General features: G+C 46.4%; 2 protein-coding genes across 2 annotated transcripts in view; one reads left to right on the top strand and one right to left on the bottom strand.

Annotated features, from left to right (window-relative positions):
* Positions 1 to 3,042: 3,042 nt before the first annotated feature.
* Positions 3,043 to 25,885, bottom strand: LOC118836365 (carcinoembryonic antigen-related cell adhesion molecule 4-like). The gene is made up of 4 exons (XM_036743681.1): positions 25,821 to 25,885; positions 7,817 to 7,921; positions 6,778 to 7,137; positions 3,043 to 3,182 (listed from the first exon to the last, which is right to left on the bottom strand). Exons 2-4 carry the CDS (start codon positions 7,878 to 7,880, stop codon positions 3,043 to 3,045), a joined length of 564 nt encoding a protein of 187 aa, XP_036599576.1. The 5' UTR covers positions 7,881 to 7,921; positions 25,821 to 25,885.
* A 14,407-nt stretch (positions 25,886 to 40,292) lies between these two features.
* LOC118836362 (carcinoembryonic antigen-related cell adhesion molecule 1-like) overlaps positions 40,293 to 51,689 on the top strand; it is a 17,192-nt gene continuing 5,795 nt past the window's right edge. The window contains exons 1-4 of the mRNA XM_036743678.1: positions 40,293 to 40,356; positions 41,267 to 41,626; positions 45,834 to 46,112; positions 46,504 to 46,758. Of these exons, the coding sequence (XP_036599573.1) occupies positions 40,293 to 40,356; positions 41,267 to 41,626; positions 45,834 to 46,112; positions 46,504 to 46,758 (958 nt within the window). The remainder of the gene's footprint in view (positions 40,357 to 41,266; positions 41,627 to 45,833; positions 46,113 to 46,503; positions 46,759 to 51,689) is intronic.

Below are 51,689 nucleotides of genomic sequence, written 5' to 3'. Positions count from 1 at the left end.
TGTCAATCAACTCTGATTGACCAACAACTAATGAGAGAAGGACTTATTCTAATGAGGGGCTGGGGATTGTGACTGATTATGTCAATCTTATTCCCAGAGCACCACCAGCAAGACAGGTTGGTGGGCTGCATCCTTCACTTCTCCCCAGGAGACCTCAGCACCAGTGTGATGTTGTGCTGCCCGTATCAGTGGTAGTGTAAACAGAGCCCCTGGGGGAGCTCCCAATGCTCCAGGGGCCCGAGGCCACCCACACAACCTGCCTTGGGGGAAGCTTCAGAGTCAAGCTTTGCATCTGGTCAGCAGACAGCAGTCCCAGTTCACATTGTCCTAACTGGCTGAGGCTAGGGGCAGGCCTGATGAATGTGCTTTGAGCATAGAGGGAGGCCCAGGTGTGTCACTCCCCATGGTGATAACATTTGAGAAGGGAGGAAAGGTGAGCTTCTGAGAAATAGCCAATGTTCTCTGGTAATACAGGAGAGGAAGGGCTTGGCTGGAAAGCTTTGGGGAGGTGAAAGGGTGGGCCTCTGTCCTCCCAATTCCCTGAGATTGGTAGAAATGTGGTAGAGATGGGTTTTGAGGCTGGAAATTTACAGCTTGAAAGAACTGGGGGAGGATCACAATAAATAAGTCTGTGGTGCAGGGCTGGCCAGGTCATTTCATTTTGATTGACAATGATGTCTCTGATCACTGGGGACAGAGCCATAGCAGGTGATTTCTGGGCATCAAAGTACGTAGAGACATCAGTCTTCAAGGCACAGAGTGGGATCAGTGGAGGGCACACTGCATAGAAGAGGGAGGTATCCCCTCAGGGCCCTTCCAACTCCTGGAATCTATGAACCACAGACTCTGGGGGCTGGAAAGGACCCCATCTACTCTAACTTGTACTTGGAGCACAGAACCCCTTCTCTAAGCTCCCTCTTTGCCAATGGCCATCCAGTCCATACTTGAAGACCTTCAGTAACAGGGAGCTCACTACATCCTAGGGTAGTCAATTCAACTTTTAAATAGTTCTCTGTTTTTTTCCTAAGGGAGGTTCTTTTCCTTTTATGAAAAGCAAAACTTTTTTTGTGATTCTGGACCATACTGTGGGTCTCAGTCCAATTCCCTGGCTAAATCCTCTTGTTGTGGACAGGCTACTGGAGGGGCAGGATCTGTGCCATATTTTGTATCCCTTAATACAGAGTATAGAGCCTTGTACTGAGCAAGTGGTTGATAAATGTGGGATGGAGTGAATGCAGCTGTGTGGCCCAGGGCAGCTAGAGAAGCAGCCTCTTAAGAAATGAATGCAGGTATGAAGTTACAAGAAGAGGGTCAAGGAGAGGGAGGGGCAGAATGCAGGGGACCTAGTGTGAGTCCTAGCCCTGCTTCTGGTCAGCCTCAGTTTCCTCACCAGCCAAATGAGGACAAGGCTCTTGCTGTGGGGCCAGATGACAGCAGGCATTGCTTTGTAAACTTTAAAGTTCTCGGTGTATGTAAATGCTTATCATTATTATCGTCTGATCTCTCTCTACCCAGTTTGTATTGATAGTTTCATCCCCTGGTGGACAGGGATAAAGCTTACCCTGTTAGGTGAGCTGTCAGAGTAGGTCTGACCTGGGGAAGCAGAGAGACAACAGTTAGAAATCAGCAGCAGAGCTGGGCAGTGAGCAGAGGAAGTCCACCTCACCCTCTTCCTCATTCTTGTCCTGGCCCAGGATTCTCCCCATCTTCCCAGAGGAAGAAAAAGAGGGAGAAGGAGAAGGCTGTGGGAGGGACCTGGGGATTGCAGAGTTACCACCAACCTCAGAAGGAAATGCTCCCTCAGTGTTCAGAGTCCTGGACCAGCAGCCTTAGCACTAGAGGATTGGTGTGGAGAGGTGCCTGGTTGGCCCATTTCAGATTTCTCCCACTCCATAATAGTCTCAATGTGATTCTGATGTCCCTCTAGATAGATTCCTCAGTAGCAATTTTCAGGCAAGAGGAGGAGCAGGAGGATCCCAGGACACCCACAGGAAAGCCCACCAAAGGAAGATACCCACACCCCATGTGCAGTGCCATGAACAAGGGGAAGGAATAAGGCCAAGAACATGGCTCCTGGAAACAGCTCCTGTGCTGCAGGCCTGACTTGGCCAGCTTGGGATGAATGCTTTGCTAGCCTGTGGCTTAGAGGAGTGTTAGGGTCTCTCTTCAGGTCTGGGTGGGGACACTCCCAGGTCCTTTTTGCAAGTTAGACCAGGAGGGACCTGACCCTGGGAAGACAAATGTCCCACAAGGGGGGGAATGCACAGGATTGGAAGCTGGAGGACTCTTTCAGGGCAAGGGGGCCCCCAGGAGGACTAAGTAGCAAATGGGCTGGTTAGTGCCTTTACTTACTGTGGTTGCGTGCTGAGGATTTGTGCTTTGTAAGATGATGTTTTCTGGCCCCTGAAAAAATATCAGACATGATGTGACTGAGATCTCAATCAGAGCAACTGAGCCTCCTGAGCCAGAAGGGACACTTGGAGCACAAAGACTTGTCTTTGGATCCCCTTAGATTTCATGACTCCTCCCTAGGCCTCTAGGCTCTTTCCCCCTCTGTCAGGGCTTATCTGTGAAGTACAACCACCTCACTGTTAGTTCCTTCACCCCTAGGTTCTATGATTCTACTACTCAGCCCATCTGTGCAGTCTGGATCTGCATCAGTGGCTTTTCCACTCACTTGGTATTTCACTAGGTTGTGAGTAGTAACCTATCCCCTTTCTCCCTGCAGCCCCTTCCTCTCTTTACCTCTCTGCCTTCTTGGACATCAGTCACTTTCTTTGAGGATCTGAGAAAAATGTTTCATTGTAGCGCAGATCCCAATCGGGAAGTGAACACCTACTTCCAAGAAGCAATTAGGTGTGAGGGATGGAGGAGGATGAAAGCCCAGAGAAATAGGCCCTCAACAGAATTAGTGCTGAAAAGTAGGAGTTTGTGAAAGGGAGGTAGACCAGGTCCAGAAGTGGGTACAGAAGAGCATCCTGGTCTCTCTGTCCCATTCAAGGAGACAGACTAGGAGGGAGAAAAACCAAAGGAAGCATCATTCTACCCTGTAGTCTTTCTGTACAACAGGAAATAGATGAGAGCCCCAATGAGAGCCACTCCAACCAGGACTCCAGTCACAATGCCAGTGATGGTTCCTCCAGAGAGTGAAGAGACATTACTTCTTCCTGTAGACTTTTCTGCTGTGGACAGAGAAAAGAAAAATAACCTTTAGTGCTTTTCAGGGGTCTCAAGAATGTAGTGCCTAGCCCTTGTTCTCAGTGTTTGGTGCTCAGGACATACTTAATAAATGCTTGTTGATCCATGAAACTGACTTGGCCTTTGTTCCTCAGAACCTGGATGTCCCCTTTATAAGGCCATATGGTGGGGTATTGGGCAAACATTTGGGAATACCTGAACTTTGGGAAAGCACCTCAAACACCATGCACCCACTTTCTGAACTTCTAATTTCCTCTCCACATTATGCCCACTGTCCTTCTCTCTTTCTATGATGGTGCCACCCACCACCCAGTCATCCAGGTTCAAAGTGGGAAACATCTTTGACCTTTTCTCTCCTTCAAACTCACATCTAATCAATTTCTGTGATAAAGGTCTGTGAGGACATGTCTTTTTCATTTGCATTTTCCATGCTCCATGTATTGTCATCGATGGTAATGATTACCATCTGCTACAGGATGGGCTAAGGTTTACTCATGGAAACTGGCTGACTTACTCTGTGCAAGACAAGAAATGCCAAAACTAGTCAGCTATTCTATGCAATCTGGATTTGCCTCACAGACCGTTACCCACTAGTTCTTCAGAATTAAGTTATTTAGTTTATAATTTTCGTTCTTCCCTTCACCTACAGAGACTTTATTGAATATAATTTTTTTTTGCATTGTGATCAGTGTAAGAGTTGTTTAATACTTCTCTTTATTTGCATTTGTTTGTAAGGTTTTTATGCCCTAATGCATGGCCATTTTTTGTAAGTGCCACCCACCTCTGAGAAATATGTATATTCTTTTTTATTCCTATTTGATAATCATCAGAGGTAGCTCATATCCAACTTTTATACAATTCTACTCAAGCCCTTAAGGTCTTTCTCTTCTTTGGTTGGTCATATTTGTGCAGGTCTAAAAGGGGCACATTAAGGTCCCTTACTATTGTAGTTTTATCCTGTCTCTCAACATTTGGTTAATTTTAAAAAATGTTTTTAGATGTTACGTCACTTGGTTCATATTTATCATTATATTGGTATAATAATTTGTTGTTTATGGAACCTTGCAGTAGTTTCCCTGCTTATTTTTTATTAATCAGATTCACTTTTTGCTGTTAGCTTTTCTCAGATCATGATTGCTACCATGTGTTTTTGAGTTCAGTTGGAACATAATAGATATTTCTCTAGCTCATTATTTTAACTCTGTGAATCTTTATATTTTAAGTGTCTTCCTCATGGATAACATGTCATTTGGGTTTTGCTTTTTAATCCACTTTACTCAATTCTTCTGTTTTAGAGTATGCTAATCTAATTTACATTCAGTTATAATCATTCATTGTGTATTTCCCTCCTTGTTTTCTTACATACTTTTTCCTCTCTCTGGTCACTCTCCATGCTCTAAAGAAGAGAGAAGAATGTTTGGAAGTCTTCTGTTTCATTGAAGATCCATTTCTTTCCCCTTTGGGATTTCATTCATTTGGGGGGATGTGTTACTGTTGGTTGTAAGCCTATATTTTGAAATATCATATTCCTGTATCCTCATTCCTTTATAGTGATAACTGCTTAATTTTTTTTTGTGATCATACCATAACTTTTTGGTACTTGGACACTCCCTTTTTACATGTTTCCAGCATCTTTCTTTGACTTGGAAGCTCTGGATTTTGGCTATGATATTCCTGGAATGTTTCATTGAGAATTTTTTATGAATAGGAGATTTTTTTCTATTCTCACTTTGCCTTCTGGTTCCAGTAGTTCTGGGCAGTTTTCTTTCATGATTTTCATTTTAGTAGACTGCATGCAGTGGATGTGGGGCTCAGGAAGACCTGAATTTGAATCCTGCCTCAGTTACTGACTGGCTGTGTGACTGTGGCCAAGTTACTTAATCTCTCTTGGTCTCATTTTCATTTACAAAAAACTTCCTACATCACAGGGATTTTTGTGAGAATTAAAGGAAATATATAGAATATATTGCACATCTTCAAGCATTATATAAATGCTAGCTATTGTTAATCCAGAGTCAGCTAGGTGGTGCCATAATGCGTAGAGCATAAGGCCTGGAGTCAGGGAGACTCATCTTCTTGAGTTCAAATCTGGCCTCAGACATTAACAAGCTGTGTGACCCTAGGCAAGTCATGGTCCTGTTTGCCTCAGTTTCTGCATCTGTAAAATGAGCTGGAGAAGGAAATGACCACCTTCTCCAGTATCTTGGCCAAAAAATCCCAAATGTGGTCACAAAGAGCCAGACATAACTAAAACAACTAAACAACAACAAATAATTAACTCATTCCCCAACTGGAAAGCTTTTCTTGTTGAGAAAGTTGTCCCTGTTTGGAGCCCCAAATGACTTCTTTGCTCCCCATTTGAATTTAATTTGGCCCCTCCTCATCCAGCTGAGAACTCAGTAGGAGTTATGGACCTTTGTCCCAGTCTGTCCCTTCAGAGAAGCCTGTGCTCCTCTGTCTTAAAGGCCTTTCCCCTAAAAAGTGGAGGTAATAAAGGTGTTCTCTCTCTGGGGTCCCTCTCCCAGCACTGGGAGCCTCAGGATGAGCAGGCATCCAGGTGGTTCCAGGCACCCAGGCAGCCAGACTTCTGGCTCTTGGGCAGTGGGTAGTCTGGGCTTGAGTCCTGGTAGACCCATCTGGAGAAGGAATGTCAGTAACTGTCCCCAACTCTGACAATGCTCCCCCTACCTCATGAACTTTTAAATGTCTTGGGGCAGGTGAACTTCAGGATGAGGTTTCCTGCCTCAGGAACAATAGGAAGGGGCCAGGTGCTATTCTGAGCTCTCAGTGGCCCTTCCTAATTTCACAGTATGGCCTGAGAAAGCTGGGAGGAAGAAGGAAATTACCCCCCAAATCCTGACTTCCCCCTCCCAATCACCTTTATCCCTCAAGGATTCCTGGGCTCACAGTCTCTTTAAAGGACTCTATCTAGATTTTGGGCTTGGACAATATAAGAGAAAATGAGTCAATGTCAAGCTGACACCCCTCTTCTAGCACCTTCTTTGCCCCTCCTGCCCTCAGACTTCCTAGAGTTAATTAGGAGCCTCTAAGGGGGCTCTTTGTCCTTGGCCAACCCCCTTAATGGGATGTAGGCCTTTAGGTCCAAGTCAGAATTGCAAAGAATCCCTCATCAAAAGTGAGGTAGAGTTGCTCTTCTCACCCACCTTGGCCTTGCCTGAACTGGATCTCCAGATGTTTTCTGAGGCTCATTCCCCTAGACTGGTGTTGCCATTTGTCTGGGTGGCTAGGTGCAGGGCGGCCAACATATTCTAGCTCCCCAATGAACAGCCCAGGTAGTACTCTGTGAACCCAGAAAAGAGAAGGGAAAAGCCCTTGTGTTCATTATGTCCATGGAGCCTTGGCAGCTAGGGACCTTTGAGTTCTAATGTGGTCTCTGTGACCAATTACTCAGGTCTGAGTTTGGGGGTTCTCAGCTCCTCAGGCTCAATCTTGTGGGGATGAATCATGTTCTGGATTCTCCCTGGTTCCTGGGCAAGGAAATCAGGGGAGGCCTCTCATCCCAGACAGAGGGTGGTTATTGGGGGTTACTGCATGGCCCATGGGAAGGGCAGCACTTACCATAGACTGCTAATTGTGCTCCTTCTGTTTTCATTATCTGGCCTTTGGAATCAACAACTTCCAAAATGGAGAGACCAGTGTCACTGAGGCTGAGGTTGGAGATGAACAGGGAACCATTGGGGAGCACTGTCTTCCGGATATTTCTTCTTGTCTGTACTCCAGTAAGAACACGGTAGCTAATGATCATATCGGAGGTGTCTGTTGTGTTACAGTACCAAGTATAACTGAGAGCCTTCTGTGAGAACCCCTGGATGGCCAAGGTCACATTGCCACCCACTGTCCCATAGGGAGGTTTTGGCACAATGCTGATGGGAGTACCTTGAGAAGATGTTGGCTGGATCCAGTAGCTGAGGATGGAGGCTGAGAGGGAAGGAAGGAGGTGGACGTCAACAGGGTCCCCTTGCCCTCCTTAGGGCCCAGGTCACTGTCCCCAGGGTAAAGGTCTGGGCTGCTAAGCCTGCTCCAAGTTCTGCTAGGGCCTCAGGGGTGTGTTTGAAAGGGACTCATGTGCCTGCACATCTGTCTGTCTGTCCCAGTCTCTGCAAGGGGTCTGAGATCTTCTGGCCTCAAATACGAGGAGAGTATTTCTCACTAAACCCTGGGTGCATTTTAAGGCAGACAGAGTTAACTCCTCAGTATCCTGGCAGGAAAGTGGTGTTCCAGGTAAACACAAGCTAAGAGGGGTAAGTGAGCCATCCATGGTCACACAGCTAGTAATCATCAGGGCTGGAGTCCAAACCCAGGTCTCCTATGAATGTAAATACTCCTTAGCTTCTTCAGAGATTGCTCCATTCTGGGGCTGGACATTGCCTTGTGTCTCAGGGATGTGGACTGATGGTCCTAAGCTGCTACTTCCCTCACTGTCTCTGGTTCAGGGAAGACTTCTCTGGCCAGGTCTGCAGAGACTGTGTCTGGGACAAACCCCCTGGGACTGGTGTCCTTCCTCCTGGTCCTTCTCTTGATTCACTTGTCTATACCTGGGTCAGAATCCCCCAAACTCCTCCTGCTCCCCTGGGCCCCAGCAGAGCCAATGTCTTACCTGTGATCAGGAGCCCCTTCCAGTGACTGCCACCACTGTGAGGAGCTTGTGAGAGGCTCTCCATGGGTCTGTGCTCCCCACCAGGTGTGGCCACCTCTTGCTGACCTAGGAGACAGTGGATTCCCAATCACCAATCTGTGTCTGCAGGCAGGATGGACTGCCCCTGGATGGCCCTGATTTGAGGTTTCTTCTAACTCTGAGTCTCAGCTCCTGTTATGGGTTCCTTTGATCCCCTCTTTCTTCCCAGGCTCTTCAGAGAGTCCAGTGGGCTGAATTTCCTTCCCAAGTCCCAGCTGTTACACTGTCCTGTGCTGAGGAGGAGAGCCATGACCCTAATCCAGCCTGGGATGCCCTCCTCCTGCCCTCCCCCTCACAGAGCATCTCTCTTCCTTCAAGATGCCCTTCAAACAGGACTTCTGCAGGAAGGCACCACCTTAATCTACTATTGCCCTCCCTGCCTCATGACCTTGCATTTATCTAGAGGGCCTGCTATTTCAAAAATCTGGCTAGCAGCTGTTGTGGGGGTGTAAGACCAACACAACCCCAACAACAAGCACACCACAAAAGCACAGGTTCTTTTGATCTGCTTAACTAAGGAAAGCTACATGAAGGGGTTGATAAGCTTACTTTAATTCAGCATACAAATATCATTCACTTAGTTCAGGGGAAGAGACCAGCACACTGAACTTCAGAGCAAATTACAAACAATTACAAACATCAACAGACAGACCAAATACAGATTCATAGTTACCAACATCTAGGTTCAGCCTAGGAGCTCAGAACAAGGGCTGGCCCAGAGTCATGGGCACCACCACTGCTGTGGGAAAGAGCTCCAAAGAAGAGAAAGCCAACCCCTGGTTTTATATCTTTTTCAGCATCAGGGGTGAGTCACACATGCGACTCACCCACATGACCTAGAATCGTCACAAAGAGGTGACTTAAACCCACGTGATCTAAGAGCCTCTGATGTCTCAAACCTATCACTCAAACTCATGTGTAAAACTAGGCCCTCCCCTGAGTTAGCCCCACCTTGGACCCCACCTTAGTTACCAATCCACACCCACATAGGTTTTACACCTAATAGGCATTTGGTCCTGGGGCTTAGCATCTGGTAAGGCTCAATGAAATATACTGAATTACTCCAAGGGAACAAAAGCCAAACTCTTCAAGGGCACTTGGTAAACTAAGTGTTAAGAGCCCATTTTGCTTACCAACACACCTGCCTGGGAGTCAACAAAAACCAGGTGCTAGTTCTGCCTCAGGCACATAGTTTAATACTAGGCAAGCTGCTTCCCTGCTTAGTGCCCAAGAGAACTCTCTAAGACCAGGATTTTTGGCCAATGTGCCAGCCTGCCTTGGGGAAGAGGCTGCGTCCCCCAGGAATTGCCTTTACCCAGGAAATCATAGGTCTAGGACTGCTCCCTAGTCTCTCTATACTTATTCCAAGTCCCTATATACATGTTTCCATGATAGAATACAGGTTTCTTGAGAATAGTGACTCATTTATTGTGCCTTTTATGCCCAGGCCTCATTCCAGCATCTTTGCACATAGTAGAAGCACTGTGGAAGGATGCCAGAGGGAAGGAGAGTGAAGGGAGGAGGTGAGGGGAGCAAGTAAGCGCACTACACTTTGGCGCCAGTTGGGGCTGGGTAAGGGGAGGGCTGAGTGGCGCCCCTCACTCTGCATAGGGTCTGCTGTAGGTGAAGGCGTAAGGGCATGAAGATCTCAAGCCGACTTCCCAGAAGCTCTTTAGAGTCATCGAGCCCCTTGAAAGGGATGGCTCTGACATCGTTAAATCGCAGGTAACAGCAGGTCCTACAGCAGCCCCTATCAGAACCTTGAACCGCAGCCCTTATAACAACCTTTGCAGCAGCCCTTAAGAGGAGACTTGGCGGAGCCCCTACAGTAGCTCTTCCAACAGCCCCTAGGGCAGTCTCACCGCAGCCTCGAGGACAGCCCTTATAACAATCCTTTTTGCAGCCCTTACAGCAGCGCTCACCGCAGCCTTTACAGCAGGCAGATAACAGCCCTTAACAGCAACCCTTACGGCAGGAGGAGGCGTGGTGGTCCGAAGGCGCGCCTTAGGCAACCCCTTGTGGCTGTCCGTCTTTAGTTAGTATCCTCTTTGTGCCACCTGTTTAAACGTGGCATCATCCGAGAAACTGAATGTGCCACGAAAATCTCAGCCCAACTTCTGAGAAGCCATCTAGAAGACAAGCGCGGCTACGAAGGAATAGCATCGGTACGAGTAGTCGCCTTTACAGCTGCTCGTACAAAAGGACCGACAGGAGGACTTACAGCAGCCCCTTACAGCAGCGCTTGTAACTGCCCTTAACAGCAGGGCCCCCTCAGCAACTCGACAGCAGCCCTCACAGCAGGTCTTACGCCGACTCTTATCGGTAGCTCCGACAGTAGACCCTACAGCAGAAGTCACAACTTTCCTTATAAACAGTCCCTACAGCAGCCCTTAGAGGAGGAGGTGGCGTCGTGGTCTGAAAGGGCACCTTTGAGAAACTTCTTTTGGTTGTCCGTCTTTAATTAGTGTCCTCTGGGTGTCACTTTACAGCAGCCAGACAGTAGGACTTATAAGAGCCCTGACTGCAGCCCCTGCAGCAGGTGAAACGACTGCTCTTAAGAGTAGCCCCCACAGCAGGACTGGTAACTTCCCTTAACAATCGTCTCTACAGCATCCCTTATAACAACCCTTACGGCAGTCTAACATCAGCCCTTCCTGCAGCTCGGCACCAGCCCTTAACAACAGGAAGGGACGTTGCGGTCTGAAAGGGCGTCATTGAGAAACTTCTATTGGCTGTCCATCTTTAGTTAGTGTTGTTTTGTGTGTCACCTTACAGCAGCCCTTAGAACAGCCCCTACCGAAGCCCTTACAGCAGGTCTTACAACGACTCTTATCAGTAGCTCTGACCCTACAGCAGAACTGACGACTTCCCTTAACAACAGTTCTTACAGCAGCTCTTAGAGGAGGGGGTGGCGTCGTGGTCTGAAAAAGAGCCTTTGAGAAACTTCTTTTGTTTGTCTGTCTTTAGTGTCCTGTGACCTTACAGCAGAACCTACGGCTGCTAGTACAAAAGCCCTGAACGGTAGCTCGTACAGTAGCCCCTGCAGGAGGACTTACAACTTCCCTTTACAACCGTCCCTGCAACAGCCGTTAGAACAAGCCTTAGAGCAGCCACCACGGAAGTCCCTAAAGCAGCCCTTACAGCAGCCTAGACAGCAGCACTTACTGGAGCCCTGCAGCAGCCCTCACAGCAGGAAATGACGTCGTCATCTGTAGGGACTCCTCATGCAGGGATTTTTGCCTGTCAGTAGGAGTCACCTATTTAAATGGAACATCACCCAGAGAACCGAATGCCATGAAAATCTCAACGCGACTTCCTGGAAGCCATGTAGAATCCTAGGGCCGCTCTAAAGGCATCGCGTAGGTATGTGCAGTCGCCTTTGCAGCAGCATTTAGAGCAGACCTCACAGCAGCCTTGACAGCAGCCCTTAGAGGAGGAGGAGGCGTCCGGGTCTGAAAGGGCGCCTTTGAGAAACTGCCTTTGGCTGTCTGTCTTCAATAACTGTCCTCTGGGTGTCACCTTCCAGCAGCTGGGCAGCAGCCCTTACACAGCCCCGACAGCAGCTCCTACGACGACCCGGAACAGTAGCTTGGATAGTAGCCCCTTCAGCAGGACTTATAATTTCCCTTACCAATATTCCCTACAGCAGCCCTTGCTCTAGACCTTGTCACAACCCTTACAGCAGCCACTACAGCAGCTGGTGCAACAGTCTTTAAGGGCAGCCAGTAGAGCAGTCCTTACAAGAACCCTTAGCGCAGCCATTACACCAGCCCCGACAGTAGTCTTTACACTAGGGGGTGGCGCCGTGGTCTGAAAGAGCGCCTTTGAGAAACCTCTTTTGGTTGTCATTCTTTGGTTAGTGTCCTCTTTGTGTCTGTCGTCTTATGGCAGCCCCTCTAGCAGCCCTTAAAAGCAACCCTTACAGCACGAGGCAGCGGCGTGGTCTGAAGAGGTCCCCCTATAAAACACCTTTTGCCGACCATCTTTAGTTAGTGTCCTGTGTGTTTCACAGTCCTTAGAGCAGTCCTTAGAACAGCTCCTACCGCAGCACCTACAGCTGGTACAACCACTCTTAAAAATAGGTTCTACAGTAGTCCATACAGCAGGACTTATAACTTCCGTTAACAAATGTCCCTACAGCATCCCTTATAACAACGCTTACAACAGCCGGACAGTGGCCTGGACAGTAGCGGAACATCAGCACTTCCTGGAGCTCCGCACCAGCCCTTTACAGCAGGAAGTGGCGTCGTAGTCTGAAAGGGCGCCTTTGAGAAACTTCTTTTGGCTTTTCATCTTTAGTTAGTGTTTTCTTTGTGACACCTTAGAGCAGCCCTTAGAACAGCCTCCACCGCAGCCCTTAAAACAGGTCTTACAACGACTCTTATCAGTAGCTCCGACAGTAGACCCTAAAGCAGAACTTACAACTTCCCTTAACAACAGCCCCTACAGCAGCACTTACGACAGCGCTTATGACAAAGGTCCCGGCAGCACCTGCAGCAGCCGTTAGAGGAGAATGCCATAAGGTGACACACAGGGGACTATAATTAAAGACAGACGGCCAAAAGAAGGTTCTCAAAGGCTCCCTTTTAGACCACGATGCCCCCTCCTCCTCCTGTCAGGGCTGCTGTAACGGCTCTCGGGGCTGCTGTGAGGGTTGTTATGAGGGCTGTTGTAAGGGCTGCCATGGATGGCTGCTGTAAGGTGACACGGAGATGGCACTAACTGAAGCTGGATACAGCATCACCTACAGCAGCGCTAGAGGCGTAGTGGTCTGAAAGGGTGCCTTTGAGAAACTTCTTTTGGCTCTCCGTCTTTAATTAGCGTCCTCTGTGTGTTACCTTACAGCAGCCCCTACAGCAGCTGGAATAACTGCCCTTAACAGTAGCCCCTACAGCAGGACTTATGACTTCCCTTAACAACCGTAGCTACAGCATCCTTTACAACAACAAGCCTTACAGCAGCCTGACTGCAGCCCGGGCGGTAGCGGAACATCAGCACTTCTGCATCTCTGCACCAGCCCTTAACAGCAGGAAGTGGCGTCGCGATCTGAAAGGGCGCCTTTGAGAAACTTCTTTTGGCTGTCCATCTTTAGTTAGTGTTTTCTGTGTGTCACCTTACAGCAGCCCATAGAATAGCCCGTACCGAAGCCCTTACAGAAGGTTTTGCACCGACTCTTGAAAGTAGCTCCGACAGTAGACCCTACGGCAGAACTGACGACTTCCCTTAACAACAGTCCCTACAGTAACCTTTACAGCAGAGCTTATAACAACAGTCGCGGCAGCAACCTCAGCTCTCACAGGAAGAGGTGGCGTCGTGGTCTGAAACGGAGGCTTTGTGAAACTTCTTTTGGCTGTCCGTCTTCATTTAGGGTGCTCTGCGTGTCACCTTAGAGCAATTCGACAGCAGCCCTTAAAAAAGCCTTCACGGCAGGTCCTGCAGAAGCTGGAACAACCGCCCTTATGAATAGGTCCCACAGTAGTCCCTACGGCAGGACTTATAACTTCCCTTAACAACCGTCCGTACAGCATCCCTTACAGCAATCCTTACAGCGGCCTGGAAAGGAGCCCAACATCAACACTTCCCGCAGCTCAGCACCAGCCCTTTACAGCAGGAAGTGGCGTTGCGGTCTGAAAGGGGGCCTCAAAGAAACTTCTTTTGCCTTTCCATCTTTAGTTAGTGTCCTTTGTGTTTCACCTTAGAGCAGCCCTTAGAACAACTCCTCCCTAGTCCCTACGGCAGGACTTATAACTTCCCTTAACCTTACAGCAGGTCTCACACCAACTCTTATCAGTAGCTCCTACAGCCCGACTTACAACTTCCCTTACCAACAGTCCCTCAGGCAACCCTTTGGGCAGACCTTATCCCAACCCTTACAGCAGCCTCCACAGCACCCACACAGCAGCCCTGAAATCAACACTTACTGGAACCCCGCCGCAGCCCTTACAGCCGCAAGCGAAGACGAAATCTGAAGGGGCCCCCTTAGGCAGACACTTTTGGCTGTCTATATGAGTCACCTATTTAAATGTGACATCGCCCTGAGAAATGAAATGCCAAGAAATTCTCACACCAACTTCTAAGAAGTAATTTACAATAGGAACGCCGCTCTAAAGGATTGGCGTGGTATGTGTATTCGCCTTTCTGGTAGCCTTTAGAGCAGCCTCTACAAAAGCCCCTTACAGCAGCCTTAAGAGCAGCCTTTACACGAGGAGGTGGCATTGTGTTCTAAATGGTGGCCTTAGAGAAACTTCTTCTGGCTGTCCATATTTAGTTAGTGTCCTCTGTGTGTTGCCTTACAGCAGCCCTTATAAACACCCTTAGTGCAGTCCCGAAAGCATCCCCTTAGAGCAGCCCTTCTAAGAACCCTTACTGCAGCCCTAACGGCAGCCCTAAGACGAGGAGGTGGCGTCGTGGTCTGAAAGGCGGCCGTTGAGAAACTTCTTTTGGTTGTCTACCTTCAGTTAGTGTCCTCTATGTGTCACCTTACAGCAGCTCTCATAACAGCCCTCATCGCAGCCCCCACAGCATCTGGAACAGCAACCCTTAACAACGCGCTTCCTGCAGCTCCGCACCAGCCCTTTACAGCAGGAAGTGGCGTCGTAGTCTGAAAGGGCGCCTTTGAGAAACTTCTTTTGGCTTTTCATCTTTAGTTAGTGTTTTCTTTGTGACACCTTAGAGCAGCCCTTAGAACAGCCTCCACCGCAGCCCTTAAAACAGGTCTTACAACGACTCTTATCAGTAGCTCCGACAGTAGACCCTAAAGCAGAACTTACAACTTCCCTTAACAACAGCCCCTACAGCAGCACTTACGACAGCGCTTATGACAAAGGTCCCGGCAGCACCTGCAGCAGCCGTTAGAGGAGAATGCCATAAGGTGACACACAGGGGACTATAATTAAAGACAGACGGCCAAAAGAAGGTTCTCAAAGGCTCCCTTTTAGACCACGATGCCCCCTCCTCCTCCTGTCAGGGCTGCTGTAACGGCTCTCGGGGCTGCTGTGAGGGTTGTTATGAGGGCTGTTGTAAGGGCTGCCATGGATGGCTGCTGTAAGGTGACACGGAGATGGCACTAACTGAAGCTGGATACAGCATCACCTACAGCAGCGCTAGAGGCGTAGTGGTCTGAAAGGGTGCCTTTGAGAAACTTCTTTTGGCTCTCCGTCTTTAATTAGCGTCCTCTGTGTGTTACCTTACAGCAGCCCCTACAGCAGCTGGAATAACTGCCCTTAACAGTAGCCCCTACAGCAGGACTTATGACTTCCCTTAACAACCGTAGCTACAGCATCCTTTACAACAACAAGCCTTACAGCAGCCTGACTGCAGCCCGGGCGGTAGCGGAACATCAGCACTTCTGCATCTCTGCACCAGCCCTTAACAGCAGGAAGTGGCGTCGCGATCTGAAAGGGCGCCTTTGAGAAACTTCTTTTGGCTGTCCATCTTTAGTTAGTGTTTTCTGTGTGTCACCTTACAGCAGCCCATAGAATAGCCCGTACCGAAGCCCTTACAGAAGGTTTTGCACCGACTCTTGAAAGTAGCTCCGACAGTAGACCCTACGGCAGAACTGACGACTTCCCTTAACAACAGTCCCTACAGTAACCTTTACAGCAGAGCTTATAACAACAGTCGCGGCAGCAACCTCAGCTCTCACAGGAAGAGGTGGCGTCGTGGTCTGAAACGGAGGCTTTGTGAAACTTCTTTTGGCTGTCCGTCTTCATTTAGGGTGCTCTGCGTGTCACCTTAGAGCAATTCGACAGCAGCCCTTAAAAAAGCCTTCACGGCAGGTCCTGCAGAAGCTGGAACAACCGCCCTTATGAATAGGTCCCACAGTAGTCCCTACGGCAGGACTTATAACTTCCCTTAACAACAGTCCGTACAGCATCCCTTACAGCAACCCTTACAGCGGCCTGGAAAGGAGCCCAACATCAACACTTCCCGCAGCTCAGCACCAGCCCTTTACAGCAGGAAGTGGCGTTGCGGTCTGAAAGGGGGCCTCAAAGAAACTTCTTTTGCCTTTCCATCTTTAGTTAGTGTCCTTTGTGTGTCACCTTACAGAAACCCCTCTAGCAGCCCATAAAGGTAACTCTTATAGTGTGATGTGGTATCGTGGTCTGAAGGCGCGCCTTATACAACACCCTGTGCTCCCCATCTTTAGTTAGTGTCCTCTGTGTTTCACCTTGGAGCAGCCCTTAGAACAACTCCTACTCTAGCCCTTACAGCAGGTCTCACGCGGACTCTTAAATGTGCTCCTGCAGCCCGACTTACAACTTCCCTTACCAACAATCCCTCAGGCAACCCTTTGGGCAGAACTTATCCCAACCCTTACAGCAGCCTCCACAGCACCCACACAGCAGCCCTGATATCAACACTTACTGGAACCCCGCCGCAGCCCTTACAGCCGCAAGTGAAGACGAGATCTGAAGGGGCCCCCTTAGGCAGACACTTTTGGCTTTCTATATGAGTCACCTATTTAAATGTGACATCGCCCTGAGAAACAAAATGCCAAGAAATTCTCACACCAACTTCTAAGAAGTCATTTAGAATAGGAGCCCCGCTCTAAAGGGTTGGCGTGGTATGTCCCTTTCCGGTAGCCTTTAGAGTAGCCTCTACAAGAGCCCCTTACAGCAGCCCTAAGAGCAGCCTTTACACGAGGAGGTGGCATCGTGTTCTAAATGGTGGTCTTAGAGAAATTTCTTCTGACTGTCGATCCGTAGTTAGTGTCCTCCGTGTGACGCCTTACAGCAGCTATTAAAAGGGCCTTTACGGCAGCCCCTACAGCAGCTAGAACAACCACCCTTAATAGTAGGTCCTACCGTAGCCCCTACAGCAGGACTTATAACTTCCCTTAACCACTGTCCCCACAGCATCCCTTACAACAACCCTTACAGCAGCCGGACAGCAGCCGGACAGCAGCACTTCCTGCAGCTCCGCACCAGCCCTTTACTGCAGGAAGTGGCGTTGAGGTCTGAAAGCGTGCCTTTGAGAAACTTCTTTTGACTGTCCATCTTAGCCCCTCTAGCAGCCCATAAAGGTAACTCTTACAGCGTGATGTGGCAGCGTGGTTTGAAAGAGCGCCTTATGCAACGCCCTCTGCTCCCCATCTTTAGTTAGTGTCCTCTGCGTTTCTCCTCAGGGCAGCCCTTGGAACAGCTCCTACCGCAGCCCTTACAGCAGGTCTTACACCGACTCTTATCAGTAACTCTGACAGTAGACCTTCCAGCCCGACTGACAACTTCCCTTACCAACAGGCCCTAAGGCAACCCTTGCGGCAGACCTTATCCCAACCCTTACAGCAGCTCCCACAGCACCCGGAAAGCAGGGGTGATATCGGCACTTACTGGAGCCCGGCAGCAGTCCTTACAGCAGCAAGCGAAGACGTGATCTGAAGGGGCCCCTGCAGCAGGCATTTTTGGCTGTCTATATGAGTCACCTATTTAAATGTGACATCGTCACGAGAAACGAAATGCCAATACATTCTCACACCAACTTCTAAGAAGTCATTTAGAATCCGAGCGCCCTCTAAAGGGTTGGCGTAGGTATGTGTATTCACCTTTACAGTAGCTTTTAGAGCAGCCCTCACAGCAGCCCTTTAAGTAGCCTTTACACAACGAGGTGGCATCGTAGTCTACATGGTGGCCTTAGAGAAACTTCTTCTGACTGTCCATTTGTAGGTAGTGTCCTCTGTGTGTCGCCTTACAGCAGCCCTTAGAACAGCCCCTACGGCAGTCCTTAGAGCAGCCCTTACACGAGGTGGTGTCATCGGGGTCTGAAAGGGCGCCTTTGAGAAACTTCTTTTGGCTCTCCATCTTCAGCACCTGACAGCGGAGGACAGCAGCCCTTCCAGCGACTCCTAGAGCAGCGCTTACAGCAGCCCCTATAAGACCCCTAACAACAGCCTTCACAGCAGCCCCAGACCACCCCTTACTGTAGCCCTTAAAGGAGGAGGTGGCTCGTGGTCTGAAGGGCGACTTTGAGAAACTTATTTTGACTGTCCACCTTCAGTTACTGTTCTCTATTTGTCACCTTAGAGCAGGCAGACGGCAACCATAGAGCAGCCGCCACAGAAACCCTTACAACTTCGCTAACAGCAGCCCTCACAGCAGTCCTTGTAGAAGACCTTCAAACAACCCTTAGGGCAGCTCCTGCTGCCAACACTGCCCCCCCCCAACAGCACCTGGGGGGTGGGGTCGTGCTCTGAAAGGACCCCTTTGAAAAAAATCCTTTTGGCTGTCCATCTTTAGTTGGTGTCCTCTTTGTGTCACTTTATAGCAGCCGTCACGAGAACCCTTCAGCAACCCCTCTAACAGCCCTTCAAAGCAACCCTTACAGCATCAGGTGGCGGTGTGGTCCGAAGGGGGAGCCTTATGCAACACATTTTGCTGCCCATCTTCAATTAGTGTCCTCTGCGTGTCGATGTACGGCAGCTCTTACAGCAACCCTTAAGGCAGCCCTATTAAGAAGCCTCACAGCAGCCCCAGAGCAGCTGTTACAACAACCTGACAGCAGTCCTTACCACCGCCCTTATAAGAGCCCTAAGAGCAGCCTTCACAGCAGCCCCAGACCACTTCTTACTGCAGCCCTTATAGAAGGTGGTGCAGGGTTTTAAGGGTACCTTTGAGAAACTTCTTTTGGCTATCCACCATCAGTTAGTGTCCTCTGTCACCTTAAAGCAGCCGAACAGCACTCCTTAAAGCAGCCCATACAGCAGTCCCCCTAGAAGCCATTACCGCAGCGCCTACAGAAGCCAGTAAAGCAGCCCCTTTCACAAAAACCCTTATAAGAACCCTTACAGCATACATGACAAGAGGAGGTGGCATGTGTTGTGTAGGGGAGCCTTTGAGAAACTTCTTTTGGCTGTCCATCTTCAGTTAGTGTCCTCTGCGTGTCTCCTTACAGCAGCCCTCCTAAGAATCCTTACAGGAGCCCCTGAGCAGCCCTTACAACAGCCCGACAACAGCCCTTATAGAAGCCCCTAAAGTAGCCCTTACATCAGCCTTTAGAGGAAGAGGTGACAGCGTGATCGCCTTAGAGAAACTTCTTTTGGCTTTGCATCTTTACTTAGTTTCCTCCGTGTGTCACTTTAGAGCATCGTGACAGCAGCCCTTACTGCAAGCCCTAAGTCAGCCCTTCTAAGAACCCTTACCACAGCCCCTACAGAAGCCCTTAAAGCAGCCTCTTTCACAGAAGCCCTTACAAGAACCCTTATAGCATCCCTGACAAGAGCCCTTACACCAGGAGGTGGTCCGTGTTGTGAAGGGGAGCCTTTGAGGCTCCCCTTTTGGCTGTCCACCTTCAGTTAGTGTCCTCTGTTTGTCACTTGACAGCAGGCAACCAGCAGCCCTTACAGTAGCCCCTACAGCAGCAGTTATAAGATCCCTTACAGCAGCCTTCACAGCAGGCGGAGACCCTAAGGGGCCCCTTAGGCAGGCACTTTTGGCTGTCAATATGTGCCACCTATTTAAATGTGAGGTCATCGACAGAAGTGAAATGCCAAGACAATCTCACACCAGCTTCTTAGGAGTCATTAGAATCGGAGCGCCACTCTAAACCGTTGGGGTCGGTATGTGTATTCGCCTTTCCGGTAGCCTTTAGAGCAGCCCCCGCCAGAGACCCTTGCAGCCCTTATACGACAAGGTGGCATCGTGGTCTGAAAGGGCGCCCTTGGGAAACTTCTTTTGGCTGTCCATCTTCCGTTAATGTCCTCTGTTTGTCACCTGACAGCAACCGGACAGCAGCCCTTACAGCAGCACTTGGATCAGCAGCCCCAGATCACTCCTTACTGCAGCCCTTAAAGGAGGAGATGGCTCGTGGTTTGAAGGGCGACTTTGAGAAACTTCTCTTGGCTGTCCACTTCAGTTACTGCCCTCTGTTTGTCACCTTAGAGCAGCCGAACAGCAAGCCTTACAGCAGCCCCTACAGCAGCCCTTACAACTCCCACAAAAGCAGCCTTTACAGCAGTCGGTAGCAGACCTTCAAACAACCCTTAGGGCAGCCCCTGCTGCCGCGCTATCAGCAGCCAATAGACTGGGAGGTGGCGACGTGGTCTGAAAGGGCCCTTTTGACAAACCTCTTTTGGCTGTCCATCTCTAGTTACTGTCCTCTGTGTGTCACCTTGCAGCAGCCCTCATAAGAAACCCTGAGCAGCCTCTCTAGCAGCCCTTCAAAGCAACCCTTACAGCACCAGGCGGCTTGTGTTCTGAAGGGGTGCTTTATGCAACACATTTTGCTGCCCATCTCTAGTTACTGTCCTCTGTGTGTTACCTTGCAACAGCCCTCATGAGAACCCTCGCAGCAGCCCTTACATCAGCCCTTAGAGGAAGCGGTGGCATCGTGACCCGAATGGTGGCCTTAGCTAAACTTCTTTTGGCTTTACATCTTTAGATATTTGCCTTCTCCTGTCACCTTAGAGCAGGGTGACAGCAGCCCTCACAGCCGCCCCTATGGAAACCCTTCTAGGAACACTTTACACAGCCCCTTCAGAAGCCGCTAAAGCACCACCTTTCACAGAAGCCATTATAAGAACCCTTACAGCATCCCTGACAAACCCTTACACGAGGACGTGGCACGTGTTCGGAAGGGGTGCCTTTGAGAAACTTCTTTTGGCTGTCCACCTTCGGTTAGTGTTCTCTTCGTGTCTCCTTACAGAACCCCTCATAAGAACCTTTACAGCAGCCCTTACAACAGCCTGACGGCAGCCCTTATAGCAGTCCCTAAAACAGCCCTTACCTCAGCCCTAAGAGGAAGAGGTGGCATCGTGGTCTAAATGGTCACTTTAGAGAAATTTCTTTCGGCTGCCCATCTTTAGTTATTGTCCTCTGTGTGTCACCTTACAGCAGCCCCCATAGCAGCCCTTATCGCAGCCGCTACAGCAGCTCTTACAACTACTAACAGTAGCTTGGACACTTGCCCCTTGAGCAGGACTTATAAGTTCCCTTACCAACAGTCCCTATCGCAGCCCTGTTGGTAGATGTTATTACAACCCTTACAGTAGCCCAGACAGCAGCCGGAGGGCAGCCCAACCTCAGCACTTACTAGACTTCCGCAGCAGCCTTTAAGAACAGGATATGAAGACTTGGTCTGAAGGGATCCTTAGGTAGGCACTCTTGGCTGTCAATATGTGCCACCTATTTGAAAGTGACGTCATCGAGAGAAGTGAAATGTCAAGACAATCTCACACCAACTTCTTCGAAGTCATTTAGAATCGGAGCGCCGCTCTAAAGGGTTGGTGTGGCAAGTGTATTCGACTTTCCAGTAGTTTTTTGAGCAGCCCCGACAAGAGCCCCTTTCAGCAGCCCTTAGAGCAGCCCTTACTAGAGGAGGTGGCATCGTGGTCTGAAAGGGCGCCCTTGAGAAACTTCTTTTGGATGTCCTTCTTCAGTTAGTGTCCTCTCTGTGTCACCTTACAGCAGCAGCCCCCATAGCAGCCCTTACCGCAGGCCCTACAACAGCCCTTACAACGACGGTAACAGTAGCTTGGACACTAGTGCCGTGAGCAGGACTTGTAACTTCCCTTACCAGCATTCCCTATCGCAGCCCTGTTGGCACAACCCTTTATCACAACCCTTCCAGCAGCCCCGACAGCAGCGCTTACCGCAGCCCTTACAACTCCTCTAAAAGCAGCCCATACAGGAGTCCTTGTAGCAGACCTCAAAACAACCCTTAGGGCAGCCCCTACTGCAGCAAAAACAGCAGCCAATAGAATGGGATGTGGCGTCATGATCTGAAAGGGCGCCTTTGAGAAACCTCTTTTGGCTGTCCATCCTTAGTTAGTGTCCTCTGTGTGTCACTTTACGACAGACCTCGTAAGAACCTTTCAGCAGCCCCCTGGCAGCCCTTAAACCAAACCTTACAGCAATCTTTACAGGAGACCTTATAGCAACCCTTACAGCCGCTCAGGGAGCAACCGGACAGCAATACTTAACAGGAGGGCGGCAACAGCCCTTAAGAGTAGGAAGTAAAGTTGTGGTCTGAAGGTGACCTTTATACAGGGACTTTTGGCTGTCACTATTTAGTTAGTATGCTGTAGGAGTCACCTGTTGAAATGTGACATCACCAAGGGAACTGAAAAAGCACGAAAATCCCAACCCGACTTCCTGGAAGTCATTACAATCCGAGTCCCGCTCTGAAGGGATAGCTTCGGTATATGCAGTCGCCTTTACAGCAGCCTTCAGAGCAGCGGTCACAGCAGCCCGGTCAGAGCCCTTACATGAGAAGGTGGCGCCGTGGTCTGAAATGGAGCCTTCGAGAAACTTCTTTTGGCTGTCCATCTTTAGTTAGTGTCCTCCATGTGTCACCTTACAGCAGCCCTTAAAACAGCCCTTATAGCAGCCCCTACGACAGCTGGTACAACCGCCCTTAACAGTGGATCCAACAGAAGCCGCTACAGCAGGACTTAGGACTTCCTTTAACAACCGTCCTTACAGCGGCCCTCCTGGCAGCCCTGGTAATAACCCTTACAGTAGCCCCTACAGGAGCTCCTAAGGCAGCCCTCACACCTGCCCTTAACAGCAGCCTGACAGCAGCGCGACAGCAGCCCCACATCAGCACATTTGGATCCCCGAAGCTGCCCTTAACAGCAGAAAGTGACCTCACGGTCTGAAGGGCGTCACCTGCAGGGACTTTTGCCAGTCAACATGAGTCCCCCATTTAAGTGCGACATCTTGGAAAGAACCGAATGCCATCAAAATCCTAACCTCAGAAGTCATTTAAAATTCGAGTGCCCCTCCAAAGAGATCGTGTCGATATGTGCAATGGCCTTTACGGTAGCCTTTAGAGGAGGTGGTGGCGTCATTGTATGAACGGTCGCCTTGGAGACACTTCTTTTGCTGTCCATCTTTAGTGACCGTCTTCTGTGTGTCACCCAACAATAGCCCTTAGAACAGCACTTACAACAGCCCTCACAGCAGCCTGATAGCAGCCCTTATCAGAACCTTTACAACAGCGGGGGGAAGCCCGACTGAAGCTCGACAACACCTCTTACAGTAGCCCCTGCAGCAGCCTCTCTTTCCTCTTCCATCTGTGTGTTTCCTGATCTCTCTAGGAAGCTCAGGTCTATTTCCCAAGGCCTTTGTCCATTGATCTGAGGGAGGATCAGGTGCCTTTAGATCCACTGTGGGTCACCTGCTTTCAGAGGCTTCTCTGAGAGGTCTGATGTTGGACAGAGGGAATGCCTTTCTCCCTCTCCCTGGGGGAAACTGATCAAGAGGGTAATAGGACAGAGCAATTTGTGTCCTGCTAGTGCCACCTGGAGGACCTAACGAGAATGACAGCAAGGGACTGATTCTTGGGTCCAGGTCCCCAAAGTATGATTAGTGTCTGATCACAGATGGGCAGATATTGGCTTTCATCCTCACCTACCAATGCTTTGAGTTCATTTGGGGCCTGCCTGATATCCTTTGTTCTGCTCTAGACTAAGTCCAGGAACCCCATTCAGTCCTGACCATCAGGCTATTCTAGAGCAGAACTGATCTCCAGGGACACCTAACTCCACAAAGATGGGTTATTTTTGGCCTGTGAAACCAACAGAAACCACAGGGGCCTATTTCATATCCTCAAGGTCATGATTTGTTCTTGATCCCCGGATGGGACTATGTCCTTTCCTGGTATTGGCTGTCATTGTTGATTCTGAGATTCTGAGAACCCACTTTCCCTTTGATACAGAAACACCACCAAATTCAGAGACTGGAGAGAAAGCCAATTAGATTAGATTTTAGCCTATTAAGCTGGCATGAGCTGCACCAGGGGAGAGTGGATTCCCAGTCCCCATGGGGAGTCTGCAGGCAATGCTTGCTTGAAGCCTCCTTTAACTCTGGATCCCTGGGATTCCCTGGAGCTGACCCTTGTGTTCTTCATTGTCTGGAGGAGCTGAGGCCCATGCTCACTAATGACCCTTCTCAGTCACCTGTGCCAGCCAACAGCCAAGCTCTCTGGCTGGGGTTGCTGGTGGTTCTCGTGAAGGTTCTTGGAAGGAAAGTTGCATGTTCCTTAAGCTACTCTTTGGGATAGTATCTCCCCCAAAACCTGAGAGTCTGGATGCCCAAGGAACTGCCCTCCTGAGAGAGGCTTCCCAGCCCCTATTAGGTCAGGATGGCACAGAGGCTGTTAGGCACCAATTTGGGTGGAATTGGGGCCCCCAGCACAATGCTTGGGACAGAGTAAGTGCTTAAGAAATGTTTGTTGTTGATTGAACTACAAGCTAAGCAGGAGTCAATGCTTTGTGATGAGACAACCCCCGCAAATTAATCTGATCTTGCTTCAATGCTTAAGTTTCTTAGTGTGGAAACATGCCTCCACTGATGCAGATTTCCAGCCCTCTGTATTCCTTGTCAGACTGTCTGGGCATTCCTGTGACTAGGTGATCTGTCATCTGTCTTTCCTTTGCTAAGCATCTCTGATTTAGCTGGGATGGTCCTCACACAAGAGATACACAGTCTGTCCCTAGGGCCATAATCTCAGTCTTTCCCATCTGTTAGACCCTTTTGGTAGATATTTTGCTGGTATGCCCATATAGGAAACTGGGTCACCTCCTTATGGCTTCATGAAATGTTTGTGAATCAACAGATGGATGATTCCTAGATCCTTCCTCCCACAATGTCCTCTTCCCAGGATCTGAGTGACAGAAAGACAGCTGGGGATGACCAGCAGGGCTGTCCCCTGATGCTGACTCCTGCCTCTCACCCTGTAGCCATTGAATATATCCTGACACAGACAGAAGCCTAAGACAATTTCAAGAATGCCACCATGGAAGAAAGCTCTGGATATTCTGGGTTGTCATCTGTCCCCCAACAGACCACAGAACTTCAAAGCCAGAAATCCCACCCCCCACAGGCCTGTTGGATTCTTTGCCCACTCAAACATTCCTGGCAAATTGTCATCCAGACTCTGCTAGAAGATTCTCAGTGTTGGGAAGGTCACTATCTTTTGAGGCAACCCTCAGTGACTGGGGGCACTTGGCTGTGCAGTGGATAGAATTTTCGAGTTGGAGATTAGGAAGGCCTAAGTTTGAATCCTGCCTCAGCTACTTATTAGCTGTGTGTCTCTGGCCAAGTCACTCAATTTCCTTCAGTCTCATTTTTCTTATTTATAAAAACAGCACCTACTTCACAGGGTCTTTGTGAGAATCATATGAAATATGACATCCAGAGTACTTTTCACACCTTCAGAGAGTATATAAATGCTAGCTATTGTTAATCCAGGAGCAGCTAGGTGGCACAGTGGATAGAATGCCAGGCCCAGAGTCAGGAAGACTCATCTTCCTGAGCTCAAATCTGGCCCAAGATTCTTACTAGCTTTGTGACTCTAAGCAAGTTACTTTACCTTGTTTGCCTAAGTTTCCTCATCTGTAAAATGAACTGGAGAAGGAAAAGGCCAAGAAAACCTTAAATGAGGTCATGAAGAGTCAGACGCGACTGAAATGACTCGACAGCAAAAAACAAGAAGAGGGGAACTCTGAGCTTATTTGGATAAAGGCCTCTGGCCAGGCTAGGGGTGCATGGAATCTCTAGTCAAATGTCAAGCAGAGATACTCTTGGCCCTACCTGACCTGGACTGCTAGATGTTCTCTAGGGCTAATCACCCCTAGACTCTCCTGGTGCTGCCAGCTGTCTGGGTGGTCAGGTACAGAGGGCCCAAGACAATCTAGCTCATGAGGAAACATCAAAACAGGTCCTCCGTGAACTCAGCAGGGAAACGGGAGATGTACTTATCTCCCCTCTGTCCTAGTGTCCTCAGCAACTAGGGACACATGAGTTCTAATGTGCTCTCTGTGATCAATAACCCAGGTCTGAGTTTGGGAGTTCTCATCTTCTTGGGCTCCTTCCTATTGAGGGGCTCATGTTTTAGATTCTCCCTGGTCCTGAAGTAAGGAACTTAGGGGAGGCCTCTCATCCCAGACAGAGGATGGTTATTGGCCCACGTGAAGGGCAGCACTTACCATAGACTGCTAATTGTGCTCCTTCTGTTTCAATTATCTGGCCTCTGGCATCATCAGTTTCCACAATGTAGAGGTCAGTGTCACTGAAGCTGAGGTTGGAGGTGAGCAGGGAACCATTCCGGATATCTGTTCTTGTCTGCCCTTCAATAAGAACACAGTAACTAATGATAATGTTGGAGGCCTCTGTTGTGTTTCTGTACCAAGTATAGCTGGGAGCCTGCTTTGAGAACCCCAGGATGGTCAAGGTCATATTGCTGCCCATTGTTCCAAGGGGAAGTTTTGGCACAACATTGATGGGAACACCTTGAGTAGATGTTGGGTGGATGCAGCAGCTGAGGATGGTGGCTGAAAGGGGAGGAAGGAGGCAGAGGTCAGCAGGGTCTCCCTTCCCTCCTGAGGGGCCAGATCACTGCCCCAGGGTAAAGATTTGGGCTGCTAAGCCTGCTCCAGAGTCTGCTGGAGGTTCATGGTGGGTGTTTGGAGGGGATTCATGTGCTTACACATCAACATATCTGTCCCAGTCTCTGAAGAGGATCTGAGAGTTTATAACACATTTTAAGCTCCCTCCATTGACTTGATTCAGAAAGGGCATGCCAGTGTGGTGGGCAAGACATTGAAAGGAGAAATGAGTTAATAAGGTGTTGTGGTTAAGGATAGAAATATGTCTTAGGCTTGGATAGAACCTTAGGTGTCACCAAATTAAACTCTCTGAATCTACAGATGAGGAAAGTGAGGCCCATATAACATAACAGATAAAACCAGTATTAAATAGGAAATAGCAAAGGCAGCATTTGAAACTAGATCTTCTGGCCCAAACCCAGAAAGAACACTTTCTGCTAAACCATGGGTGCATTTTAAGGCTGACAGAGTTTGGCTCCCAAATAGCTTTGCAAGGAAGATGGCATTCCAGGTAAATACAAGGTAAGAGGAGTACATGACCTGTCCATGGTAAACATTAAAGCTGGGGTTTGCACCCAGGTCTCCTCTGACTGTTAAGACTCCCTAAGTCTTTTCAGAGATTACACAGAATTGTGGCTGGATGTTGCCCTCAGTCTCAGGAAGCTGCTACTTCCCCCTCTGCCTCTGGCTCAGGGAAGACCTCCCCTGGCCAGGTCTGTAGAGACTGTCTCTGGGACAGACCCACTGGTACTGGTCTCTTGCCTCCTGTTCCTTATGTCTTTGTCTGGGCTAGAATCACCCAAGCTTCCTCTCTTCCCCTAGGCTCCAGCAGAGCTGGTATCTCACCTGTGAGCAGGAGCCCCTTCCAGGGGATGCCCCCTCTGTGGGGAGCTTGTGAGGGGCTCTCCATTGGTCTCTGCTGTCCGCTGTGTGTGACCACTTGACTCTCCTGGCCAGGAATCTCTGCCTTCCCCTCCTGAGCTGTGTCTTCTCTGTACAGAACCTAAGTGCAGACCCTGGAGGTATCCCTGCTGGTGTCCAGACTAAGGCTGTCTCTTCATGCAGTCCAGAGCTGTGTCTGCTCTGTCTCCTTCTCCTTCATTAGGGGACTGAGGTCTCTCTCTTTAGGGCTGGAGCTCTTCTACCTGCCAGGATCACATGGGCCCTATAGGGCATTGAACTTTGACTCTGACCATCTCCGCACATTCCAACTGAGGGTGGTTGGAAAAATGATTCATTGTTTTTTCCTTCCCCTGCTTTTTGGGCCTCTGGCTAGCACTTTACTTCTGGGCAGCTGGGTGCTTCCTCATACAAGTGATTCACAAGTCAAAGACACAAGTCTTTCCCTAGGGCCATAATATCACAGTCTTTCCAGTTTATTACATTCCTCTGGGTTTCTGCTTGGCTGGTATAGCCAGCTAGGACCCTGGGCCAATTTTCCGTGACTTCATGAGGTCCTCAGGTTGCAGGTGGGGATGTTCACAGTCCTGTGAGGGAGATGATTAATTTCCTCCATTCTTTTCATACCCCTATGGAGTCCTGTATCCAGCCATAGACTTCACATTATGATGTATAAAAAGTGCCAGAGACATAATTTCTGGGTCATTAATAATTCTATTAATTATGCTAGTGAGTAATTAATGAAAGGATGGTCATTTGGCCATTTCTCCTAAATCAAAGACCCCTCGTGGAACACATTCAATGTTTATATACCCTTGGAAGAGTGGGTGTTCATGACGGGCACCAGGTAAATTACTGGTAAACAATTAATGAGAGAATGAATATTACAATGGGAGGTAGACTTATTCTAATGATGCTCTGGGGGAATGTGACTCTGATCACTCAGTCTTGGTCAAAGAGACTTTTTCTGCACCCACACCACCCTGTCCAGGGTAATAAGACAAAAGGAGGAGTCCACCTCTACCCAGACCCATCTGACTAAAACACAATGGACCAGAATCTATGTTAACTAGAATTTCTTTGCCTTTTGATCAGATCTGAGTTTTCCCAGTGGGATATGTCTGCCCAAGATTTAATCTTATCATCAGTTTTGCCCTACAAAGGCTGGATAATCGACAGGTGTCTTGTTTCTGAATGAAGAAATAAGAAGGGAAAACCTTAATCCTAATTTAATGATTGATTATTAATATGAAAGAGAAATAACCATTTTTTTCAACATCTTGATGAAAGAGTGAGGTGTCATCAAGAGGATGTGATCAGAATCGGAGAGGACACAAAATCATGTTTAATGAGAATGAGTTGTGGAAATAACTGGAGAAACTAAGACCTAGGGGGACCATCTGCAAATATCTGTTCTGGGAAAGAGAAAATCAGACCGGTTCTGTTTGGTCCCAGAAGCAAACACTAGGGGCAAATTTATAGAAAATTCTAATAACCTCAGCTCAGTGAGACCTTCCCAACAATCAGCTGTCCCATGTGGATCGAGGCGTTTCATGAAGTGGTGAGTTCCCCATCATTGGAAATATTCAAGCAGAGACTGGACAGATACTGCACATTCAGTAAGGGCTTGTGGTTTGTTTTGCTCCAATTCTAGACAGCTCTGCTCTTTTGTGTCTCAGTGATGTTCCCTTGTGGCCATGTGAGTGAACACATGCCAGATGCTGGTTTACTTTTCCTGAGGGTGGATTCTCTCTGGAAGATAGATGTGGCAACAGTGTGCAAAGGCCTGACTCTCTTTGCACAATCAGTTTCTACAAAAATTAAGTGCAGAAATGAATCCTCCTTTACATTCACTGGGAAGTTTGGCTCCACACAGGACCTTTCCTAGAGAGGAAGGAGTGACAGTTCTGAGCATCAATCCTGGACATTGGAGACCTGGGTTAGAGTCCAGGCTCTGTTATTTACCCACTTTATGTCTTCAGACACATTGCATCATTTCTCTGAGCCTCAGTTTCCTCATCAGTAGAATGACCACATCATGCTAAAATGACCTCTCAAATCATCTGCTAAAACCTCCAGTGACTGCCTTTGTCCTTGGAGGAATCATAATGGCCAGTATTTACAGAGGGCTCTAAGGTGTGCAAAGGGCTCCCCATGGAACATCTCATTGGATCCTCACAGTGATCCTGTGAAGTGGGTGTTATTACCCCCATTTTACAGATGAGGAAATTGGGGCCAGGAGAGGTTGACTCTCATTCAGGGTCACCTAGATACTCAGCATTTTAGGAGAATTTCAAATCCAATTCTTCTTAACTCCAAGTCTGGTGGTTTAGCTATTCTGCCATGCTGGCTCATCAAAAATAGTTCATATATTCAAGCCTGACACTCAAGGCTTCCAACAATCTGGCACCAGCTTATCTTTCCTGGCTCATCATCTTCTATTTTCCTCCACCCACTCTAAGCCCTAGTCAAGGTGGGTTACAATCTATCATCCCCTTTATATCCTTCTCTATATCCTCCATATTGTTCTAGAAACACCATTGGATCCTCCAGCCTTCAGGCTTTTATCTAGGCTGTTCTCTATGCATGGAATGCCTTCTTAGTCCTATCTTTGCCTGTCCAATTCTTACCCATCTTGAAAGCCTAACTCAAATGTCCTTCCCTTCAGGAAACATCTTGCAGGTGTTCTTAACTTGGGGTCCTAAGTTTCTTTTGATAACTATTTCTATATAATGGATTTCTTTGTAATCCTACATGTTTTATTTAATGCTTTTAAATGTATTATCTTGAGAAAGAGTCCATAGGCCTTTTCAGACTGACAAGCAAATGGTCCAGGACATGAAAAACATCAAGACCCCATGTGTCCTTATCAGTAATGACTTCCTCATTTTTCTCTTACTTGACTTACATGAATTAATGCAAAGGGAAGTGAGAAGAACCAGGAGAACTTTATACAGAGTAACAGCAATATTGCAATGATGAACAAGTGTGAATGACTCAACTATTCTCAACAATGCAATGATCTGAGACAGTTCTGAAGTACTCATAATGAAAGATGTTGCAACATCCAGAGAAAGAATTGATGGGGTCTGAGTGCAGATCAAAGCATACTTTTAAAAAAAGCTTTCTTTCTTTTTCTTTTTTTGTTTTTGGCTTGCTTTCTTTCACAACATGGTTAATGTGGAAATATGTTTTGCTTGATTGCACATGAGTGGGATGGTGAAGCCCTTTCATGGAATCTGGAATCATGGAAGCCCTTTCTGTGAATTGAGTGGGATAAATGGAGGTGGGGACTCAGGGCTTCTGATTGACAGCTAGGCCTAAGTCTCCAGTTACTAAGAAATCACCTGAACTGTGTCCTTGCCAAATAAGGGAAAAGTGTCTTTAAGAGTTTGGCATTGGCTAAATTGTACCTGGGGTAGTAAATTTCTGCAAAATTGTGAGCCTGGATTCCACCAATGAGAGTAAAAGGCCAGTGGTGGTGGGGAGGGTACTTGTTAATGTTAGAGTGTAAGGCTAGGTTTTGCCCCAAAGGCCCCGCCTCTCTCTACCAATCTTCTATCAGTTCGGAGACTGCTCTTTCCCCTGCGGGATCATAATAAAGAAGTTTTTCTGTTCCTGAGTTTGAGAGCCCTCTGATTTTTAAATTAATTGCTGATGGGTGGTCTCACCCCCCATGTACATGTTGAAAAAAATTATTATTTCTCTCATATTAATAGCCAATTATTAAAATTGGGGAGACCCAAGCTTCACCCCCCCATTTCCTTGTTTAATCTTTCAAGGAAAGGGTTGATGGCAGATAGGATTAACATTCTCCTCCTTCTGGGGGTTGCTGCTCTACCCTACTAAATCAGATTTCTTATTTAAGGTGAAACTCCAAGCCTCTTGTCTTGCCCAGGCTTGGGTAGGGGATATAGATTCTTTGTTTAGATTGCCCAAGACTGGGGGTAATTTAGAAGTAAAGGACATCATCAAAGTTCAGCCCCTCACTGTAATATTCATTCTTCATTCCTTATTAACCAATCAGAGTTGATTGCCACCCTCTGGAACACTCGCCCTTTTCCAAGGCCATATAAGCCTTGAGCCCACTGCCATGAGGGTCTTTGGCATTTAAGAGTGACACTGACCTCTTTTATTAAAATTCTAGCATTATTAATAAAATGACTGATTGCCCATAAATTATGTCTCTCTAACTTTTTAAATGCTACAATATATAATCTATATCAAATTGTTTGCCTTCTCAAGGTTGGAGGATGGGAAGGGGTGGGGGAAGAATTTGAAACTCAAAATTTTAAAAATAATTTACTTGTAATTGGAAAAAACCATAAATTTAAAAAGAAAAGGAAAAGAAAGACAGGCCCTGTCCTCACAAGCTTACAATCTAATGGAGAGGGGCAAAGAAGACAACACACAAAAGGAAGCTGGGGGGGCAGAGGAGAGACATCAAGGGGTACTTGGCACTAGGGGAGTTGAAACTAGCGGAGCTTCAGAGAGAAAGTGCAATCAGCTGGAAGTTTAATTTCTGCTCTTTGTAAAAGAAAGTTTTGGGAGGGGTTTAGTGTTCCACCACTCAGCCCTCTAACTAAAGGGGAAAGGAGGCTGAGAGAAGTGGGAAGATGTTGAGTATCTGAGGCTTTCCAGCTGTGTGGAAGAGAGAGGAGAGCTTGCAGCTTGGGACAGCAATGACGAGGCTGTTCCAGTAGTCAAGAGCCATGTTGATAATGGCTTGAAGTAGAGTGTGGTGTTTGAGGAGAGAGGAGTGGTGGAGAGATAGCAGTTGATATCTCATTATTAGGAAGATTTCCCATCAAGCTTTTGAGAAATGATTATTTCTCTCTTGTATTAATAACCAAGGGTTTAGTTAATTAATTAAAAACCAAGTTTTTCTGCTTTTCTACTTCCTTATCATGAAATCATCTAGTGTAGGAAATCTTAGGTTGAGATTTACCCAGGTCAAGATCTAATCAGACAGTAAAAGAAATTCTAAGTTTGGAGCGGTGAGTGCTTTTCTGCTTATTGTGTTTACTCAAACAGGTTGTTTCAACAATCCGGCTAACAGCTGTTGTGGGGGTGAAAGACCAACACAAGCCCAACAACAAGAATGCTGCCAGCATGCTGCAAAAGCCCAAGTTCTTTTGATCTGCTTTACTAAGGAAAGCAATGTTAAGGGGTTAAGAAGCTTACTTTAATCCAGCATACAAATATCACTCCCTTAGTTCAGGGGAAAAATCCAGCACCCTGAACTTCAGAGCAAAATACAAACAAAGTACAAACATCGACAGACAGACCTTGTCTGATTCAAATCCCAATACATTGTTACCAGAATTTAACAAAGTCCCAACATCTGGGTTTACGAGCCCAGATTCTCCACATCAGCGTGTGCCGCCAAGAGTAAGAGCCCTGAGCAAATAGCTCTGTCTTCTCTTCTTACACCATTTCAGATGTCATCAAACATCATCTTAATGACCAGAACTTAGGCTCCTATGATTGGCTCTTGAGTTAGCACCTCCCCTTAGTACCTTGGGAGCTTCACAACCACATAGGCTTAGCACCTATTAGGGGCTTGGGCCTGGGGTTTAGCACCTTGTAAGACTCAATGAAATACACTGAATTACTCAAAGGAAACAAAAGCCAAACTCTTCAAGGGCACTTGGTTGAACTGAGTGCTAAGAGCCCATTTTGCTTACCAACACACAGGTCTGGGAAAACGTGGATCCTCCCTTTTGTCAGACAGATGATATGGAAATTACTAAATCCCTTTGCCCAAGATTTGGGTGACCCAAGTCACACACCCCAAGACCCTCATTGTAATATAGCCTGCCCTCTCCTCATAATATTCATTCTCTCATTGATTGTTAACCAATCAGAGATGATTGCCACCTTTAGGAACATCTAATCTTTGAAGGGCATATAAACTGTGATCCCATTGAATGAGGGGTCTTTGGACTGACAGAGATGACCAAATGACCATTCTTTTTATTAATAAACATATTGGCCTTCTTAATAAAATAATTAAATTACTCAGAAATTATGTCTCTTGAACCTTTTTAAAGACCACAGTTTATGGTGACTGGGAAGGGACTTTACAGAAAAAGAGTCAGGTCTGACTTAAGGTCTCCTAGAAAACATCCTTTTTTGAGTACTCATTAGGGGAAACTTTGTCATCTAGAAGGAGGGTCTTTCCTGAGAAACTGCAAGTTGAGATTTTGATGCTGTCTTCCACCCGAAACTTCTGATTCTGACCTTTGATCATCTCTGGCTAAGCATATGTGTGTCTCTATGTCTGTTCTAAGGGTTTGAGTTATAGTTTTCTGAACTTTTCTCTCTCGTGAGCAGAGGGTACTCCAGAACAAGCTACAGGGACAGGACAAACGAAAAAGTCCTATTTGAGTTTACATTGAGTTTTTGGGGGTTCTGGCAGAGATTACTGAGGTGCTACTTTGAAATTGGAAGCCTGAACCATTTCAGTCTTGCCATAATAAGAAAGGGTGGTCCAAAGTCTCTTGCAGGTAGAGATCCATTGAAAGCCTTAGATTTCTGGCAGGAAGTGTAGTGTTCTGCCAAAGAGCCCTTGGGGGTTCTGTTTAAGAGGGCTCTATGTTGGCATGAGGCAATTGTGAGAGTACTCTCTCTGTGTTTCGTTTATCTTTATCTTTAGTAAATGGACTGTATTTGCTAGGTGGGGGGAGAGGGGAACTGAAAAAAGCAGGATGAGATTCCCCTAAGCTATAATGTTGAAAAAGTGTAGTTTTAATTGTGAGTTTTGGAGGCTGAATCAGGGAAAGGGTTTTCTCTCCAAGCACTTCCTTGAAATAAAAGGCCCACTATTACCAAGGGGCTCAGAGCTGTAGCCTGCAAGGGCTGATGAGAGAAAGCCAACTTTGATTTTTTAATGGACACATGAAGTGAAATTCACCTATAGTGAAATTAAATAGCCACAAAAGGGATTTGTTTCTGAGCACAAAGAAAGGAAGGCAAAAGGAAAAGCTCAAGCCAGGGTGGGGAAGGTGAGCAATGACTTTGAATGCATTTGAATGGGGATACCCAGAGGGAGCCCAACTCCTAGGAGCCTGTAAAATCTTAGCTGAGATAGGAGGCTGGGTAGTGATTGGGAAAACTAGGTGAAACAAATCTATTCTGGCCAGAGAAGAGATGAGACCTTGGCTATTTTAGTCGGACTAGCATTTTAAACTTGATTTGTGGATCTAAAGTCTGTGCTGGTGAGAGGGCTTTCAAATACATATTGACCTCATTGTTTAAGGGAAAAGATCCTTTTTCTCCCCACAGCCCTGAATTGTGATCTGGTTGGGCATTGCATTAACACTCTGAGTTTGTTTTAAGGAAAATTTAGGAAAATCCATTGCTCCAGTGGAGGAAAGGAGGGACTGACAACTCTGCCTCACCCCCAACTCCAACCATGTCCAGACTGGCTGTGTGTAATGGGGATAGCTATTCAGAATGAGGAGTGTCCACCTGAAAGTTTGGTTAAAGAAGGCAAACAGGCTAGGTGATATATAAATTCATATCATTTATTCCATTAAAGGTAGCAGAATACATACATGTATGGAGCCAGATGAAATCTGACTGTCTGAACAAAAGAATGAGAAGGTTTAAATACATTTTAGAACAGTCCCAACTCAGCATGTCTATGTTATTCAATTTTATAATCTACATGTATGTTTAACCATGATACAAGAAAAGGACTTTTATTAATTGAATAGGTTGTAAATACAATAAGATAAGAGAGTTGACAAAGTGTCGGCCGAAATTACAACCCAGGATCTCTGTGTTTAACTTACCATTAACATGCCATAGCATAGTATATGACTGTAAAATATTAAGATAAGAAAAAGTCACATTATTCAAGATAGTGTCTCTGGTTAAGGGTCTCATCCTTAATGGCCATAGACAGAGGAAAGAATGCTCTTAACTCAGCCCCATCTGGCCTTGTTGACATGGGAAGAGGTATTCTCTGAGTTTACTCAGAGAACAAAGAAGTTGTTAGGTCCAGGCTCTTCTTCTGGTTGATTAGTTTAGACTCTGGTCCTTATCGAGGATATTAAATTGATATTGAATGATTATCGGGGGGAGGGAAGTCCACTAGGAATTTTGGGAATCCTGGAGTAGAACTTACAACATTTTAAAAACAGAAAGGGAGAGTCTCTCTCTTCTCCCTTTCTGACTGTGGCCAAAGTTGGAGAAGCATAGGAGAGGAAGACAGATGAGAGAAATATTAGAAACGGTGGAATAAGGTGTAGAATGTGATTGGGCAAGGGAAACATGATTATTGTGGTAGAATAAAACCAAATATATACTGCCACTTTTAAAACATTTTTGCAGTAGACTCACTGGAAATTGTGAGTCCATGATTTGAAATGCCTGGAATAAGTAGCCCTTGGGTAACATGATGACAGAGCGCTTGGCATACATCAAATGCTATATTACTGTTAATTGTTTTTAATTATTTCTTTAATTAGATATAATTGTGTCATACTTGATAACTTTGTAGGGAGTTTTAGATGTGATGAGCATAAAATTCTAATGGTGATGAGATGAATGATTTTTTGGGTAAGGTAATTTGGAAATGCATTCAACAGACTTGAGGCCACCTCAGGTGATAATGATTTTGGTTGGTAATGGGTTTGTTTGGAGCTTCAAATACATGATATTGTTTATGGCATTGTTATGTTTCTAAATTTTCTTATGCTGTGTAATTTGGAAAACTATCAGTTCTGTTGTTAGAAAAGCAACTTTTCTTATAATCTAGATTAAGAATTGTACTGTTAAAAGAAGGTTAAAATGGGTTAGAAAGCTGTTAGGTGATTTTTTCAGCCCTGCTGACCATGCTCTGTAATGCTTTGAAGCTCTGTAATTAAGTACTTAATTAAGAACTTAAACTTCAAATTTAACCTATATTTAAGAGAAAGTTTAACCTAAATCTATTTGTCTATCACTTATGAAGATTATGGATTGTTAACTAAGTTATTTGGAGTTCTTGCTGTGATGTTCACCTGTGGAAGTTATGTGCATCTTGAACCAACTTAGTCTTAACAAACTCCACTCAAAGATTTACTTTGTTTTAAGAGGTGAATACAAAATACACACATACACATATACAGACACATATACAGACATATATCTGTATGTATTTATATGTTATATGTACACATACACATATCATGTATATACATGTACATACATATATTATGTGTATATATGTATATGTACACATATACGTATATACACACACATACATATATATGTATATACATGTATATAAATTTGGAGGTTTACCGCAATTGGCCAGTGTTGTTTTTCTAGGGGTTTGAGTGAACTATTACATATTCCCTAGCTATGTGGGATTCCAGAATGTAATTATTTTATTGATTTCTAGTAATATATTTTATACCAGGATAAATTTATACTCTAAGAGAAGACAAGAGAAAAAAAAATATTGACTAATCTTTTAAGATTATTTAATTAGTTTTTAGTTTTCAACATTCACTTTTATAAGATTTTGAGTTCTAAAATTTCCCCCCTCCCCACCACCAAGATGCCATGCTATACATGTACAATCATATTAAACACATTTCCACGTTAGTCATGTTGTGAAAGAAGAATCAGAAAAAAGGGAAAAACCATGAGAAAGGAAAAAAATAACAACAACAAAAAAGAGAAAATTGCATGCTTCCATCTGCATTCAGACTTCTTAGTTCTTTCTCTGGATATGAATAGCATTTTCCATCATTAGTCTATTGTAATTGACTTAGATCATTGCATTGGTGAGAAGAGCTAAGTCTATCAAAGTCTGTCATCCCACAATGTTGCTGTTACTGGGTGCGATGTTCTCCTGGTTCTGCTCATTTCATTCAGCATCAGTACATATAAGTCTTCCCAGGTTTTTCTGAAATCTGCCTGCTCATCATTTCTTATGGAACAATAGTAGAATTACCCAGAAATTATGTCTTTTCAACTTTTTAAAATGCCACAAGTTTGAAGTTTGATGTTCAGCCATTTCAGTTGCATCTGACTTGTTGTGGCCCCACTTGGGGTTTTCTTGGCAAAAATACTGGAGTGGTTTGCCATTTCCTTCTCCAGTTCATTTACAGATGAAGAAACTGAGGTAACCAGGGTTAAGTGACTTGCCCAAAGTCACACAGCTGGTAAGTGTCTGAGGTCAGATTTGAATGCATGGAAGCTGTCTTTCCAATTAGGGCCAAACACTCAGTGCACTATGGTAACACCTGGCTGCTCCAATTTAATTTTCCCCTGTACAAATTGCATTCCTTGCTCCCAGTTGGGCCCTCTGGGCCAAAGAAGGTAAATCTAATCCCTCCCCCACATAACCTCCCTCCAAAGATCCTTATCAGGTCCCCACCTATCACCACATCCCCTCCAAAAGACTTCTTTGCTGCAGGCTGCCCCCCAGCCTGGTCTCTTCAAAATGCCAGAGGTCGCGCACCCTTCTTTATACCTCCCTTCAGACACTTTGTCTTGTGAGGGAGCTCTAGTGGTCATTTAACCCCTCAGGTACTGTGCTTCTAAGAAATGGGGATCAAAGAAAAGCAAAAGACAAGTCTTTGCCTTCAAGGAGCTTGCACTCTAAAGGTTGAAACCACTTGCAAAGAACTCTGTACAAATGAGATGTAGACAGGATAACTGGAGACAATCGAGAGAAGGAAGCCATTAGAAGTAGATGGATCAAGAGAGTCTTCTTGGGGAAGGATGATGTTAACTGGAACCTGAAGGAAGCCAGAGAAACCAGAAGCTGAAGATGAGGAGGGAAAGCATTTGTGATAGAGGAAGAGACAGAGAAAATGCTCAGTGTGGACACTTTCAGGCTGTCTCTTACCAGGGTCTGAGGTTCTGGGGTGCTATGATTCCATGATGGGCTCTGCAGACACTGGGCTTTAAGGCTTCTGGGGCTTTGGTTCTAGGAGCCTGGGCTTCTAGAGTCTGTCTCTAAATTGGCCCTATCTTAACACCTTCACTCATCTTTGAGTCTGCCTTGATGATGAGAACAGAGAAGCTATAGGAGAATGTAAGCTCATTGAAGACAAGGCATGTGTCATTTGGATCACAGCTCTGGCTCTGATGCCTCATCTAGGCATGGCCGTGACCCAGAGGTGTCAAAGGCTGTACAACTGGGATGGCAGCCCTGGAAGTTTCCCCCATTCTGGAAGGGATCTACTAAAGTCACCTCAATGGCTTCATCTGATTTCTGGAGAAAGGCAGCACCAAGTATGTGTAGGCTCACCACCAATAGTTTGGTGATGGGTTTTGGCAATGGGTTCCTGCCCGTGGCAGGTCATGGAGAAAACAAAAACAACAAAAACAACAAGTTGTCTTGTCCTTAAAAGCCACCTTACGCTTCAGTAGTAATAATAGGAGCATGGATGCCAAGGTGGAAGAGATTCCTGAGGCAAGTTAATCTGCTCCTCTCTCTTTACAGAAGAGGAAACTGAGGCATAAAACTGTTTTCCTATGGCATGAAGCCCAGAGTCAGAATGAGCAGAATAGTGGAATATGAAGTGGAGAGTGTCGAGGGTCACCATCTCTAGGCCATGCACAATTAGTCACTCAATTCTGAATCCTCTAAGTGTGAGGGTTTTGACAGTGCCTAATAAATGTATATACTAATAAATATTGTTTAAATTGAATGCAGTGAAGGGCACTGGAGACACTGTATGGTATCAGTCTCAGTCATCTTCCTCACAAACAAAATAGAAGAGAGGTGGCCTCATTGGAGAAATAGCTCATACCTTCTCCTTAAAGAAAAAAATTGAAGTCTTCTGGTTGGAGCCCTATGTCCTAAGGCCCTGGCTAGCTAAAGCTTGTGTTGGTTAGTGCCTTTCCTTACTGTCTTGGGTGCTGAGTGGTTCTTCTCTGGAAGGTGACATTTTCTGTACCTTAGGAAAGATCAGACACGTGGGAATGAGAATCCCAGGCAGAGGAACAGAGCTTTCTGAGCCTGAAGGGATAATTAGAGCAGACCTAAGATTTCTCTTTGAATACCCTCAAGCTTCATGTCTTCTCCCAGGGCTCTCAGCTTCTTGTCCTTCTTTGAAATCTTTGGCCTGAAGGAGAATCCTTCTCCCCATCCTCAGCTCCTTCACATTGAGGCTCTCTCTCTCATTCATCCTGTCTGTGGCCCAGGCCTGCCCCAAAGGCCTCTCTTACGATAGCCCATGAAGAGGCTGACAGCTCTTCCCCCATCTCCCTTTGAATCTAAGGCCAGTCCTCCTTGCTGCTTCTCCATTCTTTCTATCTCTTCCTAGACAGGTTCTCTTTGGTTTGGGGGCTGCGGAATGTCCAGGTCTAGTCCTTCCCCTGCCAATTGGGGAAGCAAAGACTATTGCCCATCTTCTTGTCTCCAAACCCAGCCTTCCGTCAACTGGGCCACCCAGATGGGAAGATAGGGGAAAGGTTAGAGAAATATGCCCCCTATTTACTCACACTACAGGATAGGCAACTCTAGTCTGCATTATCCCCTATCCTTCCTCCAAGCCCTGTTGGAGCCTCACAGAAGCCCCAGTGAAACACTTGAGAAAATCCCAGTGTCCTCTCCCCTGTTCTGGTAAGAGAGGATGCTAAGCAGTCTGGGTCTTAGAAACCCTGAAGAAGAATCCATGTACATTGTCTCTGCCCACCATTCTCTGTGCTCATTTAGGGGTCAAAAGATTCTCTCTGGGAGGGAAATAAGAAAGAAGGTTAGGTGGAAGGAGAAATCAATAGTAGGTAATACTGAGTGAACCATGTTCCCCTTGGGGACAGAAGCACTTCTCCATGGACAGTGGGAGGTATTTGTGCAGGGGAGAAGCTCCATGGGAGAGGTAAGAAACCACAGCAGCTGGGAGGGGAGGAAAGAGGAAGAAAGGGGAGGGAGGAGAAAGTCAGAGGCCAAGTCCCTGCCCTGTGGGGCCCATGTGATCCTGGCTGATAGAAAAGCTCCAGCCCTGAAGAGAGAGACCTCAGTCCTCTACTGAAAGAGAAGGAGACTGATCAGAGGCAGACCTGGGCTGCATGCAGGGACAGCCTTGAGTCTGGACCCCAGCAAGAACACCTCCAGGGTCTGCACTTGGGCTCTGTAAAGGGAAGACACAGCTCAGGAGGGGAAGGCAGAGATTCCTAGCAAGGAGACAGGTGGTCACACGCAGTGGAGAGCATAGACTGATGGAGAGCCCCTCACAAACTCCCCACAGTGGAAGCAGCCTCTGGAAAGGGATTCTGATCACAGGTGAGACACCAGCTCTGCTGGAGCCTGGGGGAGTAGGAGGAGCTTGGGGAAATTCTAGCCCAGACAAAGACAGGTCAATCAACACAAGCACCAGAAGGAAGGAGACCAGTCTCAGGGAGTCTATCCCAGAGACAGTCTCTGTAGACTTGGCCAGGGTGTCTGACCTGAGCCAGGGGCAGAGGGGAAGTACCAGCTCAAGGTTATCAGGGCAACATCCCGTTCTTGAGCTAAGCAATCTCTGAAGAGGCTAAGTTATTCTTTACAGTCAGAGGAGACCTGTGTGTGGATCTCAGCTCTGATGTCTGCTATCTGTGTGACCACGGACAGCTCACTTACCCTTCTTAGCCTTTGTTTACCTTCTCCCTAGGGCTCTTCAGCAAGTAAACTTTGTCAGCCTTAAAATGCACCCATCATTTAGTTGGAAAGGCCCTCCCTGGGTTTGGGCCTGAAAAGCTGGGTTCAAATGCTGCTCCTGCTATTTCCTAGTTAATACTGGTCATATTAATTATATTATACAGGCCTCAATTTCCTCATCTGTAATTGAGGGTGTTTGACTCAGTCATCTCTAGGTTCTATCCAGACCTAAGATCTGATTTCTATCTTCAGTCGTAATACTTTAGCGATTCATTTCTCCCTTCAGTGTCTTGCATTCACACTGACAGGTCCTTTATGAATCCAGTCTATGGAAGGAGCTTAAAATATGTTACAGACTAAACTCTTAGAAACTGGGATTGATATATTGATGCAGAGGCACATGAATCCCCTTCAAACACACTCCCATTGAGCCCCCAGCAGTACCTGGGGCAGGCTTAGCAATCCCTTCCCTTTATTTGGGGACATCTCAGTGACCCGGGCCCCTCAGGAGGGCAGGGGGACCCTGCTGATCTCTGCCTCCTTCCTCCCCTCTCAGCCTCCATTATCAGCAGCTGGATCCAGCCAACATCTGTTCAAAGCGATTCCATCAGTATTGTGCCAAAACCTCCCTATGGGACAGTGGGCAGCAGTGTCATCTTGGACATCCTGGGGTCCTCTGAGCAGCCTCCCAGCTATACCTGGTACAGAAGGACAAATGACCCCTACGACCAGATTGTTTTCTACAGTGTTGCTACTGGAGAGCAGACACCACCACAAAGCCGGCTGAAGGTGTTCTCCAATGGCTCCCTGCTCATCCCTGACCTCACCCTCAGTGACACTGATGACTACCTTGTACTATTTCTTAATTCCTCAAGTGCCCTGATAGCAACAGCACGAGTGCATTTAGCTGTGTATGGTAAGTGCTGCCCTTCCCATGGGCCACACCATCCCTCCAGTATCCTCCCTCAGTCTGGGCTCAGAGCCCTCCCTTAAGCCCAGGGAGCAGTAAGAATGCAGAACAAGACTCCTGGCAGCACCAGGAGCAGTCTAGGAGAGATTAGCCCCAGGGAGTACCTGGAGGCCCAGTCCAGGAAGGGCCAAGGTAGACTGACTTGACCAAGGATCCTTTGTCATCCTAGCTTTGTTCCCAAGGCCTACATCCCAAGGATAGGGAGGGTGGCTAAGCTCAGAGACCCTTAGAGGCTCCTAATTAACTCTAGGAAGGAGGGACTCTGAGGGGACAAAGAAGGTGCTGGAGGAGGGGGGTCAGCTTGATGCTGATTCATTATCTCTTATCTTGTCCCCAAGCCTAGACAGAGTCTTGTAGAGAAGCTGTGAACCTAGGAATCCTTGGGAGATAAAGGTGGTTGGGAGGGAGCTGTTAGTATTTGGGGGCTAATTTTCTTCCTCCTCCCAGCTTTCTGAGGCCATACTGTGAAACTAGGAGTGTGCACTGAGAGCTCAGAAGGGGGCACCTGGCCCCATCCAGTTGTGCCTGAGGCAGGCAACATGAACTTCATCTGCCCCAAGATTGTTAAAAGTCCATGAGGCAGGAGGTGCCTTGTTTGGAAAGCAGACAGTCACTGACACCCCCTTCCCATCTAGACCCAGCAGAGCTCAAGTCCAGACTCCCCACTCCCCCAGAGCTAGAAGCCTGGCTGCCTTGGTGCCTGGGACCACCTGGATGCCTGATCATCCTGAGGCTCCCAGTGCTGGGAGGACACTTGTATTTCCTCCATGTTCTAGAGGAAAGGCCAAGACAGAGGGGCCCAGGCTTCTCTAAAGGGACAGGCTGGGACAAAGGGTCACAGCTCCTGCTGAGGTCTCAGTTGGAGGAAGAGAAGAGAAATTCAATGTGGGGAGCAAAGAGGCCATCTGGGGCTCCCAACTCGGGTGACTTTCCCAACAAAGAGAGATTCCCAGTTGCGGAATGGGTAAGAAAAGCTACCATTTCTATAGTGCCCGGAGGTGTGCAAAGTGCTTGATGTATCATATTTCATTGGATTCTCTCAAAGACCTTGCAATGTTAGTGCTATCTATATAAATGAGGAGAATGATCCTGAGAGAGATTGAGTGACTTGGCCAGAATCACAGAGCTAGTCAGTAGCTGGGGCAGGATTCAATTTCAGGCCTTCCTGACCTCCATGTCTAACATTCCATCCATGGTGTGCCCCAGATGCTTCCTACCATGGAGGGTTACCTCAGGAGAGAGTGACCTCCCCAGCACTGGGAATCTTCAAGCAGAGACTAGATGACCAAGGGATGTTTGAATGGGGATCCCTCATCAGGCCTCAGTTGGCCAAGATGACTTCTGAGGCCCAGAAGCAAAGAATCCCAGAGGAGTCTCAGACCACCATCTGCCGTTCTTCCTCTGATCTAACATGGAGCTTCTCTTGGGCTTGTCAGAGCTGGCCCTTTGGCCAAGGAGAGGCCCTAGAGCTGGAAGGAGCCTTAGAGACCATCTAGTTTAGCCCTGAGTTACAGGGGACTGTGCTTTATTCCTTGAATATCTCTAGAACTACTTTTTTAAAAAACACCAAGCTTCTTTCATTTCATCATGTGCAAGACATAAGATACTGTCATATATTGAAAGAATAATGCATTCAGTCACAGGAACACCCAAGATCAGGACCCTTCTCTAACACTACTGACTTCTGTAGCAATGGGCTGGTCATTGAAAATCTGAGCCTTGAACAACTTCCTAGAGGAGAAAGAGGTTTGACCTTGGAGTCAGGGGCCCTCAGTTCAAATCCAGCTCTGCTAACTGCTGTCTGTTTGGTCAAAGACAAGGCACAACACCTGGCCTTAGTCTTCTCCTCAAACAACAAAGGCATTGACCTAGATCGGGATTCTTAGATTTCAGGGCATCCCTAAACCTGAGTGGCTAAAAACTATATCTTTCTTTTTTACTAATTTTTGTTTGTCTTTATGATCCTTTGTATTACTTTCTGTGAAGTGAAAACCATGACTCTGTGATGCATCCATAGTCAGAATGGATCCCTATACTGACTGCCCAAAGGACCCATGAGAAAAGGAAGGTGAAGAGCCAGCGGTCCTGATGGTCTCTGAGGTCCCTGCCAGCTCTGAATCTGTTACCCTATAACACTATGAATCATGGGCCAAGGCTGGGAGGTGGCAGAGCACAGGGCACATCTCATAAGGAGTGACATGACCAAATCCACACACACACACAAACACACACACACACACACACACACACACACACACACACACTTCTGATTGTTTTCACAGTGGTGTGAGGGGTGCATTGGAGGGGCACAAAGAAGGTAGAGAAACCATCCACACAGGGGAGATAGAATCTTCAATTTAGCCCTGGAAGAGGACCTCACATATCTTTTAGTGCAACCGTCTCATTTTACATATGAGTAAACTGAGGCCTAGAGAGAGGAAGAAACTTGGCCAAGGTCACACAGGTAGGAAGTGGCAGAGCCAGCATTTGAACCCAAGACCCTCTAAGTCCCATGTGTAAAGGTAGCCTGTGTCCTGCTTGTCTCTCTCCATGACCCATTCTCCTGCTCCTATCATACCTACTAAAGGCACTAGGAGAGACCATGACCTTAAAGCCTTGCTCTATCCCCATCTCCCTCCAGTCAAGCCCACTTACTTGGACCTGGCACCATATTAAAACATAAATGCTCACGTCTGTGCAACACTTTATGTCTTACAAAGAGCTTTATAGAGAGGATGTCATTTGATCCTCCCAACAACTGGGAGGTGGGCATTATTATCCCCATTTTACAGGTGAGGAACCTAAGGTACAAATGGGTTAAATGACTTGCTAGTAAGTTATGTAGCTGAGTCAGGATTTGAACTCAGGTCTTTCTATGTCTTTGTCATGCCAGGCATAAGAGCCATTGGTGCTGCCAAGGTACCATGGCCTTTTTTCCCAGGAGCATGCTCACTGCCCTGCAGGTCCTCACCACACCTCAGAAATGGCCAGCTGACCTCAGCCTTGTCACCTTCTTGTCCAATCCCACTCGGCCCTAATGGATACAAGGCTCTCCCAGTATCTTTGCAAGAGATAAGATATATTCTTCCTCACCTTAAACCTCTGAACAGGGACCAAGGGAGGCAGTGGGAACTCTACCAAAAACAGAGAGAAAGAAGGTCAGAAAATCACAAATATTTCAAGCTTACTCCTCTTTGGAAATCAATCCTTAGACAGCTGAGGAAGGACAACCCAAGGAGGGAGTCTGGTGAGCCTGCTGAATTTGCCACAGAGCTCACTCTTGGACACACACCTTTCTCAGTGGCCAGGCTGATCTACCAACTCCAGAGAGACCACAGACAAGAAAAGGCTGGTATCTGGGCCCTCATTGGGTTGTAAAGGTGCAGCTTCCTAGTTTAACAACAGCATATCTGAGCCTGAGGGGACCTTGAAGAAGATCACCTTCGACATTCTAATGTTGTAGGAGAAAACGCCTGAGGAAAGGGGAGAGCCCAAAGCAGGGAATTCAAGAGTATTCTATAAATGTGGATGAACTGTATCAATGGGCAAGACACAGTCCTAGGCACAGGGGATGCTATTATGGCTTAGAAACCCCTAGATTAGAAGCGAGTCTCTTGACTCCCAGCCCAGGATGCTTCCTTCTGCCTGTTACTGCTAACTGATCTATTCCCAATCTCTGCCTTTCCTATTTTTTTCCTTTGGAGTTAAGGTAATGTCTCTAGCCTGTCCTCTGACCCTCAGCAATATCCTCATCAAGGTGTGAAGATGCCCCTGGCTTCTTGAAGTCTCCCAGGTCCTGCTAAGTTAGAAAGGCCTCAAGTACAGCCTGGGCAACGGACATAGGAATCTGTCATCCCTGCACCAGCCTGCCTTAACCTGAAAAGATTCAACACCAGGGGCTTGGAACCCAGATGAATGTGATTGTCAGCCACAGCAAGAAAGTTTAAGATGAACTTTCTCCTAAGGACTGGAGGAGCTGTGACCTGCATCAGAGAAAGCAAAGTCCATGCCAATGAAATCACAGATTCTTGGCCTCATCTTCCAGGCCTCTGATCTTGCTGGGATCTTAGGGAGGCTACTTCTAAAGCAGATGCTTGGTTGGAAGGGTAAGAAAAGGGACCAAATGGTCATTTTGTGTCTATTTTGTGCACAGGGCCACTATCCAAACCTACCATCAGCAGCACCAACATGGCCCCAGTGGAGAACAAGGACACTGTCTCCTTAACATGCCAGTCTGAGAGTCAAGATGTCACATACCTGGTTTGGTTCATAAACCAAGGCTCCCCAGCTGATGACAGGATACTGCTGTCCCTGGATAACAGGACAGTCACTATAACCAAGGCCACAAGGGAAAACCAAGGACCTTATCAATGTGAAATCCGGAACCCAGTTGATGTGACTAGGAGTGACCCATTCACACTGAATTTTGCCTGTGAGTAAATTCTCTTTCTATGTGGTGCATGCTTATAGCCTGATAGTGTTGTTCCCAGAGGTCAGGCTAATTCAGTCACTTCCCTGAGGGCTGAAGATCAGATCTCTGAGGTTCCCATCTCTTTTGATTTTAGGGGACCCCTACTGGCCATGCCATGCTTTCCCATCTATGATGGAGCAGAGCCAGCCATGGTGTTGAGCTAGGGAAGGCCTTAAGACCTTCCAAGTTCAGAGATCTCAGGTCCAAACCTGTAAAGTGGAGGATGAGCTGTGAATTTTCCAGTTCAGAAGAGGGTCAGGGAGACACAATGGTCCCCAGTAATGGGTTACAGAACAGGAAATTCCCCTTCTTCTACCTTTATCTCAATATGGACTCATTCTCTTTGCTCCAGATGGCCCGGATACTCCCATGATTGTCCCCACAGACACTCATTACCCTGTAGGGGCAACTCTTGAGTTGTCCTGCTCTGCTGACTCTAACCCACCTGCCCAGTACACTTGGCTTTTCAGTGGAATGGAAATGGTGTCCACATCCCAGCTCTCTATTCCTAATGTGAATCTGAATGACACTGGAACCTATACTTGTAATGCATCTAACTCAATCACTGGCCTGTCTAGCAGCAAAGACATCAGTGTCACAATCTTGGGTGAGTAGCTGGACTGGCCCTCAGCTTTGTGTTGGGCTCTCCCTTTTCCTGGTATGAAAGAAACAAAGATTAGTGGCATTCTGTCTCCCCCGCCCAGATCCCATGGCACTATGTGTTGTGGTAGAAGAAGCTCTGAGCTCAGAATCATGAAACCTGGGCTAGAGACCTGGCTGTATCATCTACCTATGCACCCCTAGGTGTCTCTCCTCCTTTCTGAGCCTGAGTGTCTTTGTCCGGAAGACTGGATAATCCTTCATTGCCCATAGCACAGGATTCTGTGTGGAGAAAGTTCTTTTTATATTTTAGGTACAAAAAGCATGTGAGCTGTTATTTTTCTCATTCTCATTCACTTCTGTCCCAGAGACACACACGCTTTTTCTCCCCCAAATTCTAGGGCCACGGCTTCAATGACTGCCCTGGACCCTCTGGTCTTTCCTTCAGTCCATCTCACTTGTTGCTATGGACCCACATGGGGGTCTTGGTTGGAATGTAAGCTCTGATTATGTAATGGGGCTGGCTCTGATCCCCTTCTGCAGGGAAATTCAGGAGATGGGAATGGGAACTGTGTCTCCTTTTATACTCAGAGATGCACCTCTGCATCCATGTGTTCCTTCTTTGTGACATGAAATGTCTCACAGAGACCTGCCTGATACGGAGCTCTTGTCCAGATAAAGGGTCAAATAGCCTTAGCATCAAGTGCCTCAGTTCCCTGTTCTGGTAGCTCACCCAGCACTCCACACATGTTCTGTAGACAGTGGCTTCTGGGTAGATATTGTGTCTCACTCATGTGTACAGATGACAGACCCTCTGCATTCCCATTCACCCTGGTATGCAGCAGGACCCTAGAGAGATCATCTGTGGACTCAGTTTCCTTTTCTTTCTCAGCCCTGTTAAGAGCTCTGGCAAAATTCATGGAGTTTTGTTGTTACAAACCCATAACTTCTTGCCCCTGACTGTAGGACAGGTGGAATGGAGAGCAGGAGAAAGAGGTAGAATTGTGAGCTGGGGATTTGACCTTAGGAAAGTCAGACTGTAGCAGGATGTGCCTTAGAGGAGTGATGACTCTTCTCAGCCTAAATCTGTACAGAAGGATCCTAAGGCCCACATATTAACTTACTTTTAAAATTGTGTTATTATATTTTATTTGTCTTGTTAAATATTTCCCAATTAGATTTTAATCTGGTTCTCACTGCATTTGAGAGTATTGCAGGTGTACATTTGATGCTTGTGGCTTAAATTTGCCTTTTTCTTAATTTTTTTCAATTAACCCAAATCTATTTTCTCTCATTCCTACTTCTTGCCCACCCCTAAATATGGGCAATCAAGCAAAACTAATTCCCATATTGGCTATACCCCCCAAATATCTCTACTAATATATACTCTGAGTTCATCAGCACTGTGGTAGGAAGTAAGGAGCTTATTTCATTCTGTATCTTTGAGGATCCTGTTTGGTCACTGCATTGATTAGAGTCTTAATTATTTCAAAATACTTGGCCTTTATAGTGTTGTAGTTATGGTATAAATTATTCTCTTGTTTCTATTCACTTAATTTTCCATCGGTTCATACAAATTTTCTGAGACTTCTATTCTTGACCTTGTCCTGGTAGATGTTCTTATCACTAACTTGGGTCAAATGAGAAAATATGTAAGGATCTATGTAATAATTATATGGACTGAAAGCATAATTTTGAAATTTGAGAAAGAAGAAAAAGCTGAAAGGAAGGTGATTATATAAATGGACCAATTAGGACCCAGAGTATCTCAACAAGCTGGCCCAGTGAATGAAAAGTGATTAGATGAAAATTATTGGAAATCAATGTCAAGTCCTGCCCTTGGGTTCAAAAAGTCCAAAGCACAAATGAGCATGGGTCCAGATGGGGAAATTACTGGTCACCAAACCATAGGAAAAACAATTAAAGTAAGTAAGGATGTTTGACTTAGAGAAGAGGAGATTGGGGGCAGACAGGATACCTGACTTTTGAATACAATATTAGATTGCCTAAAAAAGGCTGAGCTCCCATGAAAGATAGGATCATCACAGAAACCCAGAATCCAATGGTGAGACAGCAATTCATCTGAAAAAAAGATCTTGGGAGGGATGTCTAAGTGGACCTCAAGCTTAATACTTGAGTCAATAGGGTGATAAGACAGCCAAAAAACCTAATGCAATTAAAGCATGTTCACTTCTAAGAATAAGTAGATAAAATGGCACTCAGAGTATTATATTTGGTGCTAGACAACACAGTTTACAAAATACATTGAGACACTAGAGAGTGTCCAGAGGAAAATAGCCAGGTTGGTGAAGGGTCTGCTGTCCATATGATTGGTAGGTCAGCTGGGGGAACTTAGGTTAGCCTGGGGAAGAGAAGGCTTGGGGGAGACATATGATAGCAATTTGCTGGACTGTTCTGGGGAAGGGGAATTAGACATGTTCCATCTGGCCTCAGAGGGCAGAGACGGGAAAACACAGAGGCAAATGGAGACAGGGCACAATGGCCTCAAAGGTCCCATACAACTGGACATTCTGGGCTTCAGTGGAAAACTCCCTAATAGCCAGAGCTGTCCCAATGTAGAATGGTTTCCTCAAGAGTTGGTAAGTACAAATGAGATTGTATCTATAAAGCACTTAGCACACACAGTAGTCACTTAACAAATGCTTCTTCTCTTCCCCATTTTTCCTTTCTTCCTCTTTGGGGGCTGGAGATCATCTCCCAGGTAGAATGTACTAAAGATTGTTTCAGGTGAAATAGTCACCTTGATGGTCACCAAAGTCCTGTCAACTCCAAAATCCCATGGTTCTGTCTCCAAGTCTTTTTGTAGCTATCATCAAGCAGAAAAAGGGAATTGTCTTGTTTTACTTGACCCCAGAGAAAAGAACTAAGAGCTAAAAAGCAAGGGTGCAGAGAGATAGAATCAGGCTAATCGTCAGAGCAAACCTTCTAACGATTAGAGCAGTCCAAACCATCAATGGCCATAACAGATAGAAGGCTTCTCTTCAGTAGAGGTCTCCAAAGACTAGACCGGATTGGGTTAAATGACCCTCTCTCTCTTCCAAATCTTGAGATGCACTGGGATTCACTAAATACAAAAGTTGGGATAACAAGGCCTGACAACAGTTGGTGTGGAAAAGATTCAGGGATCGGTTGCACTAAAAGCTAATTTGATCTCAGGTTTCAGTAATAGAAGCATGCTGTCTGCAGCCAGGGAAGCAGAGGTCTTTCTGTGCTCTGGAGGTGGGGATTGGCCTCCCCTAGAACAGATACTATGCTCAGTTCTGGGTACCTCATGTTAATATGGACATAGACAAGACCCCAGTCATAAAGCTTACTTTCAATGTCTCATTGAGGCAGAAAGGTGACCCTGGGTTCTCATATGCAAGGTATGGCAGGAGAGACCCCCATGAGGCCAGTGTGTCCATCATCAAAAGACTGGTCTTTGCCAAGTGAGCAGTCAGTGCCAAGTTTGGCCACAAGGAGATGGTTTCTTTAGGCTCAGACTCCCTAAAAATTAGAATGAACCAAACATAAATTAATGAACCCATGAAAGAACAAGAAATATTAAAACAAAGTCCAAATATGAAAAAGACAAGGAAGAAGGAGGAGGAGAAGGAGAAGGAGAAGAAGAAAATATAAGGTATTTCAAAGCAAAAAAAGTACCTGGAAAATAGATTTAGGAAAAATCTAAAAGACCTCACCAAAAAAATTGTTTGCTCATTACATTTCAAGAAATTATGAAAGAAAACTGTCCAGAAGTTTGAGAACAAGAAAGCAAAGTGAAAATAGAAAAAAAATTGTCCTTCTGAAAAAAATCTCAAATAAAACTCTCAGGAACATCATAGCCCAAATCCAGAGCTTCCTGGTTGAAGAAAAATGCTATAAATGTCTAAAAAGGAAGTATTCAAGTACCAAGGAGTCACAGTAAGGATCAGGCAAAATTTAGCAGAGTTAAAATTAAAGATCTAGAGGAAAATCTATTATGCTTCAGCTAACCTTTAAAAATGACAGTAGTAATCATGATCTAAGACAGCGAACAGCAAAAATGGACTTTATTTTTTTAAAAAATTAAGCAGGGAAACTGAATTATGCCAAAAGGTAACATAGACAATGAGTTATTATACTAATACAACAATGAATTTATACCAAGTCATATAATATCTAAATACTTAAAGAAAAAGCTAATGTAATAGATCTCTTGTGATCATAGACTAGGAATAGGAAAGAAAATACTTATTTCTCAGTTGGGCATGGCACTTTTACAAAACCTGACCACGCATTAAGGCATAAAAACCTCACAAACAAACACAAAAAGAGAAATATTATATATGTCTTATACTGATCACAATATCATAAAATTATCCATAATAAAGAACCTTGGGAGAAAAAGTTGAAGATGATCAACTAAATTATAAATTTAATTCTAAAGAAATGGCTGATCAAGGACTATTTGTCATTTCTCCTTTTGTCTAGCTTAAGTGATCCCATTTCCATGACCAAACCTTAGCCCATCCTCTAGCAGAAGGTAATAGTTTTCCTCACTGACAATACACAGAGCACTTGAAATACAAAGGTAAAGGAAACAAATTTGAAGAGAAACTAGTGGCAGAAGTACCAGTGCGATGGCCATTGAAAAAAATTCAGATGGAAAATGATGAGGGCTTGAATTTGGCCAGGGTAGTGGGGAGGGGAAGAAGGGTAAGCTCACAGGACATAAAGATAAGATGAGTATGACAGATAGATCACCTAGTGTACACTGCATTATTTTATTGATCGGAAAACTGATGTCCAGAGAAGAGAAAGAACCTGGCCAAGATCCCACAGTGAGCAAGTGACAGGGCCAGGATTTGAATTTGGATCTCCAGATTCCAAACCCCAAGCTCTTTCTGTTCCAGTGCATTGCCTTTCAAGGATAAACATGAGAGACATTCATATATG

Source organism: Trichosurus vulpecula, chromosome 2 (genome assembly GCF_011100635.1).
Source record: "Trichosurus vulpecula isolate mTriVul1 chromosome 2, mTriVul1.pri, whole genome shotgun sequence".
NCBI lineage: Eukaryota > Metazoa > Chordata > Mammalia > Diprotodontia > Phalangeridae > Trichosurus > Trichosurus vulpecula.
This window is presented reverse-complemented; position numbering and strand designations above follow the sequence as displayed.

What these genes read in the sequence shown, in the direction of transcription:
- LOC118836365 (XM_036743681.1), bottom strand. Translation starts at nt 7,880, where the DNA reads ATGGAGAGCCTCTCACAAGCTCCTCACAGTGGTGGCAGTCACTGGAAG. An exon ending in GAAGGGGCTCCTGATCACAG is followed by an intron (nt 7,138 to 7,816) that starts GTAAGACATTGG and finishes CTTCCCTCTCAG; the next exon opens with CCTCCATCCTCAGCTACTGG. An exon ending in AGCACAATTAGCAGTCTATG is followed by an intron (nt 3,183 to 6,777) that starts GTAAGTGCTGCC and finishes CTCTGTCCACAG; the next exon opens with CAGAAAAGTCTACAGGAAGA.